At 40.7% G+C, this 61,238-nt stretch overlaps 4 protein-coding genes across 4 annotated transcripts in view; 3 read left to right on the forward strand and 1 right to left on the reverse strand.

Annotated features, from left to right (window-relative positions):
• LOC133535315 (14-3-3 protein beta/alpha-1-like) overlaps window positions 1-10,662 on the forward strand; it is a 24,121-nt gene extending 13,459 nt beyond the window's left edge. The window contains exons 2-7 of the mRNA XM_061875020.1: window positions 1,468-1,627; window positions 7,640-7,780; window positions 9,531-9,654; window positions 9,747-9,910; window positions 10,021-10,116; window positions 10,196-10,662. Of these exons, the coding sequence (XP_061731004.1) occupies window positions 1,475-1,627; window positions 7,640-7,780; window positions 9,531-9,654; window positions 9,747-9,910; window positions 10,021-10,116; window positions 10,196-10,252 (735 nt within the window). The 5' untranslated portion in view covers window positions 1,468-1,474 and the 3' untranslated portion in view covers window positions 10,253-10,662. The remainder of the gene's footprint in view (window positions 1-1,467; window positions 1,628-7,639; window positions 7,781-9,530; window positions 9,655-9,746; window positions 9,911-10,020; window positions 10,117-10,195) is intronic.
• Window positions 10,663-21,116: 10,454 nt separating this feature from the next.
• Window positions 21,117-28,077, reverse strand: tomm34 (translocase of outer mitochondrial membrane 34). Its single transcript, XM_061875023.1, has 8 exons — window positions 27,884-28,077; window positions 25,865-26,007; window positions 24,060-24,159; window positions 23,840-23,992; window positions 23,625-23,776; window positions 23,383-23,530; window positions 23,156-23,282; window positions 21,117-21,496 (listed from the first exon to the last, which is right to left on the reverse strand). Exons 2-8 carry the CDS (start codon window positions 25,992-25,994, stop codon window positions 21,395-21,397), a joined length of 912 nt encoding a protein of 303 aa, XP_061731007.1. The 5' UTR covers window positions 25,995-26,007; window positions 27,884-28,077; the 3' UTR covers window positions 21,117-21,394.
• Window positions 28,078-31,810: 3,733 nt separating this feature from the next.
• On the forward strand, window positions 31,811-51,018 carry rbl1 (retinoblastoma-like 1 (p107)). Its single transcript, XM_061875022.1, has 22 exons — window positions 31,811-32,118; window positions 35,486-35,619; window positions 35,728-35,934; window positions 36,018-36,082; window positions 36,157-36,285; window positions 38,704-38,867; window positions 38,959-39,023; window positions 39,086-39,260; window positions 42,677-42,843; window positions 42,908-43,020; window positions 43,093-43,196; window positions 44,486-44,623; window positions 44,724-44,888; window positions 44,990-45,131; window positions 45,197-45,346; window positions 45,420-45,607; window positions 45,698-45,874; window positions 49,168-49,239; window positions 49,326-49,416; window positions 49,488-49,633; window positions 49,705-49,869; window positions 49,933-51,018. Exons 1-22 carry the CDS (start codon window positions 31,957-31,959, stop codon window positions 50,125-50,127), a joined length of 3,114 nt encoding a protein of 1,037 aa, XP_061731006.1. The 5' UTR covers window positions 31,811-31,956; the 3' UTR covers window positions 50,128-51,018.
• A 1,141-nt stretch (window positions 51,019-52,159) lies between these two features.
• On the forward strand, window positions 52,160-56,530 carry tmem74b (transmembrane protein 74B). Its single transcript, XM_061875633.1, has 3 exons — window positions 52,160-52,495; window positions 55,430-55,624; window positions 55,691-56,530. Exons 2-3 carry the CDS (start codon window positions 55,478-55,480, stop codon window positions 56,180-56,182), a joined length of 639 nt encoding a protein of 212 aa, XP_061731617.1. The 5' UTR covers window positions 52,160-52,495; window positions 55,430-55,477; the 3' UTR covers window positions 56,183-56,530.
• Window positions 56,531-61,238: the final 4,708 nt, after the last annotated feature.

Here is a 61,238-nt window from a genome sequence, read left to right on the forward strand (position 1 = left end):
AAACTAAGTATAGCCAATAGTAACTAAACAATAGACTATCTGCGGTATATTCATTCATACGTTACTTAAATTTGTTTTCATGTTAAAAAAATGTTTTCATGAGGGGCAAAAAAGGAAAAAATGGTTTTGAAGGTGTGGCGTCAGTAATCTTGCCATGACATTACGCCATGATTGTTTACATGTAGGGGAAGCCTCGAATAAACATTGTTAAATGCATGCCGGACCGTTTCAATCAGAAGTCAATATTGTTAGATTGTGTACGCGATTTTTAGACTATTTAGTGTACTGGTAGTTTTATACAATAAACCAGGTATGTGCAAGCCGTTAACATTGAGGGGCGCATGCAAACAAAATAGTAAAGGATACATGATACGATTTTAAATTAAGTGTGCCAACGGCGAAACGATAAATACATGCTAATAAGTAAGCAATAGAAAGAAAACATCAACATTTTGGATTTTAAGTGACAAAGCATTTAGTTGGTGTAATATCTAATATCTTAATGAATTCATGAAATTTTCAGTAAATGCAAAGGTGAAATAAGAGTTGTTGACGCAGTTGAGGTTTTACTAGTTGGCATTGAATGAATGAGCAGGCAGAGGTCACGTTTGCTGTTTGCAAAAACATCATTCACATTGTCATTGCCACGTGCACACAGCGTGTGCACCGCCCACATTCTGAAAAGAAGTGGGATGGATGATGGAATATCAAATATTAATCAGCCAAAGTATGAACATAATAAAGAGAGCGCCCCAGAGGAAGGCCACCATGACGCGCCCTCCTTATTGTTTTTGACAGAAGACTCTAGTGGATGTGCTTCCTGTCTGCCCCCTCAAGTGGAGACTGTGTCCACAAAGAATTTGTGTTCACTCTCTTTTAATGGCGCAAAGATGTCATGCTAGTGTCCAATGACATTTAATGGCAGCACACCACAAAGGAAACTAAATGTGGATACGCCCCACAATAGGATGATGATGTAGACATTTATATATACACTGGTACATTGATGACCCAAAGCACATAGTGGGCTCGCTTAACTTTTTTTTTCTGTATACAAATGCTATAAATAATCTATCATGTTTAAACTGTAGCCATCATTAACAAGCTCATGCACTGATGGTGCTCTTGGTTTTCCATTGGAAGAAATTGAACAGAGCACTGAAACTTGTTAGTGTTATTTGTTGTTTAAATCAATGCATCCCCATGCACATATTTTACATGTGAAAAATCTCACACCACCCCAAACTAGTTTGTTGTAATCGTAGTAGTTTGTGAAATTCAATCGTTTTCTCTTGCACACTTCAATATTTTTTGTGACACTGGCTTTGTGTGCTTGTGGTTATATTTGTGGTGTCCTTAGTCTTAAATATTTTTGACATGCAATATTTGTGCTTTAAATCCTTCGCTGCTTGTCTTTAAGATCAGTATCGGGCGAGATTGTTTACCAGTCACCTGTTGTTTTTGCAGCCACAAGATGGAGAGGGCCGATCTGGTGCAGAAAGCTAAGCTGGCCGAGCAGGCCGAGCGCTATGACGACATGGCGGCCGCCATGAAGCAAGTGACGGAGCAGAACAAAGATCTGATCAACGAGGAGCGCAACCTGCTCTCTGTGGCCTACAAGAATGTGGTAAGAACCCGCAGGTCGCTGCATTCGTGTACGTACTGGACCAATCATCAATATATGGCGCCATGTCACTAGAACAAAAACAGATCAGTCAATTTGTCTCAAATGGAATACTTCTGCAAGTAAACTTCAGTAAGTATACTGTGTATTAGTAAAAGTAAAATAAACTATATACATTTTATCAATGATACATTTCAAATATATCGCTATAATGCATGTTGACTGCGCAATTGAGCAACTACCTGCAAAATTAAGGATTCAATTATTGATTGTTTTGGTAATTGCGTAATATTTTGATTAGTTTGTTGGATTAATTGAGCAATTGGATAAAACACACTTTATAACCATAGTCCATATTGTAGGGAAAATTATTGAACTAAACCACATTTTTGTTGCTTGGCATAACCTTTATTCTTTTTATTCCAATAAATACACCTTAACAAAATGCAAATTTCACCTTTAACCAATGTTCACTCCAAGGTCTGTGCAATTGCACACTGCTGACGCGTCTTCTGCGCACGGTATATCTAGACTGTATATCTAGACCGCACACAAAATCGAATAAAAAAATAAGCGCATAACAGTGTGCACGTCTGCCGTCGCTCACATGTGCATCACTGAATGCTCAAGGAGTTTTGGCGTTTGCTCACATATATTGAAAATTGTAGGGAAAATTGCCTTTAACATGTGAGCATTAGTAAAACAAAGTATTTGCTGTTTGCCGCAACAAATCTCACATCACCCACACACCACCACTCTCATGTGCACTCTATTGCAGCAGCCATTCAAAAACTATGTCTGCGTATTTAAAGTTGCAGCCAATCAGTGCTATCTGGATTTTAAACATTTTTATTAATTACTCTTAGAGATGGGAATCAAACCAGTTTTTGTTCGGAACCGGTTCCCAGTGTATCAATTCCTTGGAATCCCTGGTCAAATTTTCCAGCTGTTCCCTTATCGATGCCAATGGTTGGGACGTCAAACAGAAAAATGGCGGCAACTGGGTGGAAAAAACGTTCTGAAGTTGACTCCATTTTACAAGAAAAGATTGTAACAGCGCTTCTTGTAATAATTGTAAGATTGTTGTTTCATCAAGAGGAGACATACAAGCAATAAATATAGAGTAAAGTTGCATTTTTTTTTAGCCGCGCCAGAATGTGACAACCAGTGAAGAAGTTGTGGTTAAATGCTTGACCAAATTTGCCACAGTGAACGCACCCTGTTTTAAAGAGACGAATGTTAAATTTTAGTCGGAGAAAAGTTTGTTTTCCTGCAACCACATTTTCACTGTCATTTCCATCATATGGGTAAAACTCATAAAATTTGAATATTCTGTTAAATTCCATTCATCTCAGCAATCCAACTTCTAATGTGAAACTGTGATATTAACTAATTACATGCAAAGTGAGATATGTCAAGCCTTTTTGTTTATTATAATTTTGATGATCATGGGTTAGTTTTTGAAGACCCTACATTTTTTTAGATTTTCAATTCAAAGTTTATATAAACTGTTAGCCATCCATTTTATATTCATCAAAAATAGCATGAAATATCTTGAGTTGCATGTTTTGTATATGATAGCTTCACTTTGAAAACCGAAACACACCATTCTAGGGATGTCACGGTTTGAATATTTCTTATCACTGTTATTGTGACCAAAATTATTATGGTTATCGTTATCGCTGTAATTTTAAATGTGCCCAAAATTTTCATAAACTACTTAATACTGAAATCCTGTTACCGAGTTTTATTTAAAAAAAACACAGCACATTCAAAATGTATATATGTACCTCTAGTAGAAAGTTGAATGTGCATATGAAAGCAACATAAGCATCATAAACAAAGTAAAACGGCAGAACAAAATAATACCATACATAAATAAAAAATTTCGCAAGATGGCACCCTTTTGACATAAGACGTAACTGCACTTTTTGTTCATATAGATAAAAATACTGTTCATATATGAGGTCTAGTCTTACACATAAGACTGCATGATTATGGACAAAATAATTACAATATTTTTTATCACTATTGAAATTACAATTATTAATCCTGTTTGTTCATTGTTTTGGTGAAACAGTGTTTGGGTGTGAACGCGACACCATCAAGTAATTTGTAATATCTAAAAAAAAACCATTGTCTATTTATTTAAAGACAAATATTTGTGTTTTTATTCATTAATAGTATCAGATTGTCAGCTTTTTTTTATTACCTGAGGCCTTTATCTCTTATTTTTACATTTTTATAAAGAGGTATTTTTTAACTGTGTACATGTACATGCTGTATCTGGACAGATCCATTTAGAGTTTGAGCAGAAATCTGTGATGTAGGTATTAATTATACACCATAAAACATTAACAAAATAGTATGTCACATGAATGGTTATTAAATAATTTGTTTAAGATCAAGTCAAATAAACTAGCTGTGATCTTCAAGAACCATGTACTTCAGTGCAACTGTTTGGCTAACAAAAATAAACACAAGTGATACCTCTCACATCTAATATACAATATGTGCCTTTTTAGGACTTCACTGTTGGATTTGTAAGGTTGTCTTATCTTTAAACTAAATTGATGCTAATCCACGTATTTGTTCTGTTTTTTTTTTTCCTCCTGAAATAAGAATCGATAAGAGAACCAACTAGAAACCAAAATATTTAGCTGAATCAGAAGAATCATAAGTCTCATCCACAGTTGCGCTCCTTAATTGATTAATCGTTGCAGCTCTATACAGAATTAAAAACGGCAAGTTGCAATGCATCATCAACGGAATTAGTAAACATGGATGAAAGGGACTCCGCTAATTGTTTGGATACTAATAAGTAATATTTTCTTTCATTTACAGTATTTATTCATTTACACCAGTATTAGGTTGGTTCGTTGTAGTGCCATTTGGAATAGTGTGCACAAAAGGAAAAAAAGACAATACTTGAAGCTTTTTCTCTGAATTTTCTTGTATTTAAATTGATATGTGACTCTATGTTGTAAATATACAGTACTACATACTAAGCTTCTTTCTTTAAAAAACATTACAAGTTTGGTTTTCGTCAAGATACATATCAATATTGTTATCCAAGCATAAGCAATATGGATTTTAGGCCATACTGCCCAGCCCTTTTATTGTGTACTTAATTCCTGAGTGTGAGCAGTTGACAGTGAAGTGCTGTCCCAAATCCATTACTGTTATGCATTTACCGCAAATGAGCACTGCGATAATTACTCAATATTTCCTCCACTTGACACAGCATTATCGCCAACATATCACTCAACCTAATAACATTTCTTATTTTTTTCCCTACTTCTTGATTGTACGAAGATTAAAAACTACCTCAATACGCCATCACTTTTTTCTGGCAGTCGCCCTTCCACAACATACCCAAAATGTTGACCATTGAGGGTGGTAAGTGTGTAAGGTTCTTACACTTAGTCTTTTCAGTGCATATGTATGTTAACTTACAAGGTATTTTTGAAATGCAGTATACTCTCAGTACCCAGATGTTGATATCAAAGCAAGTTGAAGAAGTAACTTCAATTTTCTCATTTTTTTGACTTGCTGCGATGCAGATTTTTTTCGGACACAGATTAATGATTAAAATGAGCCTATGCTAGTCATGTCCATTAGGAGGCAGGAAATTAATAGTCAGACTCCAAAAACACTATACATCTTACATGTATATTTTCTGCCGTGGGACCACTGCTTGTTAAGTATAAAGTATGTGGATTTTGTCAATTGGCCACACTAAATTGGCCCTAGTGTGTTAATGTGAGTGCGAATGTTGTCTTTCTATATCTTCTTCTTCTTTCCAATGATTGTCACACACATACTAGATGTGGCGAAATTATTCTCTGCATTTGACCCATCACTCTTGATCACCCCCTGGGAGGTGAGGGGAGCAGTGGGCAGCAGCAGTGCCGCGCCCGGGAATCATTTATGGTGATTTAACCCCCAATTCCAACCCTTAATGGTAAGTGCCAAGTGTGTTGGTCCTGCAATGAGGTAGCGACTTGTCCAGGGTGTACACCGCCTTCAGTCCGAATGCAGCTGAGATAGGCTTCAGCGACCCCAAAAGGGACAAGTGGTAGGAAATAGATGGATGGATGTCCCATTGCTTTTATGAGCGGTCGAGCGAGTCTAAAGCCGAAAACTTTTTTTTTTTTTTTTAAATCTATTTGTGGCGGCCGTAATTCTTTCGTGGCGGGCCGCCACAAATAAATGAATTTGTGGGGAACCCTGTACAGGTTACGGAATGTGAATGAAGTATTGACAGTTTTTAAATGGATTTTTAAAGTGATTTACAAGTATAATTGATTGCTGTCATTAGCTGCATTGCTAGCCACCTAGAACGAAACGATTTTTATATATTAGAAAGCCAAAATACAAAACCGTTTTGTCTCCTTGTCTCATGATTTTGAACGATAGGCAAAATTCCCCAAAAAGTGGAGTCCCTTTTTTGAAGAGAAGGACTTGGTGCCAAATGGTGTATAGCCCTCAGCACTAACTGTGGTACCGTTCACACTTGAAACCAAGGGTTATGAGAATAAGGCTAAGCAGAAAACACAAATAATTATAAGCATTTTTGACTTCCAAAGACATGCACCTGGGGATAGGTTGATTGGCAACACTAAATTGGCCCGAGTGTGTGAATGTGAGTGTGAATGTTGTCCATCTGTGTTGGCCCTGCGATAAGGTGGCGACTTGTCCAGGGTGTACCCCGCCCTTCCGCCCAATTGTAGCTGAGATAGGCGCCAGCGCCCCCTGCGACCCCAAAAGGGGATAAGCGGTAAAAAATGGATGGATGAATGGATGGATGGATTTTCCTAGTAATGACACTTTTTTTTAATAATGTATTCAATTATCTGATACGCCACTTACATATTGCCATGTTTTGATGTTTTTTTAAATTACAATTTCTCATCAAAAAAGCCAGCTAACGTTGCTGTAACCCGTAAACAATGTCAGACAAGCAGCAATATCGGACTTCACTATAATTTTACTATAATTAGATGAATGATTAGACGCCAATTTACATTAGGAAAGTTACATTAGCCATTTTAGAATTTTTATTTTTTAAATCGCTTGGCATGAAAAACAACTAATGCAACTATTGTACATATTGTAGATTCTGAATACAATGATGTCCTTTTTCATATTATATCTGTCCAGTAATTGATGTAATGTTGTGTGTTTGCTGGCTACGACAAAGCCGCCAACTAGCTCCAAGTGACGTAGCGAAAAAGACTGGCGTTTCATTTTCTTAAGGAATTTGTTGTACCACTTGATCTTGGCCCTCGGTTTTAAGGGGATAAGGAAAAGAATTGAGACTTACCCCTAGTCATTTTTTTGAATAAGTGTTGCTTTTTAATTTTCCTGAGGGAACTCTCCTGAAGGAATCAATAAAGTACTGTTTATCGCACACTGTTTTCATGCTCTAATAATTAAGTCAGATTTCTGAAATAATTTGACATGGAATAAGCATTCTACAAACCTTTAGAAAAAATGTAATCTGATAGTGTTTGGCCTTTGAAAAGTCGAACTAACACACCTAGATTATGCGATTGAAAACTAGATCTCTCGAGTGGTGGTGGGTGCTGGAGGGGACCCTTGTATTGCCCACTCACCGTTCTCAATGCGTGGGGTGGAACCTGGAAGCGCATCCCATACAATCAAAACATACAACTGGAATGAAGACGAGACTGTCTATTTTCTTCACAAATAAAAAAAAAACTGAATATTTTGAAGTGCATCGATGGGAGAGAAAAAAAGAAAAATTTATTCACTGACAGTGCACTGCATTTGGACCCACCGCTCAGTGCAAATGCACTAAGACTTCGGTATAACTACTGAGGAGCACCGATTGAGACACAACTCATGTTGCTAACTCAACATGACCTAACCACTTTAATTAGTCACACTGCTCGTCTTCTTCCTTCCTTTCTCAAGTGTCCTGCTATTCCCTCCTTTCTAAAGTGTCCTGCCTTGACTTGTATCCTGTTGATCTTTTTGTGACGCCTTCAGGTGGGAGCCCGCCGCTCGTCCTGGCGCGTCATCTCCAGCATTGAGCAGAAGAGCGAGGGCAACGACAAAAAGCAACAGATGGCCCGTGACTACCGTGTGAAGATCGAGTCAGAACTTAAAGAAATCTGCCATGACGTGCTGGTACATATAGGGGTGGGAGGTTATTAATACAGGGTGTCCAAAGTTTGGTCTGTAGTTTTTGTTTTTCTACATATTCTTGAGAACCAGTGGACACTTGTCTTTGGTATAATCTGGCTATTTCCCCCAATGTTGTAACCAAAGCAGGGCTTTACGCTTAGCTATTTCACTTGTAGCACCAATGCTAAAAAATAAATAAAAAATTAGCACAGTTTTGGGACTGATGAGGACCCCAAATAGACAAAAACAGTTACCAACAAGTAAGAAAAGTAGGTTTTGTATAAAAAGATCCCAATTTAAGAGGTGTTTTGACATAATAAAAATCCTTAAAAATAATGTAAGAAAAGTAAAATATTATTTCCAATCTTCTTTAAAAAAACAAAGTATTTAGCTACGCTCAATTCTTTAGCTAACAAAAATATAAAATAACAACATTTAAGAAAGTGCCCTGGTTTAAGAGGACATGTTTAAATGTCAACAGCAACATGAGTATAATTTATTATTAACAATAGGTTAAAAAATATAGAACATACCCACATATTTTAGCCAGGAACACCAACCTGCCAACTGCTTCATGATGCTGTGTGACAGGCTGTGTTCTGAAACTCACTTTTAAAAAGTAAGTTACTCGTTGCTTTATTGAAAAAGTGGTTAATTTAGTAACATAATGACTCTTTAATAAACTGAATTAATTACAAGGGAAAGTAATTATTGTTACTTAAAAAAAAACAACAACTATCTGGCATAATGCAGTTGAGATAAGTTTCATATGGGAGCATTGTGTGCGTGTGTGCCTTTTTTAAAAGGTGCTGCCTGGTTGCCTAGTGACATGTGATGTCAGCGAATCCAGCTTGAAATGTTTTTGTTAGCTTAGGAAGCGAGCAGCAGCAGTTTGTCGGTGACAGACGCTTTTTTGAAGTGAATGGTACTGCATAATAAAACAATCGAACTGACCAATAATATATTGGTCTGCTTAATAGATTGAATGTGCTTCCGTGGCTGTATGTTCTTGTCAACAAATGGCGTGTTATTTGAATGGCAAGTTTGTCACTTCAATCATTGATTTGTTGTTCAATATTCTTTCGACTTGCATAGTTACTAACGTGCAGTGCAGATTGTTTGTGTCAAGTTTTAAGGTGGTGCAAAATTTTTTTACTGACCAGTTCCTCCAACTAAGATCTTCTTTCTTCCGTGTCGGGAAGTCTGAGTCAACCTGAGTCTGTGAACTAGGAGGAATGGCGCTCCCCTTTGAGCATGGCGCAGGAGTAAGGGACACGTACACAGCTCTCAGCGCGCACAGGGTGATAAGGACTTCTGCGTCAATCACTTGTCCATTTGGTTATGATTTTATTTAAAATATGCTGTATACAGGTGGCTGAAAATAGTATTCTTTGATCAAATTTGGATGGGTTTCTTTTAGGAGCAAAATGCGACGAAAGGGTTGAAATCCCTGTTTGCACACCCTATTTTTAGTTGCATTTGCGAGTAAATTTTTCGCACTGTACAGCCCGGCAAAGTCAAATGTCCACTGTACAGAAAGTTGTTTTTTAGGAGATGTAATATATCTTTGCCTACATTGGATTGGTGTTGGGGCTGTAATTTATTCTAAAGTTTGTAAAGTGACCATCGCATCCTTCAGTTTTTCGGTATGTGGAGGTTGGAAACATTTGGAAAAAAACAAAACAAAAAGGAAACATTTAGACATCCCTTATGTATGAACTATATTTTTCTAACATCTTTGCTCGGCTTCCAGAGTCTGCTGGACAAATATTTGATCGCCAACGCCAGCCTGCCAGAGAGCAAGGTGTTCTACCTTAAAATGAAAGGAGACTACTACAGATACCTGTCAGAGGTGGCGTCTGGCGATTCCAAGAAGGGTACATTGCTGGGCCGCATGGCTTTTGTTACTTGATTATACATGTCCTGTAAATGTGGCACAGCAATTTATACTTTGTGCTTGTGCCTCCAGAAACGGTGGGGCATTCTGAGGAAGCCTATCACAGCGCCTTCGAAATCAGCAAGACCGACATGCAGTCCACGCACCCCATCCGACTGGGCCTGGCCCTTAACTTCTCAGTCTTCTACTACGAAATCCTCAACTCGCCAGACAAGGCATGCGGTCTGGCCAAGCAGGTGGGTGCTCGCTAACATTAAAATAGTAGCACATTGGGTGCAAAGGCATGGTGTTGGCGACAATGGTGGGCTGGACCGCTTACTAACCATCTCTTCAAATTTCCTTGCAGGCGTTTGACGAGGCCATTGCCGAGCTCGACAGCTTGAACGAGGAGTCGTACAAAGACAGCACGCTGATCATGCAGCTACTACGGGACAACCTGACTGTGAGTACCAGCCTCTGCTACGGTACTTAGTACTTGGTCACCTCATCACTGACCGTTACTTCCCGTCTTGTCCCTCCAGCTGTGGACATCAGAAAACCAGGGAGACGAGGTAGAGGCCGGCGAAGGGGAGAACTAGTGCGCACTCAACGGTTCAAATACCCCCAGCCCCCTTTTTCTCTCTCTTCATGCACACAAATGTTCATTCCCTCTTCAAGCTTCTTTGCTTTCTTCTGTATAAGCAGCAGCATGAATTGTACACCTCCACTCTCCCTACTACATGGCACTCCATGTCCAGCCCGCCCACTAGAACCTTCTGGCCCGTCCTGTCTCACTAGGAGGTTTTTTTTTTTAAAAAAAAACAAACAAAAAAAATCAATGATATAATTTTCTCAATCTTTCCTCTTTCCTAACTCCACCGACCCACCCAAGCGAGCTCCTTCTCCTTCCTGTTTCTTGGCTTCTTAGTCCCGCCCACTGGCTGCTTTTATTCCACTTTAATCCAAACAAGACAAAAGGTTATTAAACTGTGTGTTTATTTTCAACAAACACTGTGATGCTGACGAGTCTTTCCTCACTCGGGGTCATGCGGGGAGGGGGGGCGTGCCCACTCTGCTGACGTTTATACAGAAGGGGCGTGGGTGGGCGTCTCCCGCAAGGTCACATTGTGACACTGACTGACTGACTAGTGAACGGTCCGTCATCACGTTGGTTTCCATAATGACCAGAACTTTATCCAATCCCTCATCACTGTACGACTAATAAATATATTTTGAACTAAAACATACTTTATGATTTGCCGATAACGTCCAAAGTTTCAAAATGAGTTTTTCTCCAAAGTCGGTCAGTGTCACGACGTCCTCCCCACGGAGATTCTGGACATTCCACGTTGTAGGGGTCTTTTACTTTGCTGGGGGCAAACGTCTTTTCATTTACTGAAAAGCTAAGAAAATAAAAACACAAAAAAAGCTTCCCTGCCGCTGTTCCCTACGTCCCTCTCATTAGCCAATCACTACACTGCTTGTTGGCTGCATAAAGGATGGATGTGGCAGCCTGTGTGTGTATATCCGCTAGTTCACTTTTTTCTTCCTATCAGTATCCTGCTTTTAAGACAAAATTTACAAAAAAAAAAAAAGTTTGCTTCTGTGACAGTTTTCTTGCTTAGCGCGTTCGTGCTTGTGAACATTTTGAACTTCGCTTCAATAAAAAGAGAAAATGACCCCCCCCCCCCCCCCCCTCCAAAAAATGATGCCTTCCCTATTCCCCCCTCCCCCGATTAATGAGCTAACAGTAGATTTGTGTCTTTAAAAACTCTAGGTTCACCTTTACATGTTATACACAGGACAAAATGTACAAGACGATTTAAAGTGAAATAAAGGTTTTATCAGTTCTGAAACATTATTTCTCTCTTTCACATCATTTGCTCACACTTTCACACTTCAGCGCTCGGGTCATCCATCAGACACTCTGAAGACCCTGCCAACAAGGATTAAAGAACCTGAGGTGGTTTTGATTGGCATACTTTTACTTATGTCTTTTGAGTGCATAAGGCAAATGAAAGCACTGTCGGTTACTAGGTGTTGCACTCAAAATAGTCATATGGAATCTGAGGAACAAGACAGGGTGAACAGAAGGAGCAATGGGTAAAGGCTGTGGTAAGTGCGGTAATCAATTTGGGTTAGCACTACAATGTTAAAAATAGCACAGTTGCAGGAAAAATTATGTGAACCCTTTGGGATTACTTGGATTTCTGCATAAATTGGTCACAAAATGTGTTTGGATCTTCATGATAGCCACAACAAACAGTCTGCTTAAACTAACACCGCACAAAAAAATTATAGGTATTTTTATTGAACACGTGAACAGTGCAGGGTGGTGAAAGTATGTAAATCCCTAGGCTAATGACTTCTCCATGAGCTGATTGGAGCCAAAACTCAGACATGGAGTCTAATCAATGTAACGAGATTGTATGTGCTGGTTAAAGGCCTACTGAAACCTACTACTACCGACCACGCAGTCTGATAGTTTATATATCAATGATGAAATCTTAACATTGCAACACAAGCCAATACGGCCTTTTTAGTTTACTAAATTGCAATTTTATATTTCGCGCGAAGTATCCTGTTGAAAATGTCGGTATGATGACGCGTGCGCGTGACGTCTCGGATTGTAACGGCCATTTTTTTCCAGCCCAAGCTACAAGTAGTCTGCTTTAATCGCATAATTACACAGTATTCTGGACATCTGTGTTGCTGAATCTTTTGCAATTTGTTCAATTAATAATGAAGTCAAAGAAGAAAGATGTAGGTGGGAAGCGGTGTATTGCAGCTGCCTTTAGCAACACAAATACAGCAGGTGTTTCCTTGTTTACATTCCCGAAGGTGAAGCTTTACTATGGAACAGAGCGGTCAAGCGAACATGGTTCCCGACCACATGTCAACCGGCAGGTTTCGGTGAGAAAATTGTGGTAATAAGTCTGCTCTTACTGTAGACATGAGCGGAGCTTGCGTCCTCCTGCAGCTGTGGACTCTCTTACCTCCTTCCACCACAGAAACTGACGGTCACCACTCCCGTGGCCACACCCCTCTGACTTTCAGGTAACATTTAATCTCACTAAAACACTGGTAACACATAAAGCAGATAAGGGATTTTCCAGAATTATCCTAGTAAATGTGTCAAATAACATCTGAATCGCTCCCACTGCCCTGTCTTTTTTTTAAAAAAATTTCCAGTCCTTCACTCTCACTATCCTCATCCACGAATCTTTCATCCTTGCTGAAATTAATGGGGAAATCGTCGCTTTCTCGGTCCAAATCGCTCTTGCTGCTGGTGGCTATGATTGTAAACAATGTGAAGATGTGAGGAGCTCCACAACCCGTGACGTCACGCGCACATCGTCTGATACTTCCGGTACAGGCAAGGCTTTTTTATCATCGACCAAAAGTTGCGAACTTTATCGTCGATGTTCTCTACTAAACCCTTTCAGCAAAAATATGGCAATATCGCGAAATGATCAAGTATGACACAGAATGTACCTGCTATCCCCGTTTAAATAAGAAAATCTCATTTCAGTAGGCCTTTAAAGCTGCCCTGACCTATAAAAATACACACCTGTGATAAGTGTGCAGTTCTCAAAAAGCATTGCCTGATGTGAACCATGCCTCGCACGAAAGAACTCACAGAAGATCTGCGGTCAAGAATTGTTAACTTGAATAAAGCTGGAAATACTTTTGTAACTATCTCTAAAAGCCTTGATGTTTATGTGTCCACTAGGGATAGACTTCTTCACTCCAGAAGCCGATTCGATACCTATCTCGATACATGATCACCGATACGATAGCGATACACTGAAGCCTCTTGCCGATACAATGCGTTTCACTCCTATTCTCAATACAATGCGATTCAAAATTATTTCATAACGATACAACATAGACCTTACAAAAGGGTTCAGCTCGATTAGTTGTTTTATTATGCAGTACCATTCAATTCAGAAATGTTTAAGTCTACATTCAGTCTCTTGCCTTAGAAGCCTTACTCTGTTTGCTTTTTTTGTGTGGAGCAAACCAATGAGCCTATTTTGAAAAGGACCATTCACTATTTGAAAATGAAATTACATTTTATTATTAAGCACTCCTCTCTGCTTATGTTCATCTATTTTGTTTTGACAAAACATAACTTTGTTTTGTCAAAATATGCCCATACTGGAGCATATTTCTCCAGTATGAGCAATATGCATGCTCAGTGGAAACAATCATGACTGTTATGCAAAGAAAAATTGTGTATTATACTAATATTAACACATTTGTTAGTTGACCAAGTACTGAGTGTAATTACCTGTAATTTGTATAAGAAATAAATAAAAATACAAGTTTCTGATAAAAGTAGAAATATAAAATACTATTGGCAGAAATATTCTGCAAACAATACTCTACGTCTCTTCATGTGTGAAGCCAGGTTGGTCGTGCTACTTGCGTATTTGATAGCAACACATCATCCTTACCGCCTTTCTTATAAAACCCAAAGTATTTTCATAGGTCCGATTTATGAGGGTGTTTGGGACCATCGACTATCTTGTCACTTTCATCCATGTCTAGTTTCCTTATGTGCCTGCCCCGGAAATAGGACAAAGTCGGGGATGCCAGTCGGATCTCACCGCAGACATCAATGGAGCTTAGGTGAAAAATAAACAACCGAGACTGTATAAAACTAGTTTCTACAACAGGTGACACTGGGCTGAGCAGGAACATTTAGAACATATTACAAACCCCGTTTCCATATGAGCTGGGAAATTGTGTTAAGATGTAAATATAAACGGAATACAATGATTTGCAAATCATTTTCAACCCATATTCAGTTGAATATGCTACAAAGACAACATATTTGATGTTCAAACTGATAAACATTTTTTTTTGTGCAAATCATTAACTTTAGAATTTGATGCCAGCAACACATGACAAAGAAGTTGGGAAAGGTGGCAATAAATAGTCTGTAGGTAAAATTATCAAGAAGTTCAGAGAATCTGGGGAAATCACTGCACGTAAGCGATGATATTACGAACTTTTGATCGCTCAGCCGATTCTGCATAATAACCAACATCAGTGTGTAAAGGACATCACGACATGGGCTCAGGAACACTTCATAAAACGACTGTCAGTAACTACAGTTGGTTGCTACATCTGTAAGTGCAAGTTAAAACTCTCCTATGCGAAGCCAAACCCATTTATCAACAATATCCTGAAACGCCCCCGGCTTCGCTGGGCCCGAGCTCACCTAAAATGGACTGATGCAAAGTGGAAAGGTGTTCTGTGGTCTGACGAGTCCATCCATCCATCCATCCATTTTCTACCGCTCATTCCCTTTTGGGGTCGCGGGAGGTGCTGGCGCCTATCTCAGCTACAATGGGGCGGAAGGCGGAGTACACCCTGGACAAGTTGGTACCTCATCGCAGGGCCAACACAGATAGACAGACAACATTCACACTCACATTCACACACTAGGGCCAATTTTAGTGTTGCCAATCAACCTATCCCCAGGTGCATGTCTTTGGAAGTGGGAAGAAGCCGGAGTACCCGGAGGGAACCCACGCATTTACGGGGAGGACATGCAAACTCCACACAGAAAGATCCTGAGCCTGGGATTGAACCCAGGACTGCAGGACCTTCGTATTGTGAGGCAGACAGACGCACTAACCCCTTTGCCATACTGAAGCCCTCTGACGAGTCCACATTTCAAATTACATTTGGAAACAGAGGACGTGGTGTCCTCCAGAACTAAGTGGAAAATAACCATCCGGATGGTTATAGGCGCAAAGTTCAAAAGCCAGCAGCTGTGATGGTATGGGGGTGTATTAGTGCCCAAGGCATGGGTAACTTACACATCTGTGAAGGCACCATTAATGCTGAATGGTCCATACAGGTTTTGGAGCAACATATGTTGTCATCCAAGCAACGTTATCATGGACGCCACTGCTTATTTCAGCAAGACAAGTGTTACAACAGCGTGGCTTCGTAAAAAAAGAGTGCAGGTACTTTCCTGGCCCGCCTGCAGTCCAGACCTGTCTCTCATCGAAAATGTGTGGCGCATTATGAACCGTAAAATACAACAGCGGAGACCCCCGGACTGTTGAACAACTGAAGCTCTACATGAAACAAGAATGGTAAAAAATTCCACTTTCAAAGCTTAAACAATTTCCTCAGTTCCCAAACGTTTGAGTGTTGTTAAAAGAAAAGGTGATGTAACACAGTGGTGAAGATGTCCTTTCCCAACTACTTTGGCACGTGTTGCTGCCATGAAACTCTAAGTTAATTATTTGCAAAAAAAAATAAAGTTTATGAGTTTGAACATCAAATATCTTGTCTTTGTAGTGCATTCAATTGAATATGGGTTTAAAAGGATTTGCAAATCATTGTATTCCGTTTATATTTACATTAACACATATTCCCAACTCATATGGAAACGGGGTTTGTAATATCGATCGAACACATGAATTTTATCTTATACAGATAGGCAAGAGCCCATGCATCCCAAACTTGCCCCTGTTTGTCATCGATGCATGATGGAATGTATCGGTGTAGTCGCATCGCAAGTGTTTGATTCGAACCACTGGTGCGAATCGGTGAATCTGTCCAACCCTGGTGTCCACGGTGAGACAGACTGTCTACAAATGGAGAAAGTTCAGCAAAGTTGCTACTCCCTCTAGGCGGGATGTAACCGTATGAACATTTCTTATTATGGTTATCGTGGTATTTTTAAATGAGCTCAAAATTTTCAGAAGAACTTACATTGAAATATTTTAAGTAAGTTATTTAGAAAGAAAAACAAAAGATGTACGTCACGTAGAAATTCCACATGCATGTAAAAGGAACACAAGCTTAAGAAAATGTAATGAAATAAACTAAATAACAAATACAAACTAGATGAGGAAATTCCTAAAGGAATTGCGTGTGAATGAGGACATTAAACTGAAATCCTGGAATTTTGGGGGGAATTGTTGAAGTAGAGCACACAATTGCCAAACAGGCTGAATATTTTGAAATTGGAATAGTGGAACTTTGAAGAATGTCAATCTGATTTCAATGGGAATTTCCCAAAAATGTGTTAATTTCGGGAAAAGCTAGATTTTTGGGGGGAAAATGGTAAAAAACTTGAACGGTCTGAATGACCTGAAATGGCTGTTGTTCTAATTTTTCTAATTGGTCGAGAAATGTTGAAGCAGTAACATTTTGAATTGAAAAATTGTATTATAGAATTCCAGGAATGTTTCTAGTTTAAAAAAAGTACTTCCTTTTTTGTCCTGATTAAGAGGAATGTTTTGACGGTGGAAAGGTTGAAATGCGTTGAAAAATGGAGTAGTCACCAGAAAAAAGGGTGGAAATAGGGCTTTGGAAAACAAGGAATTCTGGAAAATCCTGGAAATTTTTTTAAAGGCCTACTGAAACCCACTACTACCGACCACGCAGTCTGATAGTTTATACATCAATGATGAAATATTAACATTGCAACACATGCCAATACGGCCTTTTTAGTTTACTAAATTGCAATTTTAAATTTCCCACAATTTTCCTGTTGAAAACGTTGCGGAATGATGACGTGTACGCGTGACGTCACGTGTTGGAGGGGACATATTAGCGAGGCACCAAACACGGCTAAAAGTCGTCTCTGTTCATGGTGTAATTACACAGTATTTTGGACATCTGTGTTGCTGAATCTTTGCAATTTGTTCATATAATATAGGAGACTATAAAGAACAATGCTGTTGGTGGAAAGCGGTGTATTGCAACTGACTTTAGCACCGAAACACAGCCGGTGTTTCTTTGTTTGTTGTGAAACGGAGTGGTCAAACAAAGATGTTTTCTCTACGTCAACCAGCAAGTTTTTGGATGGGGAAATTGTGATATATATCATACTGGAGACATCAATGGATTATTCGTCGTCCTGCAGCAGCTGCCATGTCTAAAAAGGCAGCTGTGAGCTTGGCTCCTCGGCTTGTCTCTGAGACACTGCGTGTTCACCGCAGTCATCCGACCTCGAGGTATGTCTTTACAATCTTTAAAATCTCACTCAAACACTATTAAAACAATAAGCAGAAAAGGTACCTTCCAGAATTATCCTAGTAAAAGTGTCTAAAAACATCTGAATCGCTCACAATGCAAGCGCCTTTATTTTTTTTTCTAGTCCTTCGCTATCAATATCCTCAGCCACAAATCTTTCGTCGTCGCTCAAATTAATGGGGGAATTGTCGTTTTCTCGGTCCGAATAGCTTTTTGTTGGAGGCTCCCATTATAAACTGTGAGGATGTGAGGAGCCCTCACACGGGTGACGTCATTGTCTGCGACTTCCGGTACAGACAAGGCTTTTTTATTAGCGACCAAAAGTTGCGAACTTTATGGTCGATGTTCTCTACTAAATCCTTTCAGCAAAAATATGGCTACATCTCAAAATGATCAAGTATGACACATTGAATGGACCTGCTATCCCTTTTTAAATAAGAAAATTTCATTAATAATTCACTTCACTTCACATTTCAGTAGGCCTTTAACATCACGAAGCTGTCAGTGAGCATGCGCAGTGTGCACACTATCTCTTAACCGGTAGCCCCCAATAACAAGTAACTCTAGGAAACACCTTAGTGTAACTATAAGAAGGTTTGACATACAAATCATAACATGTTCATTTTCAAACACTTTCCATCGAACATTCAGCAACAAGTTGACCTACTTTGCACTCGCCGTATTGTGGATGGTGGTTGAGGAGTTTGCCCGCTATGTTTGAAGTATTAGCTCCCTTCAAGGGGACGTTTTTCCGGCTTTTTCTCGTGAGGGGCTGTCTATCCAATTATTTATTCTCGGCATGCTTTACGGATCTAAAATTCGTCCGGACTGCAAATGTTGTCCGTTTATTAGGAAGGAAACTAGTGCGTGCGTTTTGCTTTCCGCCATGTATTTTCGAGCCTAACATTGCGTACAGCGCTATTGCGCATGCGCCATTTTCGGAGGCCGTGCTGCTGCGTTTTTTTTTATTTAATTAAACATTTAAACGGTATTACTAATGGTCCAGAATTTTACCACTGTTTATCATTAAACCGTTACATCCCGATTCACTAGGCAATATTCCTACATATTTAAATATTTTCATGATTTACCATGAATTGATTAACGTGGAACCCGACTTAAACAAGTTGAAAAACTTATTCGGGTGTTACCATTTAGTGGTACGGAATATGTACTGAACTGTGCAATCTACTAATAAAAGTATCAATCAATCAAATTTTACAAGGTACATTTAATGTTAAAGTAAAGTACCAATGATTGTCACACACACACGAGGTGTGGTGAAATTTGTTCTCTGCATTTGACCCATCCCCTTGTTCACCCCTGGGAGGTGAGGGGAGCAGTGGGTAGCAGCGGTGCCGCGCCCGGGAATCATTTTTGGTGATTTAAAGGCCTACTGAAATGAGATTTTCTTATTTAAACGGGAATAGCAGGTCCATTCTATGTGTCGTACTTGATCATTTTGCGATATTGCCATATTTTTGCTGAAAGGATTTAGTAGAGAACATCGACGATAAAGTTCGCAACTTTTGGTCTCTGATAGAAAAGCCCTGCCTTTACCGGAAGTATGTGCGCGTAACGTCACGAGTTGCAGCTGCTCCACACATATTCATTGTTTTTAATGAGAGCCACCAGCAGTAAGAGCAATTCGGACCGAGAAAGCGACAATTTCCCCATTAATTTGAGCAAGGATGAAAGATTTGTGAATTAGGATATTGATAGCGAAGGACTAGAAAAAAAAAAAAAGTGACACTCCGGGCAACGGCAGTGGGAGCGTTTCAGATGTAATTAGACACATTTACTAGGATAATTCTGGAAGATACCTTATCTGCTTATTGTTTTAATAGTGTTTTAGTGAGATTCTAAAGACATACCTCGAGGTCGGATGGCTTCGGTGAACACGCAGTGTCTCAGAGAGAAGCCAAGCTCACAGCTGCATTTATTGACATGACAGCTGCTGCAGGACGACGAATAATCCAATGATTTCTCCGGTGAGATATATATCACAATTTCCCCATCCAAAAACATGCTGGTTGACGAAGAGAAACATGTTCGCTTGACCGCTTTAAAGCTTCACAACAAATGTCTCGGTGCTAAAGACATCTGCAATCTACCACTTTCCACCAACAGCATTGAACAAATTGCAAAAGATTCAGCAACACAGATGTCCAAAATACTGTGTAATCATGCCATTAAAGCAGACGACTTTAAGCCGTAATTGGTGCTGAGCTAATATTTACTAAGTCCGTGACTTCACGCGTACGTGTCATCATTCCATGACGTTTTCAACAAGAAACTCGCGGGAAATTTAAATTTGCAATTTAGTAACCTAAAAAGGCTGTATTGGCATGTATTGCAATGTTAATATTTCATCATTGATATATAAACTATCTGACTGTGTGGTAGGTAGTAGTGGGTTTCAGTAGGCCTTTAACCCCCAATTCCAACTCTTCATGCTGAGTGCCAAGCAGGGGGTAATTGGTCCCATTTTTATAGTCTTTGGTATGACTCTGTTTTGAACTCACAATCTACCGATCTCAGGGCGGACACTCTAACCATGTGGTGTCTAAGCCACTGCTTTTTCCGAACTACATTCACAGTGTGTTAATGTGTACTTAGCAATTAACACACCAGTTGCCATCTATCCTCAGCGGCCAAACTGCCAGCTTGCAATTAGCACACCAGTCGTCAGCCATTAGCATTATTCTATAATATTTTAGTATTGCACAAACGCAAGTACCTTTAGAACAGAGGTTACAAAGGTACAGCCCGCGGGATGAGTTTGCTAAGTATAAAAATGAATCTGAAATTTTTGAATGAAACAGCTGTTCTAAATGTGTCTACTGGATGTCGCAATAGCAATTCTTTGTATCTCTGTAGATGATGCTACCTATGTACAAAATAAAACAGATGTTAGTACATCGGTCGATGAAAAATATCAAACTACATAAATAACATACTGTATCTTTATTTTGATAGAATTTTTTATATAGTAAAATGAACACCAATGAGTTGACTGAACATTATCACATAATTTATTCAGAAAATATAAATAACGACAAATAAAATATACATACTATTAACCACAACAGGTAATTGTAAAAAAAAAACATGATTTGTACAATTTCAAAATGTGCTTGTTTTTTTTTTTTTAAACCAAAAAATCAATCTGAAGTTGTCTTTATTCTTAAGTTATCGTGCCGTGATTTTACCAGTCTGGCCTACTTGGGAGTAGATTTTTCTCCATGTGGCCCATCATCTAAAATGACTTTGACACCCCTGATTTAGAACCAGTTTAATTTAAAATAGAACTCTATATAGGATATTCCCTTTAGTTCGGAGGTTCTTGGCCTGGAAAACGTTGAATACTTCTTCTGTACACACTTCACAGCATACAGATGAAAAGTGATTTACTATTACATAAGACATTCCTCTGCCCAATCAGAAGACAGCTTTTGTCAAAAAGTTTTATTGACACTGGTTGACAAGAAGAAAACATTTACAGCACTGAAACGAGATTGAAGTTTTCAGGCACTTAAGCAAACATGGCAGCCACTGCAACAAAGAGGAGTGAAGAAAGGGGAGGAGCTTAACAGTATACTATTCTCTTTCTGAATATGAGCTCCACCCACTTGATGTATGTGGGAATGTCATTTACTCTCGTCATAAATAAACGTCATCTGCAGTCTACAAATTCACCTCATGTTTGTCAACGCACTTCCTTAAGGATGTCACTTTCTCTTCTGAACTTCATGCAGCAGTTTGACAGCTGCAACGTTCTTCGGCTCCACTTCAAGGAGTTTGTGGAGGTCGTTTATGCATGCTTTCACATCCTGGAGGAATCAACATGAGCACACAATCTTAATATGAACTAAATGTGGTGTCACCACTAGCTGTGTCTCACTCCACCAGACAATTGAGGGACAGCGCAGTTCATACTCCAACAGGCTCATTCAGCTTCCTTCCCGCACTGTGCGATTCAAGAACTCCTTCATTCCGCACTCCATCCAGCTGTATAATCACTCCCCATACAGCAATAGATAATATCCGTCTATTACCTGACACCTTCTATGTCAGCTACTTCTCTTTGTTTTTAATGTCTATATTCTATTTTCTGCTGGATTTACTCTCTATTTTATGCTGGGGCTGCCACATATATTGTAATATTGTACTTGGTAATTGGTATATATTGTATATATTAGGGCTGCGAATCTTTGGGTGTCCCACGATTCGATTCAATATCGATTCTTAGGGTTGCGATTCGATAATATAAAGTTTTTTTCGATTCAACGCGATTCTTGATTCAAAAACGATATTTTTCTGATTCAAAACGATTCTGTATTCATTCAATACATAGGATTTCAGCAGGATCTACCCCAGTCTGCTGACATGCTAGCAGAGTAGTAGATTTAAAAAAAAAAAGGCTTTTATAATTGTAAAGGACAATGTTTTATCAACTGAATGCAGTAATGTAAATTTGTTTTAACTATTAAACGAAACAAAAATATGACTTATTTTATCTTTGTGAAAATATTGGACACAGTGTGTTGTCAAGCTTATGAGATGCGATGCAAGTGTAAGCCACTGTGACACTATTGTTCTTTATTTTTTATAAATGTCTAATGATAATGTCAATGAGGGATTTTTAATCACTGCTATGCTGAAATTATAACTAATATTGATACTGTTGTTGATAATATTCATTTTTGTTTCACTACTTTTGGTTTGTTCTGTGTCGTGTTTGTGTCTCCTCTCAATTGCTCTGTTTATTGCAGTTCTGAGTGTTGCTGGGTCAGATTTGGTTTTGGAATTGGATTGCATTGTTATGGTATTGCTCTGTATTGTTTTGTTGGATTGATATAAAAAAAAATTCTATTTAAAAAAAAAAAAGAGAATCGATTCTGAATCGCACAACGGATTCGATTCGTATTCGAATCGATTTTTTCCCACACCCCTAGTATATGTTATAGACATATATCTGTATATATAATATACTGTACACATATTAAGTATATATTGTATATATTAGCAGATATGTTATATTTTATATTGCTATATTTAGTTTATTTATACCTGCATTGTCATTTCCATCCTTACACTTTCCATCATTGTAACTGAGCTACTGTGTTGAACAATTTCACTTGTGGAGCTTTAAAGTTTGTCTAACTGTGTGTTTAGCGCACCTCCAGTCCGTATTTACACTTTTGAGTGCATGAATGTGTTCATGCTGAAACCTATGGCAAAAATGCAGTGTACTGAGAGATGCTGGACTCGAAATTGTGAGTGAACACAACACTTGTGCCTAGTACATAGCGTACAGATGGAAGTATTGAACTTGAGACGCAGCCAAAGCGACCTCTTTGAGGAATACTGACAGTGCGGCAAAATTTCCACACTGTGGCTCTGTGTGTGTGTGTGTGTGTGTGTGTGTGTGTGTGTGTGTGTGTGTGTGTGTGTGTGTGTGTGTGTGTCTAGGATGCAGCTTTTCTCACCTTAAGCTCCTTGTGAGCCTGTGCCCTCCGATACAGTGCCTTAACATTGGTGCGGTCAATCATCAGCGCCTCGTCACAGTCTCTAACAGCGTCCTTGAACTGCCCCAGCGACAAGAAGCACAACGCCCTGATGGTGCACACACAATAGTAAAAAAACAACCATCAACCCGTTACTAACGGCTAAGGTAGCGTATGTGTATGTGGTGACATGCAAAGGCGTGACGAACCGGTTAGTGAAGGTAGCAACTTGGGTAGGGTCATGTCGGAGGCTCTGCGTGTACTTGTCCACGGCCTTGGCATGTTCACCTCTCTTGACATGGACGTTGCCTTCCTCCTTAAGGCATTGACCTTGCCGCACATCCTTTTCGCTGTGTTCTGAGAAGAGTTTGAATAGTTTTATCCTCAGGTCCACTTTTTGACTGGCATGTATTATTTCTCTAGCTGTGACTTGGCTTTCAAAAAACCTCACCAGGTTTGTGGCTTTGTGCGGCACCGTTATGTTGCGCCGTGCCAGCAGGTTGCCGTCCCAGCTTCTCTCGGACAGCTAGGGGGACGGTCGGGATGGAAGGAAGCTTCTCTCTCCATGTCGGGCCGTCAGCCTCTGTCAGGGCTTTGCTCATCCTGATGCAAAGGACGTGCAGGTTGGAGTTTGAGCAAACAAGAAGCGGCCCTCGTGCAACCCACCTGTTGGTGCCATCGTGGGCGGCAGCTATGTTGGCGTCAATCTGCAGGGCGGTCTTGTAGTCAACGTACGCCCACTTGTAGCGCTCTTGAGCCTCGGAGGCGGCGGCCCGGCGGAGCAAAGACTTGAGATTGAACGGGACCAACTCCAGCGACCTGTGAAGGCGACAGGCGTGTCTCCGTGTGATCATGTGACTCATCATTGTGCACGACATATACTTACGTGTTGCAGTCTTTCAAGCATTCAGTGCAGTTTCCGTCTTTGAGGTAGCTGGCAGCGCGGTTCGAATGCAAGACACTCAGATCCTCCACGTTATTTGGATCTTTGGAGAAAAATATAATTATTAATGTATATCCAGGCTTTTTAAAACTATATTCAACGTTGAATTTTGGCGGTACAATAAATACTCATGTTTTCAAATTAATGAATAATTGTGTAATTAATCGTGATTACAACATAAATCAAAATAATAGTCATTGTTATTTTTGCCATAATTTAAAATAAATGCATGATAACTCGAAAATAAACATATTTAAAAGTCTGTTTAAAACGGAGCCAATGAGAGGTCCTCTAGTCCAGTGGTTCTCAAATGGGGGTACGTGTACCCCTTGGGGTACTTGAAGGTATGCCAAGGGGTAAGTGAGATTTTTAAAAAAATATTCTAAAAATAGAAACAATTAAAAAATCCCTTATGAATATATTTATTGAATAATACTTCAACAAAATATGAATGTAAGTTCATAAACTGTGAAAAGAAATGCAACAATACAATATTCAGTGTTGAAAGCTACATTTTTTGTGGGCATGTTCCATAAATATTGATGTTAAATATTTCTTTTTTTGTGAAGAAATGTTTAGAATAAAATGTATGAATCCAGATTGATCTCTATTACAATCCCCAAAGAGGGCACTTTAAGTTGAGGATTACTTCTATGTGTAGAAATCTTTATTTATAATTGAATCAACAAGTTTTTAGTTATTTTTATATCTTTTTTTCCCAAATAGTTCAAGAAAGACCACAACAAATGAGCAATATTTTGCACTGTTATATCAATCAATCAATCAATCAATGTTTACTTATATAGCCCTAAATCACTAGTGTCTCAAAGGGCTGCACAAACCACAACACAAACCACTGGGACATCCTCAGTAGTACAATTTAATAAATCAGAAACTGATGACATAGTGCTGTATTTTACTTCTTTATCTTTTTTTCAAACCAAAAATGCTTTCCTTTGATACTTGAATTAAAAAAAATTTCACAAGGGGTACATCACCGAAAAAAGGTTGAGAACCACTGCGTTAGTCCACCCATAAAACCCAATACAGGGAAGTTTCTTGTAGATCATAAATAATGCTTTTCACCTGGATAGTTAAAGGATGAGGACGTATTCCAACAAGTTTGTACACTTTGACCACCAATTTAGAAAAGACGCTTGGTTCCACACCCTTTTTTCTTCGTGAGGATAGTGAGTCATTCTTCATCTAAACGACACTATAACAAGATTCTATCAATCGGCATCCTCATGACAGCAGACCTTGTAGAGCGATGTTTTGTTATATTTGTTGGCTCTATTGAAGTCTGTTGTAAGTAAAAATCGGTGGTGCTGTTGAAAACATAGCAAAGGCCGTGATGCGTGTTTTTAAAATTAATGCACTGCGTATGCTTGAAATGACCAAAATACAGAAATATAAAATTTGATCATAAATGTACCTTTTACTACATTACATAATACACCTACATCCTGTATATAAAATCTTGATGGAGGCGTTTGGATGTTTTTACAGGCTTCTATAGGCAAATAGAGCGACTCCCATCGGCTCCATTGTAAGCTGACTTTTGATCACATATTTATACTATTTAAAACGCATTAAAAAAGGGAAAACGTGTTCTTGTCTTACATTAGGATTCTAAATGATAAGCAAAATTTAAAAAAGGTGCAGTTCCCCTTTAAGTTGCTTCTTTTTAGAAAGGTGTAAGATACAACAATCTATTTTTGCTTTGGTTGAGAAGAACTACTACTTACTGTCTTTGTTCAGCTGGTTGATGGCTTGGCTGTAGAAGTGAGTTGCCTCTCCATATTGGCCCGCCTTGAAAAGATCATTGCCGATTTGTTTCAGCTCCGACCAAGACTTCATTTTCGTTTTCTGGGGCATTGCGAAGTTATTCCTGAGAAATAGAAACTCAGCGTTAACGTTGTAGGCACAATACCAATGTGAGCAATTTGCAAAATGCGCAACCGCATTTTGAAAATTTGTATAATGCGCAATCTTTTTGCAAATTGCTTCCAGCTATATATGTGAATAATGTTTGGTGCACATTTTGCAAATCAATGGGTGCAAATACATGTTTTTGGTGTCAAAATAATTTATTAAATACTTATGTAAATCTATTCATTTTTAGTCGATACAATATACCTAAGTATTGCCCTCAAATCAGTCCACCCTAACCCTAACCACTATACAGTGTACATCCACGACTAAACTACTGACTAAACTACTACCAAAACTTGGTTTACTATTTATAAAATACAATAATGTGGGCTTACTGACTAAACCATCCACAAAATCTCGTCTTAAATCTCATCTTGCAATATGCAAATTGCTTGCGCACAATGGAAATGACGTATAATTTGCTAAGTGCGCGAGATTGGTGTAATGCTTAAATCTCGTCTTGCGATATGCAAATTGCTTGTGCACAATGGAAATGACGTATAATTTGCAAAGTGCGAGAGATTGGTGAAATGCTTACAACAAATATTAACGTGGTATTGCAGGGCCATACACACACTTGTAGTGAGTTTCAGGTAATAAAACAAAACACAACATGGTAAATAAGAGAATTCCGGATGTTTGTCTAACTACTTGGATCCCCATTAGCAACATCAGAATATATTTTTCCTGTGGTCTAAAGCAGTGGTTCTCAAATGGGGGTACGCGTAACCCTGGGGGTACTTGAAGGTATGCCAGGGGGTACGTGTGATTTTATAAAAATATTGCCAAAAAATAGCAACAATTTGAAAATCCTCTATAAATACATTTATTGAGTAATACTTCAACAAAATATAAATGTAAGTTCATAAACTGTGAAAAGAAAATACAACAATGATATTCAGTGTTGACAGCTAGATTTTTTGTGGACATGTTCCATAAATATTGATGTTAAAGATTTCTTTTTTTGTGAAGAAATGTTTAGAATTAAGTTCATGAATTCAGATGGATCTCTATTGCAATTCCCAAAGAGGGCACTTTAAGTTGATGATTCCTTCTATGTGTAGAAATCTTTATTTATAATTAAATCACTTGTTTATTTTTCAACAGGTTTTTAGTTATTTGTATATCTATTTTTCCAAATAGCTCAAGAAAGACCACTACAAATCAGCAATTTTTTGCACTGCTATACAATTTAATAAATCAGATACAGAAGACATAGAACTGTATTTTACTTCTTTATCTCCTTTTTTCAACCAAAAATACTTTGCTCTGATTAGGGGGTACTTGAATTAAAAAAAATGTTCACAGGGGGTACATCACTGAAAAAAGGTTGAGAACCACTGGTCTAAAGGAAAAATACATATTCATACAATTATACAGGACAATTAGCTAAAATCGTACAACCAAAAACATGCACCTGGGGATCGGTTGATTGGCAACACTAAATCGGCCCGAGTGTGTGAATGTTGTCTGTCTATCTGTGTACCCCGCCCAAATGCAGCTGAGATAGGCTCCAGCGACCCCGAACAGGACAAGCGGTAGGAAAATGGATGGATGGGTACAGCTCGTTATCAACAATTCTCAAGTATATATGCTACACTTCAGATGTACTAAGTATATTTACCAGACCTATAAAGTCTGACTATAACAAACAAAATAAACATACCAATGTATCAGTACCTGTGTTAACATTCAGTTTTCTTCTATAAATAATATTTAGTTCATGTCATCCTAGCAATGACCGGCGTTTTCTTCTCGGGAGCAAAACTAGCTCGCAGGCTAAGCTAACTGGCTAATCATCGTAGAAATGGTGGGGGTTCGGATTTACCTACCGGCTTGAGGAAGTTAGTGTGCAACGTCTTAAATGTCTTTAACGAGATATAATGCCAGCAACACGGTCATTACTAAAAATAACCTTTGGGTTTTTTTCCGACCGTCTGCCAGTCTACTGCCGGTATAAGAATCGCTGAATGCGGATTGCGGAAAAACTGTAATGCGTTCTAGATGCTGACCTGCCCGCTTGCGCATGCGCAGCGTTTACTGCGTTAGGAATGTGAGTCAAAAATAAAAAAGGTATCTGCATTCAAAGTATTCTATATGAATAGTGGAAATTATTTTACAAAAATGGAGCACTTCGATTATTAGCATGAGTCAAAAATGAAAACGGAAGCTTCAAATATTTTTTTAGAGTGTAGTTATTTAAGGCTATTAGTAGACACTTTCGCAGAACGTTGTTTAAAAAAACAGCAAAACGTATTATGCAAAATAGCTGTCAAATTGGGAACGGAAATTCTGGCTTTTAGCGCATGCGCAAACAAAGGCGGTATTTTTCAATTTATAGTTCTTCAATACACCGCTTTATTTATAACAAATTCATTAGGGCAGTGGTTCTCAAATGGTGGTACGCGTACCCCTGGGGGTACTCGAAGGTATGCCCAGGAGTACGTGAGATTTTTTTCAAATATTCCAAAAATAGCAACAATTTAAAAATCCTTTATAAATACATTTATTGAACAATACTTCAATAAAATATGAATGTAAGTTCATAAATTGTGAAAACAAATACAACAATGCAATATTCAGTGTTGACAGCTAGATTTTTTGTGGACATGTTCCATAAATATTGATGTAGAAGATTTATTTTTTTGTAAAGATATGTTTAGAATTAAGTTCATTAATCCAGATGGATCTGTATTACAATCCCCAAAGAGGGCACTTTAAGTTGATGATTACTTCTATGTGTAGAAATCTTTATTTATAATTGAATCACTTGGGTTTTTTTTTCAAGTTTTTAGTTATTTGTATACCTTTTTTTTCCATATAGTTCAAGAAAAGCCACTACAAATGAGCAATATTTTGCACTGCTATACAATTAAATACATCAGAAACTGATGACATAGTGCTGCATTTTACTTCTTTATCCTTTTTTTTCAACCAAAAATGCTTTGCTCTTACTAGGGGTTACTTGAATTAAAAAAAATGTTCACAGGGGATACATCACTGAAAAAAGCAGGAGAACCACTGCATAAGGGTGCCAGCGTTCCATTTCAAAAACATAACATTAGGGACGGCGTGGCGAAGTTGGTAGAGTGGCTGTGCCAGCATTCTGAGGGTTATTGGTTCAATCCCCACCATATCATCATAGTCACGTCCGTTGTGTCCTTGGGCAATTAAGACACTTCACCCTTGCTCCTGATGGGTCCTAGTGAGCGCCTTGCATGGCAGCTCCCACCGTCAGTGTGTGAATGTGTGTGTGAATGAGTTAATGTGGAAATACTGTTAAAGCACTTTGGCCTCCTTAAAAAGGCCGGGGTAGAAAAGCGCTATACAAGTACAATCCATTTACCATTTATATTGTGCTGTGGATAAAACAACACCTAATGGTTTAAAGATCCAACGTTTTTAAAAGGTTATACATTTAATAATCAAACCCACAAAATAAGACATTCAGAGGAAAGCTCAATATTACAATGAAGACATGCTCAAACTGATTTAAATTTTCATACTTCTGACTAAGAACCACGCACACGACAACAAATGGTTACAAAACACATCAAATTCCCACAATTACGATAACGTACGCTTGTATTCAATTCAATACATAACAAATACACAACCTTAACACGGTGTTTTTCAACCTTTTTTGAACCAAGGCGCAATTTTTGCGTTGAAAAAATGCGGAGGCACACCACCAGCAGAAATCATTAAAAATACGAAACTCAGGTGACAGTAAAAAGTCGTTGTCGCAATTGTTGGATATGACTTTAAAGCATATATGCATCACTATAGCTCTTGTCTCAAACTAGGTGTACTGTCACCACCTGTCACATCACACCCTGACTTATTTGGAGTTTTTTGCTATTTTCCTGTCTGTACGGTTTTACTTTTTGTCCTGTGCTCCTATCTTGGTGGATTTTTCTCTTTTTTTGGTATTTTCCTGGAGCAGTTTCATGTCTTCCTTTGAGCGATATTTCCCCAATCCATTTTTTTTAGCGATCAAGAATATTTCAGTTGTTTTTATCCTTCTTTGTGGGGACATTGTTGACTGTCATGTCATGTTCGGATGTACATTGTGGACGCCGTCTTTGCTCCATAGTAAGTCTTTGCTGTCGTCCAGCATTCCGTTTTTGTTTACTTAGCAGCCGGTTCAGTTTTAGTTTTGTTCTGCATAGCCTTCTCTAAGCTTCAATGCCTTTTCTTAGAGGCACTCACCTTTTGTTTATTTTTTGTTTAAGCATTAGATAGCTTTTACCTGCACCCTGCCTCCCGCTGTTTCCGACATTTATAAGCTAGTAGCTACCGGCTGCCACCTACTGATATGGAAGACTATTACATGGTTCAACAAACACACATCATTTGCAGACTATAATTACTGGTTTGCAAAAAAATATTTTTAACCCAAATATCTGAAATTAAATATCTCCCACGGCACACCAGACTGTATCTCACAGCACACTTGTGTGCCGCGGCACAGTGGTTGAAAAGCACCGCCTTAACATACAATGGGGCAAAAAAGTATTTAGTCAGCCACCGATTGTGCAAGTTCTTCCATTTAAAATGATGACAGAGGTCTGTCATTTTCATCATAGGTACACTTCAACTGTGAGAGACAGAATGTGAAAAATAAAATCCAGGAATTCATATTGTAGGAATTTTTAAGAATTTATTTGTAAATTATGGTGGAAGATCTGCGATGAGGTGGCGACTTGTCCAGGGTGTACCCCGCCTTCCGCCCGATTGTAGCTGAGATAGGCGCCAGCGCCCCCCGCGACCCCGAAAGGGAATAAGCGGTAGAAAATGGATGGATGGATGGTGGAAGATAATTATTTGGTCAACCATTCAAAGTTCTCACTGATGGAAGGAGGTTTTGGTTCAAAATCTCACAATACATGGCCCCATTCATTCTTTCCTTAACACGGATCAATCGTCCTGTCCCCTTAGCAGAAAAAAAGCCCCAAAGCATGATGTTTCCACCCCCATGCTTCACAGTAGGTATGGTGTTCTTGGGAATCAACTCAGTATTCTTCTTCCTCCAAACACGACGGGTTGAGTTTATACCAAAATGGATACAAATATGGATGATACAGCAGAGGATTGGGAGAATGTCATGTGGTCAGATGAAACCAAAATATAACTTTTTGGTATAAACTCAACCCGTCGTGTTTGGAGGAAGAAGAATACTGAGTTGCATCCCGAGAACACCATACTCACTGTGAAGCACGGGGGTGGAAACATCATGCTTTGGGGCTGTTTTTCTTCTAAGGGGACAGGACGATTGATCCATGTTATGGAAAGATTGAATGGGGCCATGTATCGTGAGATTTTGAGCCAAAACCTTCTTCCATCAGTGAGAGTTTTGAATGGTTGACCACATACTTATTTTCCACCATAATTTACAAATAAATTCTTTAAAGTTCCTACAATGTTATTGATGACCTCTGTCACAATTTTAGTGGGAGAACTTGCACAATCGGTGGCTGACTATATACTTTTTTGCCCCACTGTATGTGTAAATACAACTTATGTTCTGCATTGTGGTACTCATCATGTTTTTTAGTTTTCTTGTATATTCTTCTGTGCATTTTAATTTTAAATTTTCTGTGTAACAGTATAGTTTCTATTTTCAGAACAATAATAACAAAACTGGACAGGCGGTACTACGGTAGTCATACAGTAGCTGGGTAACAGCGTGCCGAGGAGGGGCAGGGCGAAGACCACGTGACGGACACGCCCCTCCCCTCTGACTGGTCCTCTCCAGCAGTTTTGGCGCCACTTGCTAGCGGAAGTGGTGCTAGGCCTTTTTTTTTCCTGCAGGAAGCTTCTTGTTTTGTTTTGTTTTGTCTTTTGTTTTGCTAACTTCGATCATCCGAAACCCGTCCGAAACGTCGGCGGTTATTTCGGCCCGATGCGGGGAGAAGAGTCGTCCGATTCGGAGTCAGGCCGGATGGAGGAGAGCGTCGTCCGGAGGAGTTTGGAGACATTATGTCAGGAGCTCAACATGGACGAACACACGGCCACCGAGGCCCTCGAAAACTTCACGGCCATATGGAACACACACACGCTGGAGGTTAGGCCTGCACTGCTTATCCTCTTATTTTGTATGCAAAATTACTACTTTATGTGACTGATACTTTTTAGTGCGTGTATAATTCACTTCTACGCCTATAAGGGTTCACTTCCGGTCAAATACTCACATAAATGCATCACGCACGTCCTTTTAAACTGGAGCTCAATTTCACAATATATAACAATGCGCTGCTATCATTACACAATTTCATGACAGCTGTAGTGCATACGTATATGCATTTAACGCTTAAAAATTTAAAAATAAATGTTTCTCAATTTATTCGATAAACACATGACAGCCCTACACGTGTTACTGTTTACAGTGCATCCATTCCTATTCAATATTTAATGTATGATTGTTTTTTTAAAGGCAAATATTTTCCTCAAATATTTAATTTGATCATGATAAGGTGTCATGTTGCTGTCATTACACAATAATTGTAAGTCCTGCATATTTCGAATCACGTATTCATCTATACCAGGAGTATACTTAACAACATGTTGTCACCTATTTACTAAATACAAATAGTAGGGAGCAGCTAAACATAAAAATCAATCAATCAATGTTTATTATATAGCCCTAAATCACAAGTGCCTCAAAGGGCTGCACAAACCACAATGACATCCTCAGTAGGGCCCACATAAGGGCAAGGAAAAACTCACCCCAGTGGGACGTCGACCATGATGATAATTAGAAACCTTGGAGAGGACCACATATGTGGGAAACCCCCCACCCCCCAGGGGACCGAAAGCAATGGATGTCGAGCAGATCTAACATGATATTGTGCAAGTCCAATCCATAGTGGATCCAACGTAACCGTGAGAATCAAGTCCAAAGTGGATTCAACATAGTAGCGAGAGTCCCATCCAAAGTGGAGCCAGCAGGAAACCATCCCAAGCGGAGGCAGATCAGCAGCGCAGGCAGAGATGTCCCCAACCGATGCATAGGCGAGTGGTTCATCTTGGGTCCCGACTCTGGACGAGCGGTCCATCCTGGGTCCCGATTTTGGACAGCCAGTACTTCATCCATGGCCACCGGACCGGAGAAAAAGAAAAGAAACGGCAGATCAACTGGTCTAAAAAGGGGGTCTATTTAAAGGCTAGAGTATACAAATAAGTTTTAAGATGAGACTTAAATGCTTCTACTGAGGTAGCATCTCAAACTGTTACCGGGAGGGCATTCCAGAGTACTGGAGCACGAACAGAAAACGCTCTATATCCCGCAGACTTTTTTTGGGCTCTGGGAATTACTAATAAGCCGGAGTCCTTTGAACGCTGATTTCTTGCCGGGACATATGGTACAATACAATCGGCAAGATAGGATGGAGCTAGACCGTGTAGTATTTTATATGTAAGTAGTAAAAACTTAAAGTCACATCTTAAGTACACGGGAAGCCAGTGCAGGTGAGCCAGTACAGGCGTAATGTGATCAAACTTTATTGTTCTTGTCAAAAGTCTAGCAGCCGCATTTTGTACCAACTGTAATCTTTTAATACTAGACATGGGGAGACCCGAAAATAATACGTTACAGTAATCGAGACGAGACGTATCAAACGCAGCTTATAAACTTGTAATTTTACCTGTAAAAAGCTACAGCAAACACGATAGATAGATAGTACTTTATTGATTCCTTCAGGAGAGTTCCTTCAGGAAAATTAAAATTCCAGCAGCAGTGTACAGAGTTGAGATCAATTTAAATAAAAGTAAAAAGTAAATAATGGGGGTTTAAATGGAAACAAAATAGAGAAATATTACAATAAGAATAAAAACTAAAAAGCAACAATGGGAATAAAAATATAACAGATAAATAAGAATATAACAAGACAAAGTAGGCAGTAGTGACCATGTTATGAAAACGTATTGCACTGTTATTGTTTTGCATCCCCTGTCATCCTAGTACCGCCCGCCCCCCGCCCCAGAGAGGAGTTGTACAGTCTAATGGCGTGTGGGACAAAGGAGTTTTTGAGTCTATTAGTCCTGCACTTGGGATGAAGCAGTCTAGCACTGAACAGGCTCCTCTGGCTACTGATAACGCTATGCAGAGGGTGACTGGTATCATCCAGGATGCTCACTAGTTTATTGAGTGCGGCGTTTGCGTGTTTTGAATGTCTTAAATGTCTTTAAACTGCATTTTTGTTTTATTTGCTAATATCTCACCGCATTTCATGCACGCAGGTAAGCCAGTGTTGCAAATGAATATGTCCATGCAGTATTACACTCTTTTTTGTTCTATCATTTTTCTCTTAGATTTAGATTAGATTTAGGTTTATTGGTCCCCATTGGGGAAATTCATTTTCACTGCCGTACATTTAAAAATATAGACATTACACATCACAAAACAAAAATAAATAAAAGACATCATACATGACCAACACAGATGGGTCGGCCGGGCCTGCTTTAAGGCGGCTATAGCTGCAGGGATAAGTTTTTCCTGAGGCGGGCCCTCCAAAATTTGATGGTTCTGTACCTGCACCCTGATGGTAGTGGGATTATGTATTTGTGTAGTAGGTGACTGATATCCTGGACTATTTTGTTTGCCAGTCGAGTGATGGACCTGTGGTTTAAATCTGAAATTTTGGGTGTGGGTAGGCCGATGATTTTAGCTGCTATGTTTGTAATGCGTGTGAGTTTGTTCCGGTTGGTTACAGAAAGCATGGTGAAAAAACATGTGGAACAGTACAGAAGGATGGGTTAAACACTGCTTTGGTGAAGTAATAACAGGAGATGAGGTGCAACGTATAGTCCTTTAAGTTTTCGGATGGCTGACAGTCTTTGTTGACTTCTTTATTGAATGTCCGTGGTGTGCTGATCAAAGGTGAGTTTATTGTCCAAGGTTACGCCCAGGTATTTAAAAGTGTCAACTTTTTTAACTGTTTGTGTGTTTATGATGATGGGGTGCTGAGGTGAGGGGGGATTGAACCATATTTCTTCTGTTTTATTGACATTGATTTCCATCTTCAGGGATGTATTTATTGGTTAGCTTCCAGCTGGGAAGCCGACCCCCTTTCCTTGCTTTCCTCACACTCATCCAATCAATCACCATTAAGATTACATCAAACAATAACTCGTGATGACCCTGCGTGTAATAATATGACAATAATCTTTTTTTTTTTTTTTTTTAATGCTAACTGAACTTTTCTTTTATTGTTCCATGCATATCTGTGTTATGTCTTGGCACAACTGTAAGGTGCTGGACAGGCTTAAATAAAATAGTAGCTAAATCTTTCTGCATAAATATATTGCTATAGAATATATTTTTGCTGAGTGACCCTACCCATTTAATCAACGTACTTGTGATGTTGTTTGTGTGTCTGTGCATGGTTTACTAATATATATATTTTTTTTTACGTGATGCTGCGTCTACAAAGGGCGATGTGGTCCACTGGCTGGCGTGCTCGCTTTATGCGGCCTGCAGGAAAGGATCCACGCCAACTGTGGGCAAAGGCCTAATGGAGGGGAACTGCGTGTCACTCACCCGAATTCTTCGCACCTCCAAACTTAGGTGAATCACCCAAAAAGTAGAATGTGACCTGATGGGAAGATTGATCTCTTCAAGCACAATACACAATTCATTTTGTATATATCCTACTCATGTTTGTCCCTCTACCAGTTTGATTCAGTTCTTCTCCAAGATGAGGAAATGGGCTGACATGTCCAGCCTCCCGCATGACTTCCGCCTGCGCATGGAGCAGCTGGAACGCAACTTTGAGGTCTCTACGGTGATATTCCGCAAGTTTGAGCCCATTTTCATGGCCATGTTCCAAAACCCGCTGGGAGGGGAGCCGCCGCCTCGCCAGTCCCGCGGCAGGAAACACAGGCACGCCGCGCCACCGCTCACATCCCACGTGACGTGCGGGTCCAGCAAGCTTGTTCACGCGTGTACTCTTTCTTCCTCTGCAGGCGGTTGCCGTGTCACATCAGCGATGTATTCAAGTTTTGCTGGACCCTCTTTGTCCATACCAAAGGTACGAATAATATTGCCAAACAAACATACTGTCACAAAGTGATGCCACTTTAAAGTGTGTGTTTGTGTGTGGAGGTAACTTCCATATGATCGGTGATGACCTGGTGAACTCATACCACCTGCTGCTCTGCTGTCTGGACCTGGTCTTTGGAAATGCTCTAATGTGCGCAAACAGGAAGGAGCTCATCAACCCCGCCTTTATTGGTGAGAACTTATGTAGTCATCACTCTTTCAGTCGGCGCCCGTCTTAGGTTTTGACGGTTTTGGCATCAACTAGGGCTGGGCAATATGGCCTTTTATTATTATCTCCACATTTTTAGGCCATGTCAAGATACACGATACATATCTCAATATTTTGCCTCAGCCTTGAATTAAAAGGGAACATTATCACAATTTCAGAAGGGTTAAAACCAATAAAAATCAGTTCCCAGTGGCTTATTTTATTTTTCGAAGTTTTTTTCAAAATTTTACCCATCATGGAATATCCCGAAAAAAGGCTTTAAAGTGCCTGCTTTTCGCTATCTGTAAATCCACCGGTCCATTTTCCTGTGACGTCACATAGTGACGCCAATACAAACAAACATGGCGGATAGAACAGCAAGATATAGCTACATTAGATCGGATTCAGACTCAGATTTCAGCGTCTTAAGCGATTCAACAGATTACGCATGTATTGAAACGGATGGTTGGAGTGTGGAGGCAGATAGCGAAAACTAAATTGAAGAAGAAACTGAAGCTATTGAGCGAATAGCTATAGAAACTATTCGGTAATCGCCTTCTAACCAACGATTGCATCTTTTGACCACTGGAGCAACTTAAATATGTCGATTGGTAAGTGTTTGTTTGGCATTAAATGTGAGTGGAGGGAAAGGCTGGATATAAATATAACTACAAATGTACATACAGCTAGCCTGAATAGCATGTTAGCATCGGTTAGCTGGCAGTCATGCCGTGACCAAATATGTCTGATTAGCACATAAGTCAATAACATCAACAAAACTCACCTTTGTGATTTCGTTGACTTTATCGTTGGAAATGCATCTGCTATGAGTGTCGCAGGATATCCACACATCTCTGTCGTAGCATCGCTGTCGTCGGTAAAATGTGCAGAACAAACGAGGGATTTTCGCATCTTTTGACCACTGGTGTACTTGAATGCGTCGATTGGTATGTGTTTGTTTGGCATTAAATGTGGGTGGAGGGAAAGGCTGGATGCAAATATAGCTACAAATGAGGCATAATGATGCAATATGTAGATACAGCTAGCCCAAATAGCATGGTAGCATCGATTAGCATGCCGTGCTAATCGACGCAAACTCCACTTAAGTAAACTTGAATCCGTCCCTGATCATGTTGACACACCCTCCGACAACACACCGACGAGGCATGATGTCTCCAAGGTGCGGAAAACAGTCGAAAAAACGGAAAATAACAGAGCTGATTTGACTTGTATGTGTAATGTGTTTGAGAAAATGGCAGATTGCTTCCCATTGCAACGTCACGGGTGAAAGGTCATCGCTCTGACAGCGAACAATTGAAAGGCGTTTAAATCGCCAAATTCACCCTTTTAGAGTTCGAAAATCGGTTAAAAAAACATATGGTCTTTTTTCTGCAACATCAAGGTATATATTGACGCTTACATAGGTCTGGTGATAATGTTCCCCTTTAACCCTTGATGCATATAATCACAGCAGTATGATGATTCTACGTGTCTACATTAAAAGATTCTTGTTCATACTGCATTAATATATGCTCATTTTAAACTTTCATGCAGAGAGGGAAATCACAGCTAAGTCAATTGACCAAAACTCTATTTATTAAACAGTTATTAAGCAGTGGCACAAACATTAATGTAATTTCAAAACAGAAAGTGCAAGATTGTCAGACATTTTAAAACAAGCTATTAGTGCACTTTTGTGCATGATGTCACATTTTGTTGAGTGTGGCACCGAGCGGAGATGTTGACGTGCAGTTTCAAGCACTTTTTATTCTCTAGCGGGTGACTTTTCAAATGATGCTACACATTAGCAGTGCTGCTACCTTTTGTAGCAACGCTTTTGCCGCACACTTGACATATTACGGTTGTATGTTCGACATCTTGCCACTTGAAGCCAAACCACTGCCAGACAATGGACACCGTGCTGTTTTTCTTAGAATTAATTTTTCCTTCATTTGTTACCAGATTCGCACCTTCTTTCTCTCGTATTCCCACTCACGCCGCACCGCTAGCATCACAGCTAACTTTACCCATGCCGCTACCTCTCTGCTCCGCGAGAGCATATGACGTTGCACGCGTGACTGTATGTGACAAATGTAAGAAGGTGCGCTTGTTTTATGTTTCTGTGAGAAGGAGAGACAAGAAAGAGAGTGAGAAGTGCCTAAAAGCAACTGCGTGAGAATGAATACTGGAATATCACGATACAGTCATTTTCTATATCGCACAGAGACAAACCCGCGATAAATCGAGTACATTCGATATATCGCCCAGCCCGAGCATCATCTGTGCACTTGATAAAACTTTTATGATCGCCGCAGTTTGAACTTGGAACAGTTGAGTACAGTTGAATCTCCACAACAACAAACTGATGCATGCAAATGAGCTAACAGAGCCACTTGTTGCAGGCACGACCACAATGTTGGGCGCGGATGGTCACATGTCGACAGACGAGCCGCCTCCATGCGTGCTGGAGCGGTTGTGTGAGCTGCACGACGGGCTGGTGGTGGAGGCCAAGGGCATCAAACAGCACTACTTCAAACCATACATCCAGAAGCTATTCCACAGACAGGTACACACACTTACACAGTGTGTATACGTGTTTTACACACACGCAGGAGCAAGTGGAAGCTGACTTCATGTCATCTTTTCTTGCTGACCAGATCCTGAAAGGCAATGACGAGCTTTTGACTGAACTTTTGGATCCTCAAAACTTTATTGACAACAAGTAAGTGCAGCCTGTCTTCTTCTTTTGTTTTGAAATTTAAACATGTGTCGTCTCGATGACAGCAAAGCCTTAAACCGAGAGTACGAGGAGTACGTGCTGACGATGGGAGATTTTGACGAGCGCATTTTTCTGGACGCTGACGCCGACGAGGAAATTGGAACACCGAGGAAAAGTTTCCATCAAACCTCTGCCAGCCAGATGAGCGTCCAGAAGCAGCTGCAGCATCACGTAGAGAAGGTAAACGCACAATAAGGCTGCGTTCACACTGCAAGGTAGGATGTCCAATTCGGATTATTTGTCAGATCCTATCTCTTTACGTAATCGTTCACATTACCCAAAAAATGCAATATTTAATGTGAATGCAATCTGACATGCATGCAGACATGACTTAATGACATCACACGTGCTGTAGTGTTTACAGAAGTAAACATGGCTCCAGTCTTAGACTCTTAGTAGGTCTCAGTCCTGGAACATTTGTGGCAATTTCAAGGATTTTGTACAATCAAAAGTTTGCATTTTCTGACCCAAATTATTGCGCGTAGAAGATTAGAAAGAAAGACAACAAGCATTTTGGCTCTCGCAGTTTTACGGGATATTTTGCCTTGATTTCTGCTTGAAAAAAGTGTCTGCGCGTGGGTTTTGGAAAAAAAATAATTTTACCGTTTATTGACATGAAAATATGGGCAAAAAACAGGATTGACCTGCAGTGTGAAAAAGGCCTTTGTCTTTTTATGATGGAAACAATGCCTGTTTCTCAAATGGAATACTTCCTTCAGTATATTTCTATAAGTACACACTGGTTGTTAGCGTTTTGAGAAGTATGGCAAAACGCAGTACACTCTCTGTATCTGGATGTATACGACAAAAAGGTGAGTGTGCAGTGCTGGATACTTACTACCTTCAGTAGTTGCAATTTTGGGTAGATAGCGGAAGCGGAAGAATTAAGTTTGAATAAATATAATAACCAATAATTATTGTAGCGGTGTAAGTAGTGATAAGCAGAAGCCAATTAACATTTTTGGTAAATGTGCGGCAACAGTGTGGTTTCCTCCTATAATTTCCGGTTAGTTTCACCCGTTCTGCTTAGTACTTAAGATGCCGACTATTGCGGGTGGAATGTGTCCAAGACTGCACTGGCCAATCCGACAGTTTTGAGTGGAAAAGTGTGAACTCAAAACAAATGAAGGAGAACTGCACTTCTTTTGGAATTTTGCCTATCATTCACAATCCTTATGTGAGACAAGCACTCATATGTATTTAAATTTTTTTGCCTGATCTACTAAGATACAAAAACCATGCATGTGCAAACTTTAAAATTGCGTGTGATCTATTCAGATTCTGTGTATAATTGAAAAGTTGTGCAAACTCCATTATTTAAATAAGGATTTTGTGTGTACTGCTAGCATTGTGTGCCCTCTATATTCATGTTATTATGCTCTATAACATGTGTGCAATGTTGTTGAACTTGCAGCACATATCTGTAAACTGTATCACCTTTTCTGCACTATAAAATGGCAATTTATAGACAACATAAACTAGTTTTAGCACGTATGTTGCACAATCTCAACAGCAGATATGAATTAAAATAATATATTTCCTAAATGAAAAACTGAACAGCATTAAAAAGACGCCAGGAGACACCAAAATGCGTCAATTGAATTAGTTTTAATCAGCCCTTCTGAGGGCAACTGCACTTTTTTAAAATGTTGTCTATCGTTTACAATCATTATGAAAAAACGTGACGACGGATGTATTTTTTTAAATGCATTTTAAACTGGTAAATAAACGTAAATAAGTCTGCTTACAGGGATAGTGATACTGATATTGTTATTATACGTGCTAACGTAGAGAAACTATTTATAGCCGCGCTGAGGTCACAAGCTTGTGTGCCAATATTGACATGATCGACTGATGAACTGCTCCCTTGTTTACTTGCTCGTTAAAGTTTATTGTAGATCTTAAATCATGTCTCTCATCTGGATAGTAGAAGCCCAATGACAGCCAAATTAAACGACAATGCTGAGAACGACACAAAAAGACGGGTGGTTCACCTCCGTTTTCTTTGTGAGGATAATGAGTCACTCTTCTTCTAAATGGGAATATATGGCCATCTTAGTAGTCGGCACCCTGATGATAGCAGACATTGTACAGTATGTGATGTTTTATTATGTTTGCTGGCTCTCATAAAGTCTGCAGTCAGCAGTAATCAATGATCTAGTGGGAAAAGAGGGAACGTTGTGATGTTTTTTAAATTAATGCGCCGTGTATACTTAAAATGAGCAAATTACATAAATATTAAATTTTAATATAAATGTGCCTGTTACTATATTACATATATACTTACATCATGTATATAAAACCTTAATGGCGGTGTTTGGATTTTGTTTTTTAAGGGCTTAATAGGCAGAGTAGAGCAGCTTCCATAGGCACCATTGTAAGAGGACTTTTTTTTGCATTTATTTACTATTTAAAATGCATTTAAAATATACATCAGTCGTCATGTCTTTCATAATGGTTGTAAACAATACGTAAACTTTTTTTAAAATGTGCATTTGCCCTTTAAGTCATCCAGCGGCTAAACATTTTTTAAATATAATTGCTGAATAGACAATATGTATAATACTTTTATTGTATCGTGCATATACAGTACTTTATGTTAACAAGCATACATAGGACGAAGAATTCTCTTCATCGTCTGTCTTTGGAGCTCAAGCATCTCCTTTTTCCCCATCTTTTTCCATTTTTAATCCTTTTTAAAATGCTCCAGGGATCCATTAGGCGGCACTAAAGAGGTGACTGATTAGTTATCGTCTTCATTTACGTCGGATATTTTGCAATTTCTACTGGGAAAAGAACAACAAATACCATTTATCTTCTAGATATGTAATTGCTTCTTGGGGCGGTATAGCTCGGTTGGTAGAGCGGCCGTGCCAGCAACTTGAGGGTTGCAGGTTCGATCCCCGCTTCCGCCATCCTAGTACCTGCCGTTGTGTCCTTGGGCAAGACACTTTACCCACCTGCTCCCAGTGCCACCCACACTGGTTTAAATGTAAAAGTTAGATATTGGGTTTCACTATGTAAAGCGCTTTGAGTCACTAGAGAAAAAGCGCTATATAAATATAATTCACCGACTCGTAGAACATCTTCAACATCTTTGTGCAGACGTTGACGGATCCTAGCCTCCTGAGGAAGTAGAGGCGGCTCTGTCCCTTCTTGTAGTCATTCCCAACCTCTGGCATCGATAAGGGAACCGTTGGAAAAAATGGCAAATTATTCTATGGAATTGATACGCTGGGCACCGGTTTTGATCGTCATTCAGCACACGCAGTGTAGTCTATCAAGGCTCTTGATAGACTACACTGCGTGTGCTGAATGATTGATTTGCATCTTCCCCTTCCATTATTGTGAACATTCGGATTATCAGAATAAATACTGTATATTCATGAAGACAGACCTGCTAAATGGATTGAGCTCTCTATTCATTTGAGAGACACAATCCTCTGCGCACAAGTTTAGTAAATCCGCTTGTGCCATCTATTTTCCACGTTTTTGTATACGCAAACCTTTAGTTGTCAGTGTAAATACAGAAGGGCACCGATTGAGGAACAGAAAAATAAAACAGCTGGATGCTAACAAAAGTAAACCCTCTGCAGTCTGTCTCTCTGGCGCCCTCCACCCCGCTCACGGGGCGTGTCTACCTGAAGGAGAAGGATCTGCTGGTCACGCCTGTCTCCTCGGCAACGCAAAGTGTCAGCAGACTGCAGAGCATGGTCGCTGGGCTAAGGACCGCCCCCAGCGAGCAGCTGATGCAGATTTTCAAGTGAGTTACCCCCCTTTTTTTTTTATGTATCAAAAAAACTTCTCAAACATGTTTGGTCCTGAAGGTCCTGCTCGAGAGACCCGACGGAGTCCATAATGGCTCGGGTCAAGACCCTCGGAAACACCTTCAAAGAACAATTCACCAATGACTCGGAGGATTCGTCCGGATCGCACATCGGTAGACACACACTTAAATGTTTAAACACTCACATGCAATACACACACACTTACTGAGCGTGTTTTGTGTCAGACTTTGCAGAGAGCCGTCTGAAGCTGGCTGAGATCCTCTTCTACAAAGTTTTAGAGACTGTCATGGTGCAGGAGACCAAGAGGCTACAAGGCAAAGACATGAGTGTACGCGTACGCACAAACACGTACACTTACTGCTGGACTTTACAGGCCTACTGAAACCCACTACTACCGACCACGCAGTCTGATAGTTTATATATCAATGATGAAATATTAACATTGCAACACATGCCAATACGGCCTTTTTAGTTTACTAAATTGCAATTTTAAATTTCCCGGGAGTTTCTTATTAAAAACGTCGCGGAATGATGACGCGTTCGAGTGACGTCACGGACTGTAAGGAAATATTAGCGCTGCACCAAACACGGCTAAAAGTCGTCTCTGTTCATGGCGTAATTACACAGTATTTTGGACATCTGTGTTGCTGAATCTTTTGCAATTTGTTCATTTAATAATGGAGACTTTGAAGAACAATGCTGTTGGTGGAAAGCGGTGGATTGCAGCTGTCTTTAGCACCGAGACACAACCGTTGATTCTTTGTTTGTTGTGAAGCTTTAACACAGAGAGGTCAAGCGAACGTGTTTTCTCTACGTCAACCAGCATGTTTTGGATGGGGAAATTGTGATATATATCTTACTGGAGAAATCATTGGATTATTCGTCGTCCTGCAGCAGCTGTTTAAAAGGCAGCTGTGAGCTTTGCTCTTCGGTTTCTCTCTGAGACACTTCGTGTTCACCGCAGCCATCTGACCTCGAGGTATGTCTTTACAATCTTTAAAATCTCACTAAAACACTATTAAAACAATAAGCAGATAAGGGATCTTCCAGAATTATCCTAGTAAATGTGTCTAATTACATCTGAAAAGCTCACACTGCCGCCGCCCGTAGCTGTCGCTTTTTTAATTTATTTATTAATTTTTTTCTAGTCCTTCACTATCAATATCCTAATTCATGAATCGTTCATCCTCGCTCAAATTAATGGGGAAATTGTCGCTTTCCCGGTACGAATTGCTCTTACTGCCGGTGGCTCCCATTAAAAACAATGTAAATATGTGTGGAGCCCTGCAACTCGTGACGTCATGCGCACATACTTCCGGTAAAGGCAGGGCTTTTCTATTTGCGACCAAAAGTTGCGAACTTTATCGTCGATGTTCTCTACTAAATCCTTTCAGCAAAAATATTGCAATATCGCGAAATGATCAAGTATGACACATAGAATGGACCTGCTATTCCCGTTTAAATAAGAAAATGTCATTTCAGTAGGCCTTTAATTCTCATTTGCGGATGATTTGTGGTTGCTGGTTCAAGCTCAGGTCTTGACTGAGCGGAAGGCCACTGTTACACTCACATTGTCTAAGAGTAGTAGTCATTGCAGCGTGTGTGTGTGTGTTGCAGGCGTTACTCGAGCAGGACATCTTCCATTGCTCTCTGCTGGCGTGTTGTTTGGAAGTTGTCTTGTTCTCCTACAGCTCCCAGAGGACATTCCCGTGGATCATCAACGTCTTCAAACTGGCCCCCTTCTACTTCTTCAAGGTCTCTCTCTCTCTCTCTCTCTCTCACAAACTCGCATACACATCCTACAATGTCTCTTGTCATGGAGCTTATTGACCTTTTTCTCTTCACGGCCGTGCAGGTGATCGAGGTGTTCATCCGCTCAGAAGAAGGTCTGTCCAGAGACATGGTGAAGCACCTGAACCAGATCGAGGAGCAGGTTCTGGAGAGCCGGGCCTGGACGTCAAACTCTGCTTTGTGGAGCGCCTTGGGGGCCGCCGGGAACAAAGTGCCCACTGTGGAGGAGGTGAGCGCATCTGCGGCCATATATTATCAATTCACTTCTATTCATATTTTGGGGTCATTTATATATTTCTCCTCAATTACCTGGTATGCTTGTGTCACTAGGTAAACTTCCCCTCCAGTCTGGACTCGGGGAGTTCGGCTTCCACTGGCACTGCTCAGCCTCACCTCCCTCTCGTCGCTCTCTCTCCCATTGTGCATCCTCGCATCAGAGAGTTCCGATCCGGTCTGGGAAGCACACGCAAAGGTGAGCTTTCACATCAGCTGCAGTGTCAACCATTCATCTTGCTGATTTTTTTTTGTACATCCCAGACGTGCCGCCATCTCCATTGTCGGTGCTGGACCGCTACAGCTCCCCGGCCGCTGGCAGCGCAAAACGACGTCTGACGTTCAGCTCCAGCAGCACCTTGAAAATCGGCCCTCAGGGGACCCAGACGACGATTCTAAGCATCCCGCTGCAAGGTGGGGGTGACTTTAGTCACATGACACATATAGCGTCCACTTAGTAACTAAAATGGTGTCTTGTTGTCGCCAGGCGGAAGCAACGAGCACACCATCACGCTGATTCCATTTCAGCCGTGCGACTCGTCTGGAACCGTCACCGCCCAGTTTCTCCTGACCACCTCCCCCAGTCGCCTCGCACCCCCGCCTGTTACCGCTGAACCCCCAACGGGAAGCGGTCGCCCGCAACGCACTGGGTCTCTGGCCCTCTTCTTTAGGAAGGTACTTGAGGATCACTGGTGGTGCGTTAATGCTGGAATGTGAAATGAAGTTCTGATGAAGCGCCTTTCGGTGCATGTGTGTGTGTTGCAGGTGTACCACTTGGCCAGCGTCCGTCTGAGGGACTTGTGTGCCAAGCTGGACATCTCGTCTGAGCTGCGGGCCAAAGTCTGGACGGGCTTTGAGCATTCTCTGGTCAACGCCACTGACCTGATGCGGGACCGCCACCTAGACCAGCTGCTCTTGTGCAGCATTTACATAATTTGCAAGGTACGCTCACTTTGCGTGCAAATGCCAGTCAATGCACAGTAGCGCCTCAAACCATGAGCTTAATTGGTTCTGTGACAGAGTTCTTAAAGGGGAACATTATCACCAGACCTATGTAAGCGTCAATATATACCTTGATGTTGCAGAAAAAAGACCATATGTTTTTTAACCGATTTACGAACTCTAAAAGGGTGAATTTTGCGATTGAAACGCCTTTCAATTGTTCGCTGTCGGAGCAATGACCTTTCACCCGTGGCGTCACAACAGGAAGCAATCCGCCATTTTCTCAAACACATTACACACACCAGGTCAAATCAGCTCTGTTATTTTCCGTTTTTTCGACTGTTTTCCGTACCTTGGAGACATTATGCCTTGTCGGTGTGTTGTCGGAGGGTGTAACAACACAAACAGGGACGGATTCAAGTTGACTTACGTGGAGTGTGCTAATCAGACATATCAATGGTCATGGCATGCTAATCGATGCTAACATGCTATTTAGGCTAGCTGTATGTACATATTGCATCATTATGCCTCATTTGTAGCTATATTTAGATAATCAGACATATTTGGTCGCGGCATGAACGCCAGCTAATCGATGCTAACATGCTATTTAGGCTAGCTGTTTGTACATTTGTAGCTATATTTGCATCCAGCCTTTCCCTCCACCCACATTTAATGCCAAACAAATACATACCAATCGTTGGTTAGAAGGCGATCGCCGAATTCGTCCTTGCTTCCTCCCGTTCCGCTGTCTGTCGTGATATGGCTCAATAGCTTCAGTTTCTTCTTCAATTTCGTTTTCGCTATCTGCCTCCACACTACAACCATTCGTTTCAATACATGCGTAATCTGTTGAATCGCTTGCGCCGCTGAAATCCGAGTCTGAATCCAAACTACTATGCTATACCTTTCTTTGCTATCCGCCATCTTTGTTTGTGGTGATGTCACGCTGTGACGTCACAGGAAAATGGAAGCGTGTATATAACGATGGTTAAAATCAGGCACTTTAAAGCTGTTTTTCGGGATATTGCGTGATGGGTAAAATTTTGAAAAAAACTTCGAACAATAAAATAAGCCACTGGGAAGTTAGGTTAAAGTTAAAGTACCAATAATTGTCACACACATACTAGATGTGGCAAAATTATTCTCTGCATTTGACCCATCACCCTTGATCACTCCCTGGGAGGTGAGGGGAGCAGATTTTGGGAACTGATTTTTATTGGTTTTAACCCTTCTGAAATTGTGATAATGTTCCCTTTTAACTCAAAACACTTGTATTGAAATGTATTGAATTTGTGCTTGCCCCCCGCAAACCAGCCCAATTAAAAAAATAAAGCTTTTAGAAATATTGTATGAAAAACAATACAATAGAATGTAGTATAAGCAACAGCTTGCACCCACGGACAATGCCGAGCACCCACGTGGGATTGATGGCAACTTTCAATCTTTAAAATACATTTTGAAAAATCAATTTTGTTTAGTCAATTTTGTGGCGGGTTTGGTCCGCTTTAGAAAATAATAAAGCCACAAATCATATGGGATATTAACTTCGCTGAACTTCTATTTTTTTTTAAAGGGGAACATCATCACCACACCTACTTAAGCGTCAATATATACCTTGATGTTGCAGAAAAAAGACCATATATTTTTTTAACCAATTTCCGAACTCTAAATGAAAAAAAATTGGGGCGAATTAAACGCCTTTCTATTATTTGCTCTCGGAGCGTGTGACGTCACCTAGGTAGTCAATCCGCCATTTTCTCAAACACATTATAAACATCGAGTCAAATCAGCTCTGTTATTTTCCGTTTTTTCGACTGTTTTCCGTACCTTGGAGACATCATGCCTCGTCGGTGTGTTGTCGGAGGGTGTAACAACACGATCAGGGACGGATTCAAGTTGATTTACGTAGAGTGTGCATCGATTAGCACGGCATGCTAATCGATGCTAACATGCTATTTAGGCTAGCTGTTTGTACATTTGTAGCTATATTTGCATCCAGCCTTTCCCTTCCTCCACATTTAATGCCAAACAAACACTTACCAATCGATGGATTTAAGTTGCTCCAGTGTCACAAGATGCAAAAGTACCGATCGTTTGGTCTGCACATTTTACCGGCGATGCTAAGGCAGACATGGCACAGAGATGTATGGATATCCTGCAGATGCATTTCCAACGAAAAAGTCAACAAAATCACAAAGGTGAGTTTTGTTGATGTTATTGACTTATGTGCTAATCAGACATATTTGGTCGCGGCATGACCGCCAACTAATCGATGCTAACATGCTATTTAGGCTAGCTGTTTGTACATTTGTAGCTATATTTGCATCCAGATTTTCCCTCCATCCACATTTAATGCCAAACAAACACTTACCAATCGACGGATTTAAGTTGCTCCTGTGTCACAATATGCGAAAGTCCCGATCGTTTGGTCTGCACATTTTACCGGCGATGCTAAGGCAGACATGGCCGAATAGCGTCAATAGCTATTCCCTCAATAGCTTCAGTTTCTTCTTCAATTTCGTTTTCGCTATCTGCCTCCATATTCCAACCATCCGTTTCAATACATGCGTAATCTGTTGAATCGCTTAAGCCGCTGAAATCCGAGTCTGAATCCGAGCTAATGTCGCTATATCTTGCTGTGCTATCAGCCGTGTTTGTTTGTATTGGCATCACTGGATGACGTCAAAGGAAAATGGGCGGTGGCTTCACAGATAGCGAAAATCAGGCACTTTAAAGCCTTTTTTCGGGATATTCCATGATGGGTAAAATTTTGAAAAAAACTTCAAAAAATAAAATAAGCCACTGGGAACTGATTTTTATTGGTTTTAACCCCTCTGAAATTGTGATAATGTTCCCCTTTAATACTCACACACCGAGCACCCACTGGCAGTAATGTAGGTCGGCGCCTCCAGATGACGAGTTAAAAGAGCAGAGCTGATGCAACCAGCCAATTCTACACACAGCCACAAAAGTAAAACAACAAAACAAAACAACCCATATACGCTTTGGTGGCCTCTGCGTTTTTTCACACCATCATCTCCTGGGGTGGGGGAGCATGGCCAGAGTCAGGAGCAGACCTAACATAGCAACCAAGATTTTCTTATGCGTCACTTGGGAGATTCATGAGTTCAAAGCTGTATTGAACACAATTTAAGACACAAAGTGGCCTCTTTTAGAATTAAGGTAAAAAAGTTAAATAAGGACTTGTTTCAATGAGATGTATGGATCAAAGAACAGGTGACAAGATTGTTCGGTGTAGTGACCTCGGCTTCCTGTTCCTCCCTCTCTCACAGGTCTCCAAGGAGATGCACTCCTTCCAGGACATTATGAAGTGTTATCGCAGCCAACCACAGGCCAGCAGCCACGTGAGAGACACGCCCACATCATGACAACCCCGCCCACTAACACCGTCACCCAGGTAACCTGTATAAATGTGTGTGTCTGTGTGTAGGTGTACCGCAGTGTCCTCCTGCACAGCGCCCCCGCGCAGCCGCAGGTGTCGGATGAGAACATGGAGGTGGATCCCGCGTCGGGCGCAGAATGTAAGCGATCATATTGGGCGTCCCTCGCTCACTGGAACAAACGCGTGACTTCCGCCGTCATTTGTTTTCAGCTGCGGAGAAAGTCTGCCCCGCCTCTGACGGAGGAGTCCACAAGTCAGGCGAGGAGGAGCGCGGCGACCTCATCCAGTTTTACAACAACGTTTACTTCTTGAAGATGAAAAGCTTCGCCATGCGATACGCCACCCACGATAACAAAGTACGGCGCCCGCGGACGCACTCCTGTGGTAAACCTCTCCCTTTATACTGACGTGTGTGCGTATGCGTCAGGTGGACGCCCCGCCTCTCTCGCCCTTCCCGTCAGTTCAAGCTCAGCCACTTTCTCCTCGCCGCGTCTCCCAGCGTCACTCCATCTATGTATCGCCACACAAAGGCTCCACCGGCAGCCTGACGCCAAACTCCCTCATGTACCGCATCAACAGCAGCCCCTCTAAGGTGAGCGCCCACGCACGCTTACGACGCCAACGCGCAATGCAAACTTTGCGCTCTCTCCCACAGGAGCTCTCAGACATCAACAAGATGATACGGCAGGGCTGCGCTAGCCGTAAAAGGGCCTTCAACATGGAGGGCGACTTGATGATGTCATCAGCGTGTGACTCTCCCAGCAAGAGGGCGTGTCCAGAGAACAGCAGCAGTCCTGACGTGCTGCTGAAGCGGCTGCAGGACGTCGTGTCGGAGCGCCAGAGCCACTGATGGACCACTTATGTGAACACGACTGCCGCTTATGGAGCTAATGCTGATATGACCAGTGGTTATGGAGCTAATGCTAAAATATAGCTAATGCTAACATTTCAGCATGACCAATGTTAGCCAATGCTTACATGATGGCTAATTATGGCACTAATGCCAACACGTCCACATGACCAGTGGCTATGGAGCTAAGGCTAACATGTTGCTAATGCTGAAATGTCAACATGATTGACCGCGACAGAAATTATTATCTCGATCGTGAGTAGGCATTTTCGAGCTACTATGCTAACACAATCTGTCGGCGCAGAACTGCCATTATCTGTTACGTGACTGGTCGTTTAGAGGCTAACGTCTACAAGAAAATATCTGTCGTTCTGGAATTACAATGTTAATAGGGATTTTGACGGACTCTTAAGAAATACTTTTGAAATGCATATAACTGTGTTGCGTAAAGCGCCATTTCCCGCCAAATCTTCGTAGGGTAATTTAGCGCGATGCTGACTGTTAGCAGAGCAGCAAGCACATTAATTGTATGTTTTAATTTGGTAGGCCTGTCAATCAAAAGATTGGCCGTTATCAAGGAACGCGTTCGTCGACTGTTTTATACGTTTAGTCAAATCTTTGAGACGTTTTTACTGTTTTTATTTAATGTGCTTCTTAAGTATTTAATGTTGTAAAGAACAACACACTTGTTTCTCCACTGAGTTTAATCTTTAATTTACCTCTGTCGTGTCTAACATTGTAGTTTTGAGCTGGCTTGTATTATACATAAAGAGGATATTTTAATTGAAGTGATTGCAATCCGGGCGGACGTTTGTCTTAAAAATGGAGGGAAAAAACAATGTAATTTGTACTTACTGTAACACAAGTTCCACGCATTAAAACCACACCTTATATTTGTTTTATTTTTTTAGTTCAAATATGCAGCTAGTTATCGCCATACTTGCCAACTCTTTTGGAATTTGCGGGAGACTCCCGAAATTCAGCGCCTCTCCCGAAAACCTCCCGGAAGAAATTTTCTCCCGAAAATCTCCCGAAATTCACGGCCCATCCCGTTCTATGCGGACATGAGTGGGGACTGCCTGTTTTCACGTCCGCTTTCCTGTTATATAAACAGCTTGCCTGCCCAATCACGTTACATCTACGGATTTTAATAAAAAACTGCACATACAAGGAGACAAAGCAGAAGAATGAGGAAGTTACAGCCATGGTGACGTGTAGTAGAGTGATTCTATTTTTTCTGGTGCCATCTCCTGGTGAATGTTGGCTATAGCGTTATGGGGTTGCTTTTTGATTGGCCAATGATTTACGTGGTGTTGTGCACCTGACGGCAAGTGACTCTCGCCAGTACAGCATGCAAATGGCAGAACAAAGGTTACTCAAATAGTGAAAGGTGTTTTTTTTTTTTTTAATAACCAGCAAGCACAGTACAGTTAGTAGAACAACTGTGTTTTTATTACTGTGTATTTGATAGGAGCCGTCTGAAATTCAACTACCTTATTTCTTTGAATTGCCGCCGGGGCGATAATTAATTTAAAACCTCTTCTCACTCCTGCGCTTGCCAAAGGCATACGGTAAAAGTAAGCATGCGCTAATTATTTTAAAACCTCTTCTCACTCCAGCGCTTACCAAAGGCATGCAGTAAAAATTTGAGTGTGATGTAAGCTTGGACCTTAAATCCTACTGAATAGCTCTTAATCTTCTTCCCTTTATGCGATTTCAAATTACCGGTATTGAAATCCTCCTCCTCCATTTTGAAAAATATGAAAGGGTAAGTTTCACTCGTGACATCACGAGTTTGACCAGGCGGTAATACTAAGCATGCGCTAATTATTTTGGGAAGCGAGTTTGACCCGGCAGTAATTCAAGGCAGGCGCATACTATATGCACCGCGGCAATTCAAGGAAATACGGTATTTTTTATTTATATATATGTAATAAAATAAATATATATAGCTAGAATTCATTGAAAGTCAAGTATTTCATATATATATATGTGTATATATATATATATATATGTGTATATATATATATATATGTGTATATATATGAAATTCTCGAGTTGGTGAATTATACTCGTCCCCTCTTAACCACGCCCACGCCCCCAACCACGCCTCCTCCCCACCCCTACCTCCCGAAATCGGAGGTTTCAAGGTTGGCAAGTATGGTTATTGCTGTGTTACTGTTTTAATAATGACTACCTGGAAAATACTATTTGATATGATTACTGTGTTCGTCGTGGCCAGTGACTGTATTGCGCCCTCTAGCGGTCATCTGCAAGGGGTTGCTTTGCGCATGTCCGAGCCAATACGGTTCTCGCGCATCCTTCAGCCTCCATCACTCTGCCTCCCGCCAGGTCGCGGCACCGCCAGGTAAGCCTTCTTCTCCCACATCTATGACTATATGGCCGTCTTCTCGTCATAGATTAAATCACTCGACTCGCGGAATCTTCCTTACATTGCTGCCGTCCGAATTGCTTCATCTGGGCGCGACGGCGTTTCTCCTTTTCGCCTGACCCGGATGGTCGGTAAAGTGTCGCCGCGTGCTCGCCAGGCGCGGCCCGCCGCATCGCACGCACGCGCACCGAGTGATGAGTTTGATGTCGCGACGAGGTCACGCGCACGTAACTGCCGTGCGCGTGAGGGGGGATAAAACCGTCCTCTTTAATCATCTATATTGAAATAATCTGTTCGAATTTCGCTCGCAATGAATTCCTAATTAAGTGCACAAGTGATGTTTTAAGTCACAATTGAACTTTCTTTACCCTCAGGAGACGAAGGTAGACTTTTTTTGTCCTTTGGTACATTTTGCTCTATTTTGACTCTTTGTATACATATGTGGTCCCCAAAGGTCCCAAAATTAAAAAAAAAAAAAAAATATATATATATATATATATATATATATATATGTTTTAATTGGATTATCCAGAGAATAGTGCTCGATACCGTGGTAGAGCGCAATATGTATGTGAGGGAAAAATCACAAGACTACTTCATCTCTACAGAACTGTTTCTTGTTCTGTAGAGATGAAGTAGTCTTGTGATTTTTCCCACACATACATATATATATATATATATATATATATATATATATATATATATATATATATATTCTTTCTAAACCATTTTCTACCGCGTGTTACTCTCTGTGTCCCTTTGCTGCTCAGGCAAATCATCCATCCATTTTGTACCGCTTGTTCCTTTCGAAGTCGTAGGGGGTGCTGGAGCCTATCTCAGTTGCCTATTTCAGTTGCATTCATATTGTCTAAAAATGCATTTTCCCATCGGTAACGTACACGTGACATCATTGTGCTCGGAATATATTTTATGTATATTTTAATTTTCCTGGGGGAACTCTTCTGAAGGAATCAACACTATCTATCGATCGATCGATCTATATTTAGATATATATATATATATATATATATATATGTATATGTGTGTATGTATATATATATATGTATGTATGTCTTAATTAGAATATCCACAGAATAGTGCTCGATACCGTGGTAGAGCGCAATATACTGTATGTATGTGTGGGAAAAATCACAAGACTACTTCATCTCTACAGAACTGTTTCATGAGGGGTTCCCTCAATCGTCAGGTGATTTTAATGGAAGCATTCACATACCATGGTTTATATAGGGTACAGAGTGGGTAGGTACAGGCAGGTGTAGGGGCGTGGTGATTGGCTCATGTCTTACCTAGGTAGTATTTTTGTCAGCATGCCGTCACAGACGGAAACACCTCGGTAGTAACACATGACCCAATCACCACGCCCCTACACCTGCCTGTACCTACCCACTCCGTACCCTATATAAACCATGGTATGTGAATGCTTCCATTAAAATCTCCTGACGATTGAGGGAACCCCTAATGAAACAGTTCTGTAGAGATGAAGTAGTCTTGTGATTTTTCACACACACACACACACACACACACACACACACATATATATATATATATATATATATATATATATATATATATATATATATATATATATATATATATATATTGCCCAAAGAATTTGGCCACCTGCCTTGACTCACATATGAACTTGAAGTGTCAAAAATATTTTGGTATCCTGGAGCATTCAAAGTTCCTTTCACTGGAACTAAGGGGCCAAGCCCAACTCTTGAAAAACAACCCCACACCATAATTCCTCCTTCACCAAATTTCACACTTGGTACAATGCAGTCTGAAATGTAGCAACCTCCAAACCCGGACTGATCCATCAGATTGCCAGATGGAAAAGCATGACCCATCAGTCCAAAGAAGGCCTCTCCACTGCTCTAGAGTCCAGTGGCGGCGTGCTTTACACCACTGCATCCGACATTTTGCATTGCACTTGGTGATGTATGGCTTAGATCAGGCTGCTCGGCCATGGAAACCCATTCCATGAACCTCTCTGCGTACTGTACGTGGGTTAATAGGAAATTCACATAAAGTTTGGAGCTCTGTAGCAACTGACTGTGCAGAAAGTCTTTGCACTGTGCGCTTCAGCATCCGCTGTCAGTTGACGTGGCCTACCACTTGGTGGCTGACTGGCTGTCGTTCCCAAAATCGTCACTTTTATTATAATAAAACTGACTTTGGAATATTTAGGAGCAAGGAAATTTCACGATTTGATTTGTTGCACAGGTAGCATCCTATGACAGTTCCACGCTGGATATCACTGAGAGCGGCCCATTCTTTCACAAATGTTTGTAGAAACAGTCTCCATGCCTAAGTGCTTGGTATTATACACCGGGCCAAGTGGTTAGGGCACCTGATTCTTATCAAAAGTTCTATTTCGGTTTCATCTGAGCACATGACATTCTCCCAATCCTCTGCTGTATCATCCATGTATCCATTTTGGTATAAACTCAACTCGTCCTGTTTGGAGGAAGAAGAATACTGAGTTGCATCCCAAGAACCCCATACCTACTGTGAAGCATGGGGTTGGAAACATTATGCTTTGGGGCTGTTTTTCTGCTAAAGGGACAGGACGATTGATCCGTGTGAAGGAAAGAATGAATGGGGCCATGTATCGGGAGATTTTGAGCCAAAACCTTCCATCAGTGAGTGCTTTGAATGGTTGACCAAATACTTATTTCCCACCATAATTTACAAATAAATTCTTTAAAATTCCTACAATGTGAATTCCTGGATTTTTTTTCACATTCTGTCTCTCACAGTTGAAGTGTACCTCTGATGAAAATTACAGACCTCTGTCATCATTTTAAGTGGGAGAACTTGCACAATCGGTGGCTGACTAAATACTTTTTTGCCCCACTGTAACTTTCTGTCTATGATGATGATCAGAGAGGACGATGCTGACAGGACGAATTGTGACGTCATGATCTCACGTCCATGGACTCGTCCCCCAACACCGTAGAGCTCCAAGAGCTGCGCAGCACCAGCGGGGGGTTCCGGAACGCTTCGTACCAGCCGGACGAGGAGGCGTTGCAGCAGCAGGGGGCGACCAGCTGTCCTCCTTCCACCGCAGGAAGCTGCAAGGTGGATCTGCTTGTCTTTTATTTTCAAATCAGTAAGAATCAGAGCTGACTCATTTGCCTCTTTCAGGAGCTCTCGCCTCGCTCCTGCGACGAGGATGGCCTCCACAACGAGGGTCAGGACCTGACCGAGTTCCGTCGCCATGACGACGGAGCCGGCGACTCGGGTTTTCTGGTGGCCCTGGTGCTGCTGCTGAGCGGCATCGTCCTGGTGGTGATCGCCTACACCGTTCCCAGGGAGGCCAAGGTGGACCCGGACTCGGTGTCGGCCCGTCAGATGGAGCAGCTGGAGATGTACTACGCCCAGCTGGGCTCCCACCTGGACAAGTGCATCATCGCCGGCTTGGGCCTGCTCACGCTGGGCGGGATGTTCCTCTCCGTGCTCCTCATGGTGTCCGTTTGCCGGGGACAGTTGTACCACCACCGCCGTGCCGCATTTGTGCGGCCTAGACGGACATATGGCTCCATCAACCTGAGGATGAAGCAGCTGGCGACAGGGGAGGATGCGGAGGCGTCGGCTGCAGCGGAACCAGGAGATGTCGCCTTGCCACACGGTGATTGAGACCACCGCTCAATGGCGGGCAGCCTCAAAAGCACACATGCTGCGGATGCTAATCAGCTAAAAGCACAATTTAAGATCTGCTTCGCTCATTGGCCGAGAGAGTGAACCGTCCAATCACGGTGTGACATCACTTCCTGTGCAGGTAATGACCTACACCAGCAATGTAGAGAGATTTCAACAGAGGGAGCTATTAGAGTGAAGGAAGTAAGCATTTTATATGCGCAGCATATTTTCATTATTTGAATATGTAAACATTTGTGTCATGTCCGAGTACAAGAAGCCTTAAACGAGTAAACACACTGTAACGTGTACCGTACTCTTAACTGAATGTTTGTGTGTACATACAGTGGGGCAAAAAAGTATTTAGTCAGCCACCGATTGTGCAAGTTCTCCCACTTAAAATGATGACAGAGGTCTGTAATTTTCATCATAGGTACACTTCAACTGTGAGAGACAGAATGTGAAAAAAAAATCGAGGAATTCACATTGTAGGAATTTTAAAGAACTTATTTGTAAATTATGGTGGAAAATAAGTATTTGGTCAACCATTCAAAGCTCTCACTGATGGAAGGAGGTTTTGGCTCAAAATCTCACGATACATGGTCCCATTCATTCTTTCCTTAACACGGATCAATCGACCTGTCCCCTTAGCAGAAAAACAGCCCCGAAGCATGATGTTTCCACCCTCCATGCTTCACAGTAGGTATGGTGTTCTTAGGATGCAACTCAGTATTCTTCTTCCTCCAAACACGACGAGTTGAGTTGATACCAAAAAGTTCTATTTTGGTTTCATCTGACCACATGACATTCTCCCAATCCTGTACTGTATCATCCATGTATCCATTTTGGTATAAACTCAACTTATCGTGTTTGGAGGAGGAAGAATACTGAGTTTCATCCCAAGAACACCATATCTACTGTGAAGCATGGACAGGACGACTGATCCGTGTTAAGGAAAGAATGAATGGGGCCATGTATCGTGAGATTTTGAGCCAAAACCTCCTTCCATCAGTGAGAGCTTTGAATGGTTGACCGAATACTTATTTTTCACCATAATTTACAAATAAATGTTTTAAAATTCCTACAATGTGAATTCCTCGATTTTTTTCCTCACATTCTGTCTCTCACAGTTGAAGTGTACCTATGATGAAAATTACAGACCTCTGTCATCATTTTAAGTGGGAGAACTTGCACAATCGGTGGCTGACTAAATACTTTTTTGCCCCACTGTAGAGCTGCGTGGACAAGAATGTAACTACACACACTTTGTTGGTGGATGTTAAAGTCAAATAGTTGGCAGAGGAGCTGGAGTGCACAGAATGTCCAAAAGCAACCATTTCCTGTATCAATGTATCCCCATACTAAAACACAAAATGGTTGAAAGTGATTTTTTAAAATATATAGACAAATTTTTGTGAGAATCCTTGTACAATTCCGCTGATATGTTTGTGTTTTATATATAGCTACTGCCGCTAAAGCTGTAGAGCAGGGGTGTCAAACGTATCAGGCCCGCGAACAGTTTTATCCGGCCCGCGGGATGAGTATAACAATTGGTCGACATTTTTAATGAAAGAAACTGCTGTTCTAAATGTGTCCACTTGATGTCGCAACAGAATTTTTTTTGTATCTTTGTAGATGATGCTACATATGTAAAAAAATAAAAATCACATTATGTTAGTGCACTAGTCACGGAAAAAAAGCAAAGTACATAAATAACTTGCTGTAGTTATCCATCCATCCATTTGCTACCGCTTATTCCCATTGGGGTCACGGGGTCGCTGGTGCCTATCTCAGCTACAATCGGGCGGAAGGCGGGCTACACCCCGGAAAGGTCGCCACCTCATCGCAGGGCCTGCTGTAATTAGATTTTGATATTTTAATTTTGATGGATTGGAAATTAACACCAATGAGTTGACTGATGAACATTATCACATAATTTCTTCAGAAAGTATAAAAAACAACAGATAAAAATATAACACAAACATGTAAGTGTAAAAAAAACCCCAACAACATTATGATTTGTACATTTTCAGAATGTGCTTATTCTATTTTTAAACAAAGAAAACAATCTGAATTTGTCTTTATTTTGAAGTTATCGTGCCGGGATTTTACCAGTCCGGTCCACTTGAGAGTAGATTTTTCTCCATGTGGCCCCCCATCTAAAATGAGTTTGACACCCCTGTTCTAAACAGATAACAGAGCATATGACGCCAAAACCGAAATTGCAACATAAATATAATATTATCATATCAATTATTCAGAAAGTATAAATAACGACAAAAAAAAGATAGCGTAGAATTAACCGCAACATGTAAGTGTCAATAACCCCAACAAAATTATGATTTGTACATTTTCTGAATGTGCTGGTTTTATTTTCAAACAAAGAAAACAATCTGAAGTTGTCTTTATTTCTAAGTTATTGTGCCATGAATTTACCAGTCTGGCCCACTTTGGAGTAAATTTTTCTCCATGTGGCCCTCAATCTAAAATGAGTTTGACACCCCTGCTGTAGACCTTTACCAATGTGATGACGGCCATTTTTTATTTGTTGGGTGTGTAAGTAAGCAGTTATGGATTATGAGAATGAAGTAAAAAAAAGAAGGTGATAATATGCGTGAGGTAGTTATTGTTAAATGTCTTAAAACTAAGCTTGGTGCCTGACTTGGTTGTCATGTGACAGGGCATAGCAACCCAAAATAGCAGTGTAGCAGGTAAAATCTTATTTTTTTTCATTAAAAGGCTATTTTAAAACTACGAAATAACTTTACAAGGTGTCATGTATAACATTTAACTCGCTCTCACTTTATTTTTTAAATGGATTATTATAAAACAAAAGAGTCCATGGTTCTTGCCCGGAAAAGGGTGGAGTGCCATCTCCGGGTTGGGGAGAAGACCCTGCCCCAAGTGGAGGAGTTCAAGTACCTAGGAGTCTTGATCACGAGTGAGGGAAAAGTGGATCGTGAGCTCGACAGGCGGATCGGTGCGGCGTCTTCAGTAATGCGGACGTTGTACCGATCCGTTGTGGTGAAAAAGAAGCTGAGCCGGAAGGCAAAGCTCTCAATTTACCGGTCGATCTACGTTCCCATCCTCACCTATGGTCATGAGCTTTGGGTCATGACCGAAAGGATAAGATCACGGGTACAAGCGGCCGAAATGAGTTTCCTCTACCGTGTAGCAGGCTCTCCCTTAGAGATAGGGTGAGAAGCTCTGCCATCCGGGAGGAGCTCAAAGTAAAGCCGCTGCTCCTCCACATCGAGGGGAGCCAGATGAGGTGGTTCGGGCATCTGGTCAGGATGCCACCCGAACACATCCCTAGGGAGGTGTTTAGGGCACGTCCAACCGGTAGAAGGGCCACGGGGAAGACCCAGGACACGTTGGGAAGACAATGTCTCCCGGCTGGCCTGGGAACTCCTCGGGATCCCCCGGAAAGAGCTGGACAAAGTGGCTGGGGAGAGGGATGTTTGGGCTTCCCTGCTTAGGCTGCTGCCCCTGCAACCCTACCTCGGATAAGCGGAAGAAGATGGATGGATGGATAAAACAAAATAGGAAAATATTGCTATCTGGCTGTCAGCCTAAAAGTACTATGATGTGATAATTAATCTCAATAGCAAAAATGCTAATAATCTACATTTAACAATTTTGATTTTTGTAAATTAATATGTTCTTAACTACACATGAAAGTGAACGATGTAACGTAGATCTGACATCACACATCTTTGTAATTTAGTATTTTAGACAAAAACATCAAACGTGTGGGATTTGATCCGTTGTAGATATCCCTTATTTTCACTTTTGTGTTGTTTTTTATTTTGTGTTGTGCTTTGAGCTGGGCGGAGTCACATGACACGTGGTTCTCGGATGTTGCGCACCACCTTGACCAAAGACGCCGGTGATTAATCTTTGCTATGTTGCCATAGAAACACTCTATTTATAGTGCACTGCTTCTCCCATGTCACACAAAGACCTTGTGAGGTCCGGACAGAGAACGACAGCCCCCCACAAATATCGTATAATTTGTCTATAAAATGCTTCTGAGTACACCTCTGCATTACACTGCATTTTTAACGTAAAACAAAACAAAACACGCAGGTCTTTCCTCTTCTCCCACCGTAGTCACAGTTGAGTCAAGTGCTTCATTATTTTCTAGTACGGCAAAAACAAAGCAGGTTCCTGATATCACACTGCCCCCTCCCAGGGGGGCATGTCCCCCTATTTGAGAAGGACTGGTCAAAAGAGCAGCGTATCATCCATTGCCCTGCAGATATACAGTGGGGCAAAAAAGTATTTAGTCAGCCACAGATTGTGCAAGTTCTCCCACTTAAAATGATGACAGAGGTCTGTAATTTTCATCATAGGTACACTTCAACTGTGAGAGACAGAATGAGAAAAAAAAATCCAGGAAGTCACATTGTAGGAATTTTAAAGAATTTATTTGTAAATTATGGTGGAAAAAGAGAATTTGGTCAACCATTCAAAGCTCTCACTGATGGAAGGAGGATTTGGGTCAAAATCTCACGATACATGGCCCCATTCATTCTTTCCTTAACACGGATCAATTGACCTGTCCCCTTAGCAGAAAAACAGCCCCAAAGCATAATGTTTCCACACCCATGCTTCACAATAGGTGTGGTGTTCTTGGGATGCAACTCAGTATTCTTCTTCCTCCAAACACGACGAGTTGAGTTTATACCAAAATGGATACATGGATGATACAGCAGAGGATTGGGAGAATGTCATGTGGTCAGATGAAACCAAAATAGAACTTTTTGGTATAAACTCAACTCGTCGTGTTTGGAGGAAGAAGAATACTGAGTTGCATCCCGAGAACACCACACCTACTGTGAAGCATGGGGGTGGAAACATCATGCTTTGGGGCTGTTTTTCTGCTAAGGGGACAGGACGATTGATCCGTGTTAAGGAAAGAATGAATGGGGCCATGTATTGTGAGATTTTGAGCCAAAACCTTCTTCCATCCGTGAGAGCTTTGAATGGTTGACCAAATACTTATTTTCCACCATAATTTACAAATAAATTCTTTAAAATTCCTACAATGTGA

The sequence above is a fragment of the Nerophis ophidion genome, linkage group LG16 (assembly GCF_033978795.1).
Source record: "Nerophis ophidion isolate RoL-2023_Sa linkage group LG16, RoL_Noph_v1.0, whole genome shotgun sequence".
In the NCBI taxonomy this organism is placed as follows: domain Eukaryota; kingdom Metazoa; phylum Chordata; class Actinopteri; order Syngnathiformes; family Syngnathidae; genus Nerophis; species Nerophis ophidion.

What these genes read in the sequence shown, in the direction of transcription:
- rbl1 (XM_061875022.1), top strand. Translation starts at nt 31,957, where the DNA reads ATGCGGGGAGAAGAGTCGTCCGATTCGGAGTCAGGCCGGATGGAGGAG. An exon ending in AGAAGCTATTCCACAGACAG is followed by an intron (nt 38,868 to 38,958) that starts GTACACACACTT and finishes CTTGCTGACCAG; the next exon opens with ATCCTGAAAGGCAATGACGA. An exon ending in TCTAAGCATCCCGCTGCAAG is followed by an intron (nt 45,347 to 45,419) that starts GTGGGGGTGACT and finishes TGTTGTCGCCAG; the next exon opens with GCGGAAGCAACGAGCACACC.
- tmem74b (XM_061875633.1), top strand. Translation starts at nt 55,478, where the DNA reads ATGGACTCGTCCCCCAACACCGTAGAGCTCCAAGAGCTGCGCAGCACC. An exon ending in CCACCGCAGGAAGCTGCAAG is followed by an intron (nt 55,625 to 55,690) that starts GTGGATCTGCTT and finishes TGCCTCTTTCAG; the next exon opens with GAGCTCTCGCCTCGCTCCTG.
- tomm34 (XM_061875023.1), bottom strand. Translation starts at nt 25,994, where the DNA reads ATGCCCCAGAAAACGAAAATGAAGTCTTGGTCGGAGCTGAAACAAATC. An exon ending in CAACCAGCTGAACAAAGACA is followed by an intron (nt 24,160 to 25,864) that starts GTAAGTAGTAGT and finishes TTTTCTCCAAAG; the next exon opens with ATCCAAATAACGTGGAGGAT. An exon ending in CGCACAAAGCCACAAACCTG is followed by an intron (nt 23,531 to 23,624) that starts GTGAGGTTTTTT and finishes AACTCTTCTCAG; the next exon opens with AACACAGCGAAAAGGATGTG.